General features: G+C 50.7%; 2 protein-coding genes across 3 annotated transcripts; both read right to left on the minus strand.

Annotated features, from left to right (window-relative positions):
* Positions 1-10,434: 10,434 nt before the first annotated feature.
* Positions 10,435-39,385, minus strand: THOC5 (THO complex subunit 5). Its single transcript, XM_006265826.4, has 20 exons — positions 39,292-39,385; positions 39,069-39,164; positions 37,987-38,130; positions 36,743-36,856; positions 35,826-35,923; positions 29,424-29,570; positions 25,581-25,695; positions 24,898-25,030; positions 22,642-22,719; positions 21,929-21,969; positions 20,336-20,435; positions 19,178-19,286; positions 16,093-16,194; positions 15,449-15,545; positions 14,841-14,955; positions 13,867-13,970; positions 13,656-13,743; positions 12,955-13,070; positions 11,813-12,003; positions 10,435-10,671 (listed from the first exon to the last, which is right to left on the minus strand). The coding sequence occupies exons 2-20, from the start codon at positions 39,162-39,164 to the stop codon at positions 10,608-10,610; spliced, it is 2,052 nt and encodes a 683-aa protein (XP_006265888.1). The 5' UTR covers positions 39,292-39,385; the 3' UTR covers positions 10,435-10,607.
* Positions 39,386-41,726: 2,341 nt separating this feature from the next.
* On the minus strand, positions 41,727-54,920 carry NIPSNAP1 (nipsnap homolog 1). 2 transcript variants are annotated; one of them, XM_059713588.1, is made up of 10 exons: positions 54,815-54,920; positions 51,915-52,045; positions 50,954-50,999; positions 49,897-49,991; positions 48,629-48,699; positions 48,157-48,297; positions 47,657-47,688; positions 45,838-45,932; positions 44,105-44,188; positions 41,727-43,690 (listed from the first exon to the last, which is right to left on the minus strand). In XM_059713588.1, the coding sequence occupies exons 1-10, from the start codon at positions 54,874-54,876 to the stop codon at positions 43,626-43,628; spliced, it is 822 nt and encodes a 273-aa protein (XP_059569571.1). In that variant the 5' UTR covers positions 54,877-54,920; the 3' UTR covers positions 41,727-43,625. The 2 variants fall into 2 exon arrangements, with proteins under 2 accessions (XP_059569571.1, XP_014449096.3); XM_014593610.3 differs by lacking the exon at positions 54,815-54,920 and adding an exon at positions 52,493-52,995.
* Positions 54,921-60,948: the final 6,028 nt, after the last annotated feature.

Here is a 60,948-nt window from a genome sequence, read left to right on the forward strand (position 1 = left end):
TCCTCCTTTACTCCAGAATGTGATGGGTACCACAAGGCTGTGACATTTGTTCCCTGTCAGCTCCTAGACATGGAGCCTGGCTGGACTGGAAAGTGCCAGTGCTAAGCAGGAAAACACCCCAGTAGGAAATCCCTTTGGGGCCATATGGGCTGGCCACCGAGTCACCCCAGCTGGTCACCAGGTTTCTCTCATCCCAGATTCATTGTGGGATATGCCCAATTTGGAACAAGCCTTCAGTTCCTGAGCTCAGCCACAGAACCAGTGTAGAAGAAGAGAAGGTGGACATCTTTCCTCTTGCATCTTTGCTCTGGACTCCCATAGCCAGCTGGGCATTAGGAATTAGAGGGGCGATTTGGACCCCTACTGGCTATCATGGTAGGTAAAGAGAGGGTGGTGTCCACATACAGTCAGGACATGCCATTATGCTTGTACCTCTACAGGGGGTATCTACCCAATCTCTGCCCTTCAGGGAAGTCATCAGGCTTACCAAGGGGAGCAGCTCCTCTAGTGGTAGTTCCCTCCTGTGGGGTTGCTCATTAAAGACCAAACCTGGCACTGCTGCTGCCTTGGTCCTGTGCAAGTGGATGTGGTGCTCATTTCCATGGCAAGAGACCAGGATGATTGCTTGTGCAGGGACATGGTTTTCTGAAGGGTGAGGCAGGAAAAGGGCAGAGGCCTGGGCCTTTACTTAGGAAACAATTAACCATATCATAGCAAAGGGATGTGAACAACATGCTAGCAACAAGTCCTGAGACTCACATGAGAGCACAGGTGAAGCAAGGCTCCTCAGACACCTAGTACATGTGCCAAAACCCTGGAGCAGCACACTCCACTTCCCCAGTGCCCTGGCACCCATGGAACCCAGATGCCCCCCCTCTCAGGCTGCACACCCCTCTTTCTTCATCGTCTGAGGGTCTGAGTGGAAACCCCAATTTATAAAATGTAGGTGGAAGCATGATTAGCAGAGCCAGTCTGCTTCTCAGGCTGCTGGCACTAGAGCAATGGACCCAGAGAGTGGGTGACCTGGCTAAGAAGCCAGGAGTGTAAGGGGAGGGCCTGCCAGAGTGAGACCCTGCATAGCAACCTAGGCTCAAGGCCAACACTGGAGCAGCAAAGAGGCTCAGACAAACAGAAGGAGAAGCCAAACCCTGGAAAATCTCCTGCTCTGGGGAGGGATTGACAGGATGCCCAGAGATATGGCATTTGCATCCATGCATAACCATGGCAGGGGGCAGGGCTGCCATCGAAATTGGGACATTTAACAGCAATAAGCAAGGGCTCTTTCTTATTAGTGAGAATCCCAGGGGCTTTGAGGGAGTGGTTTATTACAACAGCATCTTGCAGCCCCGCAATGCAGTGCAGAACTGGCTGCATGGCCTTCTCCCCCCAATACACTCAGAGGAGACACAGGGACTGGGAACCAGGAGGGAGATCTGAGGAAAGATCAGGAGGAGGAAGGGCTGGGAGGCTAGTTTGGAAATGGCCCTGGTGTGGAGCTGTGTGTGGGTGTGGGGGGTTCCTGTCATCTCCCTGATCCTGGCTGGCCTGCATAGGATGTGGAGCAGAGCAAAGACAAGTGGCTGCTCTCTGGAGAAGACCAGAGATCAAGGTGGTCTGGAGGCCAGGCCCCTGAGATGAGGTGAAGTGAGGGGACTCGCATCTGCAGGGACTCTGGGAACACCCACTCCACTAAGGTCACCACCAGCAAGAGGTCAGTTCTCACAAAAGGCTCAAATGGACCCTGCTTTTGGCAGGCTGCAGTCAGGGCAAATTCACCTCCTCCCCTCCAGCTGGTGGAGCACATTAGCATCATCCTGCCACTGACCTCAGAGGACTGGGAGCAAGACAGATTGGGAGTCATTAACCCCCCTTCTACTCCCTGCTGTTCACATGGACAAGCTGAGGCAAACAGCAGTGAAATGACTCGCCTAACATCATTCTGCATATCTGTGGCAGAGTCAAGAATAGAACCCAGGAGTCCTAACTCTCAGGGCTATGATCAGCAGCCCAGACCAAGATCCTTTTCTGCTTGTAGACACCTCAAAGAGAGTCCTCACCATCCTCCCCAAAGCTAAGCAATAGCCTCTCCTTTATGTCTTATTCCCAGTAAGGGGTTGCTCAGCTTTGGAGAAGAGAGTTTCTGGCATGGGCAGAGCCCACGTGCCATCTCCTAGCTGACACTGAGTCCTCAGGACAATGTGGCAGCAGCATAAGAGCTTTGCTAGGCAATGAAAAGCAAGCCGGATATAAATGAAGAGAGCACAGGGATGACAAGAAGAGATTGAACCCTGGCTTCAGGTGGCCTCCAGTCCTGCTGGGGAGTGACATTGTCCCCTCACCAACACACATACATGCACACAATGTGATTGTGTTGGCACTCTGCAGGTGCCAACACTAGACCACTGCAATTGCATGCCTACCCGATCTGCTGTCAGTGCCCAGCCTGGCACTCAAAGGCAGCATCTCAGCCAGAGCACTGGGAGCTCAGCAGGCACAAGCTTGTCTGGAAGCACCTGGCATGTTGCTCATCCCTGAAGGGTTTACATGCTTCACTGTATTATCTGTGATCCTCTTTCTTATGGTAGGGCCTGAGGGCCAGCCCAGAATGAACCTCATTGTGCTAGGAGCTGCACAAACAGAGTAGCAGAGGGTCCCTGCCCCAAAGAGTTTACAGTAGAAACAGGCAGGATAGACACAGGGTGGAGGTGGGTGGAGATGAGGTAAAGGGATGCACAAGAGAGAGAGGAAACAAGAGCTGGAGCAAGGTGCCACTCACCACAATGCAGAGAGAACCACAGTGACCCACAGACAGCAGCTGGTACTGCTGAAAGTCTCTAGTTCACTGCTGCTCCTACCAGCCTGCTTTCCTCTGCAGCTTTCCCCCCTCCATGGCCACATGGGAAATTGGGCTGGGAAGGCCCAACAACATGCATCCTACCACTCCCATCTCCTGTTTAATGGAGAACAGGGCTGTGCTGAGCCTGGGCAGCTTGTAATTTATCCAGGCCCATGATCTGGAAATCAGCCATGTTCCTAATGCCAACCCTGAGACCATCCAGGTCTGCAAGGGAGGCTGCTGTGCCCTTCCCCAGGCTGGGAGCTGTCTTTGCAAAGCAAAGCCCACCAAGCACAAGGCTGCAGTGGTGATTTCTCTACCTGAGCTCCCAGCCATGGAACAGGGGGAGGCAGCACCTGGACTCTGAGCTTCCTGGACCCACTATGGGCATGAGAGCAAAGAGGCAGCTGGATTGGTTCACTGCAGACTGCTGACAGGCATCAAGGTTGCAGAGAAAGTTTCTTCTGTCCCTTTGCCAGAGAGAGCATTTACTAATAGGTGGGAGCTTGGCAGGGTGAGCTAGGGCCACTGGGGAGATTTCTCCTGAAGTTATGAGATCATCTGCTACAGCAAGGGACAGCTTAGCTGTCCCCACCCCTGCCCAGAGGCTCCTTCTAGTCTCCCTGCACCCCCTTCCCTTCTGTGTGATCCCTATTTTCATGATCACCTATGCTCTGCTCCTGTTCCCAAGATGGGACATCCTAGATGTCCTCTTCCACTTGTGGAGGGTCTGAGAAGCAGCTGCTCTTGGTTCTGCTAGCCTGGATTGCCCCTTGCATCAAAACATCCCAGGAGAGAATCACGGAAACCAAGGCCTGAAGATGAACCTCTACAGCAATCTCTTCCAACCCTTGCACAGCCACAGGAGTTGCTGTTTCTAGCCCCATCCCAGGAAGATGGCCATCTAGCCTATTGCAGTCAGACATCTCCCTGAAGAGCCCCCATGTGCCTCCCATTGGGGGGAGAGCATATATGGGAAGATTGATGCCATCTTTGCAGGATCCATCAGGGACACAGGCCCCAAACACCATCAGCCTCGCACAGTATCAGGGTCAGGCCATCCAGGTGGAGTTTCCATGTGCTTAACATGCTGGAGGCTGCATGGGAGATGGTGGATGGGGCATCAAGAGGGCTGACTGCCCCCTGGGACCAAGAAGCAGTCTGAGCCAGGGCCTTTTCTGAGGCTCCCCAAGTGTTGCCATTTGCTCCTTTCCAGCCCTCCTTAGCCTGTTCCCTCTGGATAAGCCTTCCTAATAGCCATGGCACTTAGTTTTCTTGCTGACTCATGCCATGAGCCCGTGCCACCTTTATCCTGCAGGGAGCAGCAAGTCAAACTTGGTTTTCTGCTGCTTTGCAGTTCAGTGTTGAAAAAAGCTAGGCATTGCCATCAGGGTCTCAGCTTTTAAACCAAAAGACCAGCTTCCTTGGACAGCCCTGGTGATGGGGGAAATCAGGGACTTGCATGACCCCACCCAATAGTGACAGCTTGTCATCACCACAAAGGGCTTTTACTACCCAGGGAATGAGGCACTCCATCAGATCAGGGGGGGCAAGAAATCTTCCTGGAGGCAAATACACCCCTATCCATGAGTAGTGCTGCCTGGAGCAGTGACTTTCAACAGTTCCCTGTGCTGCTACCAGACCGTTTCAAGGGTGCCTTGAGATGAGAGGAGATAAACAGAAAAGCTAAGCAGATAAGCACAATCCTTTCTGCAAGGAGCTAAGCACTATAATATATAGGTTTTGAAATTGGGTGCCACTCAACGCACAAAAAGATGTGGAAAAACTTGAGAGGGTCCAGAGAAGAGTCACCTGTATGATCAGAGACTTGCAAGGCAAGCCATACAAGGAGAGGCTGAGGGACTTGGGCCTCTTCAGCCTACAGCAGAGAAGGCTGAGAGCGGACTTGGTATCAGCTTACCACTACATCAGGGGAATACATCAAGAGCTCGGTGAACAGCTGTTCACCAGGGCACCCTTGCGGAAGACCAGGAGCAATGGATACAAACTCCTGGAAGGCCACTTCAGGCTCAATTCTAGGAAAAGCTCCTTCGCAGTTAGTGTGTCCAGACTGTGGAATAAACTCCCCCCAGAGGCGGTGCAATCACCTGCCCTGGAAATCTTCAAGAGGAGACTGGACAGTCACCTTGCTGGGGTCACCTGACCCCAGTTGTCTTTCCTGCCAAGTGCAGGGGGCTGGACCTGGTGATCTTGCCACATCCCTTCCAACCCCTAACAATCTATGAATCTATAAAATATATGGAGGGTACCACAAGTCCAGTGAGGGGTGCCTGAAGCCCAAAAAGGTTGTGAACCACTGGCCTAGAGGGTCAGATGCTGCATCTACTCAAAATCCCTGTGAGGCCCAAAGCAGGGCCCCAACTACTTGATTGATAGCAAGGGGCCAGATTCTCAGAAAAGCAGAGCACCTGCAGCACCTAGGAGCTTTGCCTGATGTTTGGGCTACAGAGAACCTCTAAAAAAAAAAAAAAATCAACTGGAAGGACTTTTCCTCCCAGTTTGAGTCAGCATAACCAAGTATACCAAGGAGCAACACAGGCATCTGTGGGCAGAGCAGCACCAGCCTTTAGCATTAGCCCCTTCCCAAGCCCAGCTCTGGTGTCTGGCGACAGCACAGTAAATTCTCAGTTACAAATTACAGCTAGGACAGTCCAATCACTGTGGTACTGGAGCCAAGCATTACTGCACTGATCCTCACTCCCCACCCCAAGCAATATGGTGCTGTCATTATCCAACTTGTGCAGATGGTGAGTAAGTAATTTGACTGAGGACACAGAGGGAATATGTGGTGGAACTAAGGGTTGAATTCAGTGCCTCCCAAGTGGAGGCCCGGTGCTTGCTATCATAATTCATATTCCAGTAGCCCCTTGAAGTCCCAGGTGGGGGGCTATAGGCACATAAGGGGTGAGTGTCCCTCCCCTGAAGAAGTTATACTCTAAAGCAGGGATCAGCAGCCTACAGCCCATGGGCTGGATCCAGCTCTCAGAACCAGTGGGTCTGGCCTGCAGGTATAGGGTTTCAGCTGTAGACACCTGCCCTGTGCGGCAGTGAAGACAAGCAGCAGCAGCCAGGTCATTGTGCTCACCCTCCACCCACTGGGGTGGGTTATTCTGGCCCACAGGCAGAAAAGGTTACCAACTCCAATCTAAAGGGACAAATAAGCCAAGAAAAATGTTTTCTAGGCCCCTTTTCACAGCTGGGGAACAGCAGCAGTGAGAAATAAAGTGGCTTGCTCAGGGTGGCCCAGACAGTATGTGGTAAAGCTTGGAACTGAACACAGGTATCCTGTGTCATAGTCTCATGCACCACAACTCATTCTCCTCACTCTGTGAGCACCACAGCTCTTCTGTCCAAAATGACATTTCTTACTAAGGCACCTGAGAATAAAAGCAGACTCCCCATGAGGATGCAGTGCCACGCCACAGTCGCTTGGAGAATGTAGTCACTGGCTCTGCAGGCAGGTACAGTTCCTAGGGCTTTTAATTGACAGTGCCCACAGTGAGAAAGTATAGCTTGTTATCCACTGCCTCTGCCCCACTGCAGGGCTTGTGCTCCCCCACTCTAAGGAGTGCTGCGAGATCCCAGGTCCCCACAGAGGAACAAGCTTTTTCATGTTCCCAGGTCCCCAAAAAGGAACAAGCTTTTTCATGTTCATCCCCCACAACTCAATTCACTTGACTCAGTGTTGTTGGGATATGGAGAGGGTCATTCCAGAATGCCTTGATGCTTCCAGGCTGAGGTTGCATAACTAAATCACCCTCCTTGACCAGACGGGTTTGGAATTAAGGCCAGGCTCATTTTCTGGCACTGATCTGGTCTCTCACCAGGTCCTAGTGAATAATGGTATAACAAAGCAGCTTGCTTAGTCTCCACAGTGATGCAGGAAGGATTCCAGGAAGCAGAGCCCTCCCCCGCTCCCCCTTCTCTGCCTGCCTGAAAGCAGGTAAGCTGGATTCGTATTTCTTCAAAAGCTCTGGGTACTGAATTAAGCTCTAACGCATCCCAGCCATCTACAGCATGACAGCCTGTCCCACCACCGACAGAATCTGTCCCTACAGATCTCTTGCTGTCACGCTCACTTAGCTTCCAAATTTGCTTCAAAGCCATGTTGGCTGCTTTAGAACAGGGAAATGTTTCACCGCCAGAGCCCTTGTCTTGGGAATGGAGCATTCAGGGGAGAGATAAGCAGCGCAGCCAAGGGAAAGCAAATACTGCAGCTACTTGAAGATGAAGACTCAGGAGAACTTCAAGATCCATGATCACTTAAATGGTCATTGATGAGCTGGTGAATTCTCTCTGCTGCAGACAAATGAAGTTGCCTGCAGCTGAGACCTGTGGCATCCATTCAGACACAAAACAATCAGAGCAATTAAAGCAATGGACTGGGAGCCAGGAGGAGTTGGGTCAATTCCTGGTGCTGCCCCAGGCTTCCCAGGTATCTTTGGTCAAGTGACTTAATCTCTATGCCTTAGTCCCCACTTTTGTAAACTAGGGCTGATGGTTCTGTCTCGCCTATTTGTACTGCAAGTTCCTTGAGTAGGGAATGGCCCCTGTCTGCCACTGTGATCTCAGCTAATCCTCTCCAGCCATAGCCCTAACAATAAAGCCAAGATGATCCAGCAGAGCAATGAGGAAGAAGCTCCCAAGCGCTGTCCCTCAGGCTAGGAGCTCCCCTGCTGTCCCATTCTACTGCCCCCACACTCCAGTGTCCTACATGCTGGGTCATTCTAGGAGAGGCTAAGTCAGAGTAAGGCAGGTCCATAGCCCCAGAGGAACAGGTCCTTCTCACCCTCTTCCCATTGCCTGGGAGTGAGATTACATGTGGGGGTCTATTTGCAAAGTGCTCTCCAATCAGGGAAAGATGGTGGATCACTTGAACACATCATTGACTCCAGGGCATTGCAGACACTACACTCTACTGCTAGACATGACATGCAACAGTTGGTGTCTTATTTTCCAATAAAATGAAATAAAGTGAAATAAAATAAAACAATCATGTTCCAAGTCAAATCAGTCAAATCAATTCCAGATTCATGAATCATCCAAGAACCACATATGGCCATACTACTGGCAAACATCCTCTACCCCAACCTGGGGCTTCAGATGTTTCCAAATCATGAGGTGAGCATCCTACATGCAGGCCCAAACCCAGAGGCTTTGGGGTTTGGCTGCCCCCAGATTTTGCTTGCCCTTAGCCATATGGCTGCAGGAGCAAGCTAGGGAGGAGCCTCCCAGTTCCATAAAGTGGGCGTAAAGCCAAGATCTTCCCACTGGAAATAAAAGTGGGAGGGTAAGTATACATTACCTCTACCCCAGTACTAACCCATACCAGAACAGCGGTTATCTCCCATCCCTGGGAAAACCACTGTGGTGATCATGGTATTTCCCCTGCCATGTACAGTTGTCTTCCTGAAGGCACTCACATTCCTCAGAGCTGTCCATCCCTAACCTGTAGCTCCTGGAACATGTGCTTCCGAGCCCCAGGGAGAAGTGCAATGCAGTACATTAGGGGGAGCACTGTACATCCAAAGACAGATCCTATTCCACCCTGTTCAAGTGCCTGAAATCCTGTTAATGTAAAGGCAGGTAGAACCCTTTCCTTGCTTGCCTTTGTGGGTCATTCTTAAAGCCAAGACAAAAGTATGTTACGAAAGCAGGAGCATTCATGTTTTTTCAGGCATTTGGGCAGGGTGGAACATGATCACACAAGTGCCAAGTGTGCACAAAGGGGCGGAGTAGGATGCGACTAAGTGTGTGCACAGGGGGACTCAGTGCCTTGTGATTTCAGGTGTAGCTTACTGCAAGACAAGTGCAAAACTACATGCAGGCTGTGCTTTCTTTGTAGCATCCCAAAGGTTTGCAGCTACTCATCTGAAATGGCACAGAAGCAACATCCTCACTCACAGCAGAACTGACAATCTTGCCCTGAGGGACCTGCAGAACAGAGTTAAGAAAGAGACAGGAAAAAAGAAAAACCCAAGTCCCAGGAGTCAAGCGTCTCAAGAGATTTGTGCAGTTGACAGGGGAAGACTTGGACTACCCAAGTGTGTTTTGGCCCTAGGCAACAGTCTCAACACCCACACCAGAAGGGGAGATGGCTCCATGGTAAGGGTGCCAATCTAAAACCTGGGAGACCCAGATTCCATCCCATGCCAAGGCTGCCCATGTGATTCTGAGCAAGTTACTTTGCCTCCCTCTGCAGAGGCTGCGGGGGAAACATGGGCACTGTAGGCTTCTCCTGGTGGCTTGTTCTCTGCAATTCTTCCAACATCCATGTCACTTTGGCGTTAATGCAAAACAAGTGAGTCAGACACAGACTCCATCTGGAGTCCCTGGTCACCCCTGCACAAACTGCCTGATTGAAGAAGCCCATTGGCCACTGCAGGGCTGCTGACTGCAAGGTGGGGGCAGGCAAGATGGTATGGTGAGGACATGAATTCAGCCAAGGGCACAGAGACAAAGCCCTGCTGCAGCAAGCACCCACAGGACCTCCCACAGCTCTGCAGGACCTTGGGGTGAAGGCCTCACTGCAGAGCACCTCCCCCAGCTGTGCAAATGGCATGGGACTCCCTGCACTGCTTTAGAAGAGCACTGAAGCCCCTCTGCCAGGATGCAGTCCTGCTTTGCTACTGCCCAAATAGCACTGCCCTCTGGGCTGGACAGAAGCAGTGCAGCACCCCCCTTCCACCTCCCCCCACAGCCCTGAAATCCATTTCCCGGCTGCACAAAGTGCTTTTTCTGTTGAGTCAGCTGGCGCATTGCCAGCACGGGAAAGGCTGAGACTCTGGCTGCAGTGCAGATTCTATTAAAGGGCTATTTTTATCCTCTGTCTCAATCTGATTCAGCACACACAGCAGGGAGGGCAGGCAGCTGAAGGATGCAGATGAAGCCAAGAGGAGATGGGGAAAGTGTAGAGGGGAAAATCTAAAGGGTGAATGTGCTGCAGACTGGGGGGAGCCAGTGACATTTCAGGAGGGGACAAAGGCAGACCCCAATATGGGGCAGCACCCTGTGGCCTCCTGAGCCCACTGGTTATGTACCAGGCTCCTGAGCAAAGCCTGCACCCACTTTAAATCTGTCACAGGCTCTTAGCAGGGGCCCATGCAAACTCCCACAGCAGCGGGCTCACTATTCCATCACCCCAGTCCTCTCTCTCCATGGCATGGAGCTCACAGGAAGAGTGGAAGAGGCTCTTCTACGTTGGGAAGTCTCCTCAGTTTCAGCTTCTCTGAAAATATCCGCCTTCTCCAGAGACAGGTGGGACAGGCTTTTCCAGCCCTGAAACAAAGTCATCTCTCAGTCCCAGAAGGGTTTGGAGGGGGTAGGTGGAAAGGACCTGATAGGCAGAGATGAGAAGTAACAGGTGTCCAATGGTAATGAACATCCTCTTCCTCAAGGGAGCCAGGCCCCTGGAGAGCTGGCTGGGACTGCTTCAGAGAGGCTGTGAGCATCCTGCACAATACACCCATCCCCAGCCAGCAAGCCAGGCATCTCTCTCAGCAGTGGCACAGCTAATCCCTTCTCTGCAACCCCCAGGTGCCGGAACCACGCTCAGACGCAGGAAGCAGAGAGAGGGGTTCCTTTATCTAAAATTTAATACTTAAAAAAAAAACAACAAAAAACCTTCTGGAAACAAACCACTCTGGAATGAATGGATGGGAACTCTGAGCTGGGCATGAGACCAGCAGTTGGTTACAGACTAAGGGGCTGAGAAGTCCAGTGACTTGAGGCCGTGGAGCTAAGTGATGCATCAGCGATGACTGAAGAAGCCCTGAGGATGGTTAAACTTGAATGGCTTCATCCGGCTGGGCCCCCTGGAGGAGGAGACAGAAGGTTAGTGCATGGGTCAGGATGCAGTGAGTGCTGATGGCTCTATGGTGAGGGGCCTGCTTCCATCAGAGCCCAGCACAGAAACCTAGAGGGTAGCCTTGGAACCTATCCCAAACCCAGGGACCAAGGCTGATGTGGAATCACTGCAGCTGAGAGTTTTGGTTTCACTCGTGGGGCCTGTCTGCAAACACAGAACTGCCAGGACAACTGGGCTCAATATAGGCCAGGGCAGGGACAGCTGGGAGTTAGGCTGGGTTCTGGTGCAGTTGCCAGGAGGAAAGAGGGTCAGGACTGAGATAGCTGTGCTGTACAGGGGAGGCCAGTACAGTGACAGCACCAAGGCTTAGAGTGTGTGGGGGCAACTGGCCACACAGAGACTAGTGCTCAGGATCAGATGTGGGGAGATGAGTGCACACTGTCCAGACAGAACCTGCTGGGCAGAACCATAAGTGCTCAGCAGGAGCCCCCAGCAAGGGTGGACACATGAGAGGCAGTTTCTGGACCAGGACTCCTGTCTGGAGGATAAGACAAGGCACAGGGACAAACCAAGGAGGTTACTTATGATCAAATGTTGGTAGAGGCCCAGCACAGCCTCCTTGGCAAAGGAAGAGGAGCTGCCATCTATTGTATCACACAGCATAGAGCAAGGGCCAGCTACCAAACATAATAGCTTTAGCTGGCAGGTAGGGCACTGAGCGGCTCCGCCAGGGACCAGAGGTACTCGAGGTTCAGGATTCCATCCAAGACTGTGATGCAGCTCAGTCATGGGAAAAGAGACAGCGAGTGGAGACATGAGCTACAGAGATCAGAGCACAGAATATGCTCAATGGTGCTGCTGTGCTGACTCATCTCCAGGTGGGACATGAGCTCTATTTACAGCTCCTACCTTTACCCATAGAGCTCCAGCAGCAAAACTTCAAGTGTGGGTACATGTGCAGCCCCTCTTCTGTACTGGGAGCCACTCCACCTCTGCCCACCAGGGAAAGGTTCTGCTGCCAGCCAGTTACTTCCTGTTATACCCTTTTCATCCGGGGGACCCATGCCACTTGGCACATCTCAGCACTCCCCAACTCCATGGCCTACTCCTGGCAGCCAGTTGGGCCAAAGATCCTTGCAGATACTCACCTGACGAGCCGCAGGCACATCTTCTCCTGGGGGAACTCCTTGGGGCCCTCCACGCTGTTGTCATGGGACTCTGTTTCCAGGTAGACATCCAGAATGACACACAAGCGCTGCAGCTGATTGGTCAGGAGCTGGTAGCCAGGCTTTGGCCCACTCAGCTCCTTGTAGAAGACACTGACCTCACTCTCCATGGCCTGCAGGAAACAGCAGGTGAGACTACCCCTGTGAGGCCATTCTGGGGGGCTCCAGTCAGCTCTCACGCATTACTCTATCCTTCCTGCTTTAGGGCTCATCACCATCTCCACTTCCCCGCTACAGGAACCTCAAGGGTCACATACTCCCTCCCCCTCTACAGATGAAAGTTTCATTGCTTCTGAAGCACCCATTTCTGCTCCTTTCGTTGGCAGCTGGAGAGGCAACTCCACACCTTCCCTTGGCAGTTTGTTCCATTTTCTACTGTTCTCAGGGTAAAGATGTTTTCCCAGAGGTCTGATCTAAAGGTGTGTTGCTGTTGTTTAAGCACGCTGCCAGGGAGTCTCCAAGTCAAGGGAAATAACCTCTTCTCTCCTTCGCAGCAGCCTTTCAAATACTTGAAACCTACAGCTAGGTCCCCTCCCCACCAGATATTCATGTGTCCAAACTACAAATAACCAGTTCTTTCAACCGTTCTTGGTACAACTTACTTCCCAATCCTTTCCTTACAGTCACTGCTCACCTCTGGACCTTCCCCAGTTTCCCTACATACTTTTAGTCAAATGCAGGGCTCCACCTGAGTCCTAACTAGTGCCAGCTTTCCCTTTCTTGCAATGAGAGGCTGGAACTCTGCCCCTAGAAGCCCAGTTCCTTTCCATTCTTCCCCCAAGCAGGCTCATCTTCTGCTTCCCTCAATGCCACTCCTACTCATGGACTCTATCTAGGTTGCTCACAAGAGGGAAGTTCATGCTTCACTGCCCATTCTACAGGTCAAGCAGACCTGCCACCTAGGAAATGCCCTGTGATCACCTGGTTCCAACAGCCAGGGTCTGGCCACCCTATAAGTAACGTCCCAATCAGATCTGCCCCAACAAGGGAGCATGCCTCAGAGGCACACTACTTTCCAAGACCCAACCCCTCCTATGCAGCCCCTTTCCCCACCTCCTGCTTACCCGAATGTTGTCATCATTGTTGTTGGTCCGTTCCCCTTTCCAAGTCAGGCAGAGGCTAAAGACAGGCGGCATAGAGGAGTAGCCGGGGTTCAGCACAACAGCTGCCTGGAGTTTGGCTGTGGCAGGAAAGAGAAGAGAGGTTTACATGAAGCTCATGTTGTCCATGCACCACTCAAGACATTTCCCTTGGTTGGTCTTTTGGGTCACCTACGCACACATGTGGAGGTTGCTCCGATGCACTGGAATTCCAGAGCATTGGAGCACTCGATTATTTGAGTCTGCTGGAGCATGGCAATTGCCACATTCCAGCAGCCTCCTGCGCCTTGCATATTAGCACCCCTGAACCCCTGAACTTAAAAATGGTAGCGGGGCACTTGAACTAAAGCTCATTGAACAAGCTTCAGTTCAAGCACCCCCACTGCCATTTTTAAGCATGGGGACACTGATACACAAGATGCAGCAGCACTTCAATTAAAGCAGCTGTTGGAGGCACTCTAATTAGAGTGCCACCCCTCCACACTCCCAGAGCAAATGTAAAAGTGCCCTCGGTGATGGGCAGCCCCCCTCCTCAGGGGGCCTGCCATGCTGTGGAAGGATTGGTTAGAAGGAGCCGCTGTCTTGATTCTGGTTATGGCTTACGATGACACTGGGGAGGCTGAGGTGTCACTCACTGGCAATGGAGAACGCAGGCAGGCACCTACCTGTCCCCCTTTCTATCAGTGCCATGTAATAAAGGTGGGTGTCTTCAGCCAAGCCAGCCTCCACGATGTCTTTGGTGTAAGACAGCTCCTGCAAGGGGAGAAGCACCCAAGGGGCTGAGCGAAGCAGGGTGCTCAGAGCAAGGGAGCCAAGGACAGGGACAAGGTGCTGGGAATGGGGAGAGGAAGTCAGCTCCTTGCCCTCTACACCTACCAGGTAATCTTCATAGGTGATTGCCGTCCACTTCACCAGGCGTGACACAACCTTGGCAGGGAAGAGCTGCTGGCACTCGCTGGAGACTGGCACAATGCCATGTTCTGAAAGCAAGTGACAAGCCAGCAATGACCTACATGCAGGCAGGATCTAGCCCAACTAACATTCTTACCAGGGCAACAGGAACAGAATGTGGATGGCGGTGGGTTGAGCACCAGAAAAAAACTGGGTTCCATAGGCCTTTGTCTGTCAATACCTATGCTGACAGTGACTTGCCTGGGCTGAGATCACATCAGGTCTCACAAACTGGGTGGTGGTGGGTGAGGTGATGGGGAAGCCTAGCATGCTTCAGGAAGCTATTTTGAAGTGATTCCTAGCACAGTGGTAGAAGAGAGAAAATACAGACTGGGAGAGCTGGTCCAGGTATGGTGCAAGTCAGTTGGAGTACAGCTTGCCTCTTGACCCAGCAGAAAAGCACAGTAGCACTGTGGCTGCCGAGTCTTTACTACTGGCCACAGTGTTGAAGACAGTAAGATCATCTGGAGTTTCTGACGGCAGGTAAGGATTGCGGCACTGGCCAATTAAGACAAATCTGCTGCAGGTACTTGGTCTGGCTGCTGAAAGGGCAGTAAGTACAGTGCTGTTTGTATAGAGGTACAGGAAATAGCTCCCCACAAGCGCAGAAGAGAAGAGGAGACATTCACTGTCTGAGGGAAGAAGAGCAGCTGCAGGAATGCAGACCCTGACTTTCCTCCTCTAAAAGCAGGAGCTTCAGAATAAAGCATTGCATGGTGGGGGCAGGGAATGGTGGCACCATAGGAAAGAACAGACAGGGAACCCCTTAAAGGAGACACCATATTGTTGCCTCCCCAAAACCTCATCCAAACAGCTGTCCCTGTTTTCACAGGGAAAGTCCTGGGTTGGAGTGGGGGTACCAGGAGGAGGGAGATGCAGGTAGGCTGGGACATCCTCACCTAGTGAAGCAAACTGTTTGTGGAGAGCCAGCCGGGACTGCAGCCTTGTCCGGAGCAACTTCATGGTCATCTCCATGTGGCTTGCACTCAGGGAGTTATCTGCAGTCACTGTGTGCTGCAGAGGGAAGGGAACATTATATGCAGGTATTCCCTACTGCCTACCCCCCTACTCACGCAGAGAAGTCGACAGCTGTGCTTGAATCCCTTGAGCATCATACTGCACATGCCTGGCAATACCTAGCCTCCTCTGGAAGGAAGAGCTTAAAACATAGCTCCCCTTTTCTCTGGAATGACTCTGACCCCTTCAACTTAGTTTGCCTGAATTGTGCACATAGGAATCAGGCTGAGATTTAGCTCCCACCAAGCTAATGAGCCTGGGCCATGGCAGAAGCACATCATCAGTACCCCTCCCCCATTCATGTCCCCTAAAGGACAGACACGTGATCATCAGTGATGCTGCAGTAGCCAGCAAATGCCATTGCACCCTGGCTTTGGATCTTAAAAGAATGACAACCCCTGGCTCAGGCAAGAGCACTGCTGCAGGGACAGCCAAGGGAAGATAGCCTGGCAAGACTTCAGCAGCTGGAGAGCTAGAGCTTTGGACATACCTGTGGCTGGTCTTTGGGGAAATGCAAGCCTCCCAGCTTCTGCACCCAGACATAGGGATGCCCCAGCTCTGTCACATAGTCATTCAAAGTCAGGATGCTTCAGAGACAAAGTGGAAATATTACTCAAGCATGGTGAAAGAGAAGCACTACCCCACCCCCTCCAACCCCCTTGTGTGCAAGCTAGAGCTGCTGGGCCTGAAGACGTTCATCTGAACATCAGCAGCAGCCCCTTCCCTTAACGCCCCACCAGACACCGTCTAATGGTAGGATAGAGTTCCCAGTGATGCAAGGTACCCACCAATCATTGAGATGGTGCCCTCAAAGCCAGGACCAAGGTGTTTGTGCACCTTGAATCCCAAGCAATTGAGCTCATTTCCCAACTAAGAAAAGTTTATAAGATAGCCCCTATCTTGCCCAGCTGGGCTGGAGAGAAGCAACCCACAGCCTGCCACTTAGCCTAACTACTCTTTTCCACTAGGCAAGCAGGTCCTTAGAATAGACTCTGATCTGCACTCCAGATGGGCAGCACACCATAAGAAACAGCTGCCAACACACCAGAATCCTGCTCTAGGCTGCACTGTCTTGACAGGCTTCTGCTGGTGGCACTGGGTAGGACGGAAGGGACAGAGACTGGGCCAACTTACCCAACTTTGTCAAACTGGAACTGGTTGGCTGGGTTAGGAGTCTTCTTCCCATGATCCCCAGGATACAGGCAATTCAGAAGGGAATCCGGGGACAGGAGGTCTCTGCCAGAGGGCAAAGGGTAGAGTTAGCCATGCACTTTTCCAGGGCCAGAGTTCTTCAGCATTATGAACAGTTTTGTATGGCCAGGGATTATGGACACTACAAGCAGGTCCCAGGATCACTAGATTTACTTCTTGCGAAAGCTTTCACTGAACACAGATGGTGGAGGCTGCTTCTACCTCCAGCTCTTGCGGCTGTAAATAACATAACCTAATTGAAGGCTACCCAACTTCTAACCAGTTGGGGTCCACCACAAGCCATGCAGGCCGCATCAGCAAGGGCCACACCCATATGAGCCACGGGGCCCCTGGGCCACATGCCGTAAGAGTGCCCCTGCCCCCACCCTCAGTCCCCCAGCTGCAGGCTCCCCTAGCACTGCAGACTGTGCCTGAGCTGTCATGCCCCATATCTGGGGCAGAGGCAGGAAGTAGAAGCTGGTGGAGGGAGGGGGAGCCCAGGGACCCTAGCTTCTGCATCCAGAGCAAGGGGGAAGCAGCAGCAGCCTGGGGGGAGCCCAGGGGCCAGCATCTGGACAACCCTGACATAAATGTACCTGATGCATGAATTCCTGAGTTGGCAGAGACTCAGGAACAGCTGGGAGGTACGAGCCACAGCTGGGGGTGCTACCTTGAGAACCCAATACAGGCAGTCCTCGACTGTATTTACAGCATTTGAGTTATGATGAACAGCACTTAAGACATTTATAAACTGACACCCTGTTTCTACTTTCCGATGATGGTTTCGACTTTATGACGCTTAGCTGGACACGGAGCAGCAGGGGCGGGGTGATGGCCAGACAAAGAGCGGGGGGCTTGCAAGCAGAGGTGACACGGGGCGGCGGATGGCAGCGGCGGTCACACAGCTGGTCGCACGTGCAGCTCCACAGGCTGCTGACAGGCCTCGCACCCAGCCAATCACATGTCACTCGTCAGCAGCCCACAGAACTGGATGTGCAGCCAGCCGTGTGAAAGTGGTGTGCAGCAGCACGAGGTGGTGGATGACAGCAGTGGCCGCCATGAGTGATAAACAGGGTATTGGGCCTTGGTTCAGGAACCAAACCCCCATTAATAATATTGTTCTTGGGGGGGGGGGGGGGGGGGGGGGGGGGGGGGGGGGAAAATCGGTTCCAGGTTACAACATTTTGACTTAAGATATGGTTTTCAGGAACCAATTGTGTCGTAAGTCCGAGGATTGCCTACACTGCAAATCGGTGGCATTCTGAACACAGACCACAGCCATGATACAAATTAAACAGGACTTAAGAGCCCAACAAACCCAAAGCTGCCTGCATGGATCTCATTGCTCATTCTTATATCAAATTAAGTAAAACCTGTCTGTATAAAAGCTGTCTTAACTTGGCCATGACCTCCGCCAAGCATCAAGGAACCAAGGAATCTTGCTGCAAGACTGAGCAGTCAAAAAACAGTAGCTGGGGGGGAGAGGAGAAACAAAGTGCCCCATCTGGAAGAGACTGTAGTCAGACCCCCATCGACTCACTGCAACACAGGAAAGGTTTGCCTCAAAGGGGACCTGCTCAGTAGGGAGTTAGCTACTGCCAATGTCCATGGCCAAGACAAAGGTCATGGTAGCGGGTGCAAACATGCTAGCCCATCATCTGCCATCCCATCCAAGGAGCTCTCAGCACCCAGACCAAGCAGCTGGGCAGATGGAGATTTTCAGCTGAATTAACATCCAGGGCAGGCTTCTGCAACTGCAGTTCCGGCCACATTCTTTCACTAATCAAGCTGAAGTAGTCTCAGGGGAATTCCCCAGAGATAAGGCCTTATCTACAGCACTTGAGACAAGGTGACCTGCAGAGCAAGGAAGTGGAGCGGGAGCAGCAAGCACAGGCCTGGGGATGGGAAGAAAGCTATTCAGCTGCAAGATGGTATCTGCCCTCCTCCCAGTGGGAGACCTGGGCACTCTGGCAATTGCAGCAGATGCACCCCACACACCAGGCGGCCATTCAGCTCCCAACACATGCCGGCTGTTCTCTCAATCAAACCTCAGGGAATCTCTCCCTTTAACCCCAGCTCCTCTCCCTTCCTGCAGAGGATAAATCAGGGATTAAGAAAGGATTCTGCCTCTTGTCCTGAAAGCTCAAGGACCGTGGGGAGGAGTGCAGCTCAGCAAGCAGCTGCGTCACCATTGTGGCTGCCTCGCACAGGCTGGTTGGGATGGGTCCTGGTTGCTGAGGGAAAAAATTGCTGTGTGGGCAAAGGGACCAATTGCCTCCTTTGGGAAGATCTGGAAGTCTGCAGTTCCCCCTGCTGGTAAACTGGGGGAAGTAGAGCTGCTTCCTTCTCCCATCTGATCAAGGACAGGCTGAGATGGGGTATAGAGCAACCATCAGGGGCGGGCAATTACTTTGGGCAGAGGGCTGCTTACTGAGTTTTGGCAAGCCATCAAGGGCCGTATGACAGGCAGTCAAGGGCAGATAAATATTACATTTTCTAAAATTTTTAGGGGCCTGGAGGGCTGGATAGAATTGCCTGGAGGGCTGCATCTGGCCCCTTGGCCGCATTTTGCCCACCCCTGATCTACAGGCTCTTCCAAGTTCCTCTACCCAGGGCAGAAGCATTAGTTTGGTACAGAGCATCACAGAACCATAGGCTTGGAGAGAACTCAAGAGTGACCCTAAGCCATCTCAGACAGATACCTATGCAAGTAGCTAGCAACTGCTTCTCCAAGGGAGAGTCAGGGAGACAGAGGTTCCCTCTAAACACTGGAGGTGCTGCTCTGCACAGGCAGGAGGAAGGAATAACAATTCAGCTCAGCCTAGGTCCTGTGAAACATGTCCCATGAGACACATTCACACCCTTTTGCCCTGGCTCCTCCACAGCTCTGCCAGCCAGTTGCTCCAAGTGAAACACTGTAAAGCAGCAGCATTTTCCTGGCAAGAGATCAATGCCAGACAATAATTCCAGCCACAGTACAAGGGCCAAGACAGACTGGGTTCTGTGCTCTGCAGTGTTCTCAGCTTACCCAGCGCTGATGGGCGTAGTCATCTCCACAGCAGTAGTCACCTTGGTTTTCACAGTCATGACATTGAGGTTCATTAGGTAATAGAAGGTCAGGTGCAGCACACTCTCATCTGCACAGAAATAGAAGTGGTGGAATGCTGCCTTTTCTCCCTGTGCCCAGCCCCAGCTGTGTTGGGGAGAAGGAGCAGGGCAGAGGAGAAAACCCTTCAATGAAAGTGGAAGCTCCATTAGGGTTTTTGCTGGTTCACCCATGCTTTGCGATTCTCCTAATGGAGGGACTTAGGATGTGGATACAAACAATTTTATTGCTTGTGAAGAGATGGGGAGACTTGCCAACAGATGATTTGTTGCAGTCATCTGCCCCTTCTTGCAGTAAGTCAAGCAGAACTGCACTGATCCGCCTCTGAATTAAATAGGCAGCAACTTACTGGAGTTTACCATATTTTCTTGCATACAACATGACCTGGAATAGAATGCACACTTTGTTTCTGAAAGGTACAACGAAGGAAAAAAAAAGATCTTTCCTTGTACGAATGAGTAGCAGCAGCTAGGGAGCTGAGGCTGCCCACTGTTCTGATCCCTGTGAGTTGCAGCAGATTTTACTTTTGGTTTCCCCTGGTAAGCAGCAGAACCCACTCGGACTATTTTTCACATATAGCATGTACTCCAATTTCTAGCAGCTGGTTTTTGGAAAAAGGTGCATGTTGTATATGAGAAAATGCAGTGGTTTCCACTTACTGTGAAAGAGACCCAGGTGAAGCAGTTACAGCTGATTTATTAGCCCCCCCTACTTTAAAACTGCAGACTTGTCCGGTCTTAGACACTGACACTACTGGTGTGAAAACAAGGGAAGTGATAATCAAAGATGTTGGTCTGATTGTTCTCCTTCACCTATCAGGAATAGTTGGGCTCACTCTCAGCAGGGCTACCATCAAGACCACTGTTCACTCCTATACGGGACACTAATGCAGCTTGTGCAATTGGGCATACAGCAAGTCTGCATTTCCACTGGAAACATGACACCTCTATCGAGTTCTAGTCCTGGGACCAGATTCTGAATTTGCATCCGCTAACGTAAGCCTGGAGTGGCTCAGATGAGGTCAGCCAGTGGGCTTACACCTGGATCAGAACCTGACCTGGGGAACCACCATCCTTGTACCTTTGCACTTCAGGTCAACGGTGACAGACAGCGGGTGTCTCTTCAGCATTTCCTTGCGCTTGTCATCCAGCTGCACTCCCAGCGTGGGCCGGCGGCGCTTCTGCAGTAAGGGAAAGAAGAACCACAGCTTCTGAGAACATGGGTCCCTCTCACCCCCTTGCCCCACTGCAACTCTTCCAGGCAGGCTTATGGGAGAAACTTCTCAGTCTGACACGCAAAACGCTACTCACCAAATACATTGTACCCAATCCACATAACACTCCAGTGTGCTATTTAGTGCAGTGTCACTCCCCACTTTTCAGATGGGGAGACTGAGGCGTGTAAATTAAGAGACTTGCACGTGATTAAAGAAGGGACTTGTGTCAGATCTTGGAACACCTGGTGCCTGCCCCTCCTGTCAGATCACTAGCTCTTGATCTACTCCTAACCATCTGACTTCCCACATCCCACTTACATGTGCACCTAGAGGAGGGATGTTAAGCATACTGCCTGCAGAACCAATTTGTCCAGCCCGCCAGCAGTCCAATGGAATACCAGAAGTTGTGGAGTGGCCTGTCACAGAATTCAGGGTTTCTGAATCCCAATGGACATGGCCACCGGCATCAGGCCCTTGGCCCCAAGCTGGTGCTCAAACATGGCCCCACTACAGTTGCTGGTGGCCCTACAAATCCTGCCCAGGGAAAGCCCCTGCAGTCTAGATCCAACCTGGGGCCTGGGGTGAATTTGATACCACTGCTCTAAAGCTCTTGAGGACCTGAATCTCAGCAAAGTCACCTATGGATGATGCAGATCCTGTACAGCAAGTAAAAAGTTTCCAATGTTAGCCAGAGAAACAAACATGTCACAACTACTAGGCTGCATCTTTCCTTTCCTCTCTCTGGACCAGTGACTATTTTTATAAAATGGAATGGTTCCAAGAGAAGAGACTGAGACCAACACTATAGGCAGATGGCTACAGCACTCCCCTAGCCTGTAGGAAATTGAGTTGAAGTCCCTGCTAGGGCGTATTTGGGGAAAGAACTTGAAAGCAGAGTCTCCTGTCCCCCAGAAAAATAGCCTTACTCCTAGCTTATTGGCTGTTCTGCAGCAGGTCTCTCTTCTGCTCTCATTTGGCCATAAATTGTTTATAAAGGGCTTAGTTTCACCCTGCACTGGAACAAATGCAAATTTCAAATCCTGGAGATTTTCCCCATTGGGAACAGCTGCTCCCTAGCCAGCTCTGTGCACACCTGTGTCGTCCCAAAACATCCACAGAGCCACTCACACAAGACCTTCATATTTCCAAGGCACTAATGGCAATTCAGTGCGAAGTTCTCATTGCAATTGAAAACAGGCCCCTTAAAGGACTCTGCAAGCACTGATCCTCCTTCAGTCCCCTTTAGGAGGCATTACTGAATGCTGCAGAGGTAGACATTCAAGCACAAAGAGGTGACTCTGCCAAGGCCCCCACAGCAGATTGGTGGCAGTGTCAGAAACAGCCAGCGCCAGCTCAGACCCACTCACTCTGGGCATTGGTGGAAACAGCACTTGGTTCAGTCCCATGAAGCAATATTTAGTGTACAACCCAGAGTATCAGAGTTGAAACTGCCTTACCGTGGTCTGCTCCTCCTCGGCGTCAGAGTCACTTTCATCATCTGCAAGTTCAAACACAGGGATAAGCAAGGGTCACAACAAGACACCTTGCTGGGGTCATTTGACCCCAGTGCTCTTTCCTGCCATAGCAGGGGGTCGGACTTGATGATCTGTCAAGGTCCCTTCTGACCCTACGAACTATGAAATTATGAAGATACTCTCCAAGTAGCGCAGCTCAGTGCATTTCCAACAGAGATACCAAGGTATGGAGTGCATCAGGGCCACTGCCAGTGCCCACCAACCCCTGCACTACAGTGTTAAGTCCTCGAGGCATCAGCACCATCCACTGAGAGAATGTTGGTCCTTCACAGGGGTACTCAGGCAAGAGACTCCCAGAGGGTCTTAGTAGGCTGTCAGCCCCTTTAAAGCCATTTGAAAATCTCTTTGTTCTCAAGTACTCCCCCACAAACCACTAGGATGGAGAGGCCTGTGTTAACAGCCCCCAAGCTGAATGCCATGCTGCTTACTGAGCTGTCAGTCTCTCTTCTAGAGAATGACTCTAGCATAATGAAGGTGCCCAAGTGTCAAGACTGCCTAGGCAGCCAGCATGCAAAGAGAGATTATCAGCCCCTCCCAAGGAACCCTCCCTGTCCCCCTGCCCCTCCCACTTTTATCAGTTGACTGCCTGCCAGACAAAGCAAGGCAAGGCAAGGCAGAACTGACTTGTGATGTACCTTGGGAATCCTCTGGAGGTTTGTAGAGGGCTTTGGCTTCTTCCACACTCCCTTCAATTGCTACAGACAGCTTCTTATCTGATGAGGGAAGATTGTCATTAACCCTGCCCCAAGGTGGGAAAGCCAGCTAGCCAGCCAATGTGAGCACTGACACTGCAGGCTGTCATGGCCCAGATAAGTATTGAGGTTGGAAAGGGGGAGGTAGACAGGGTGCTAAGAGGTTATCAGTGTATTACCGTGGCCCCCTCGTCACTTCATGGCTGGTAGATTCAATGCCTTAGGGACAAATAACCTTAACCTTCAGGGTCACTTGTAAAGTTATGCTACTGAGATGCGACTCCTACACTGGCTAGCAGGCTGCAGGACTACAGCAAGAGCACACCCTTGGCCCAATATTTCATGCTCTTCTCCATAGTAATGATGACACTGGCCACCATGCAAAACAATGGTGGTTTCAGACCCAGGGCAGGGGAGTAATTCTTCAACCATATTGGTTCACATGGTTAAAGCCCTCATCTAAACTGCACAGACTAAAAGTAGGCATGTACTTCACCAAGGGGTAAAATGCTAGGTGGGTTGTGGTACCATCTTAAAGGATTTTGTGCAACACAGCACCTTATCTAGGTGTTTCTGCCAGGCTCCCCCTATAATAGTAAGCAAGTGCATTGGGCTAAGGAATCTGAAATGAGTAGGTCAAGAAAAGAAAAAGTGGAGAACAGAGCTGGTCCCAACAGGATTGAGCATGTTCATCTCCCTGCATTCCGCACTCAGAACAAGGGAGGGAAATTTGGAAGGCTGGACTGGTTTGGGACCGTGCCAGTGAAATGCTCTCTCACAGGTAGTAGTTAGACTGCCAGACTTGCTGTCCACGGATGCTGCTGAGGCCCAGAATTTAATGACGGTCAGAAAGGGACAAGAATATAGGTAACAGAACCAGCCAGAGTTGGAGAATAAAGTAGCAGCAGTTTTGGAAGGGAGATAGAGCCCAGTGCTCTTGGGCTCAGGCCAATCCCCAGCTGTTAGGGATCAGGATGAGACCCAAATGGTGGGAGGGGGAAGGGGCTGGCTGGGCTCTTGCAGCTCTCCTGGGACATCTGAAACTGGCCAGTGGCAGAGACAGGAGACTGGGCTACACAGACACCAGCTCTGATGCATTTTGATAAGGTCTTGGGAGTCTCAGCACCTCAGAGACTCTACCATAGGGTCCCTCAGGGCACTCATTGCTATGATAACCAAGCACTGCAGAGAAGACTCAAGGGAATTCCATGAAGGGGCCTCTCTGGGCTCCTAAATACTCTGCCAGGGAATGGGAGAAGAGTTTTTTATTTTAATATAAGCCATTTGGGTCTAATGGAGCAGCCCCATCCCCACCAGGCTCCTGCAGGGCTTAGACACAAGAAATGAAAGGTACTCACCCTGCCTAAGGGGCTGGGAGGAGGATTTCATGTGAGCTAAGGGGACAGGCCGGAAAAAGGGACGGAAAGGAGGGAGGGAGAAAAGGAAGAAGAGAAGGGACAAAAGGGAGAAAGACAGAACAAGAGAGGCAGTAACACACTGCTGTGTATTGAGAGGCAAACAGCGGTTAGACAGGCTAATTTTGCCAAGTAAGGGGTGGGGGTTATCCTGGGCTGCCACTGCAGGAGCTTGGACTAAGGCCCAAAGAGAATGGGGTCTTGCCTTCTTGCTGCATAGGTGCAACAAAAAGGATGAAATCCATAGCACCCCCTGGCTCCATCTTAGGCCACCGCTGCACCTAGCAGTTGTTTTTGACTTTGCTTTACGTTGGGAACCATGAAGAGTTAACACCTCTCCCCTCCCCCAATGTGGGCCCAAGATTAATAGTCCTCAACATTCCTGCCAAAGGGCAGAAGATCCCAGTGCTAATCCCCCCAGGGCAGGGAAGACTGCCAGCTATTTAAAATGGAATGGCATTCTGTAACTGGGATGTTTGCCCTCACTGCTGTAACAACCACATCCTCATGCAAGCTTGAGGGGGGACACCAGCAAATGGAGTGGCAGATCTGGAATTAACTCTCATGGCAATTCCTTCAAGTCAGGCACTGGAGGGACTCTCTTGAACAGCCAAACCAACAAAACTTCAGAAACACAGTACTTTCTGCAGACATCAGGGAAACGACAGGGGGGGGGGGGTGCACTCTGCCCACCCCCTTAGACTGCTGGCTTTCAACAACTTATACGAAGGTTGCTTCAGACCTCCCAGCATGCTCCCCCCAAGAATCTAATGTCAGTACTCACCACAGGCCTGGCCATAGGCATTGGCTTGGACAAAGAGAACATACAGAGGTGGTGGCAAATGTCTAGCTGTCTCGTACTGCTTGTGTGCCTGGTCAAATGGCATGAAGAGGTACTCCTGGACAGGGAGGGAGGCCTGGTGGGACACAAGGCAAACACATGGCATTGGTACTAAAGTAGTGTGCACATTGGCCACTCACCCAGAACTTCCTGTCTGTGGAATAGGACCCGCAGAACAGACATTGTGCCACTCAGCAGCAGCAAATGAGCAGTGCTGACAGCCTAAGGGAAACTTGGGACAAGCCTCCTTCACTAGATAACTGGCTTCAAAGAAAAAAGATACCCAGCTCCTTCTCTTGCTCCCCCCAAACAAGTCAAGGCAATGTTCTTACACACTGCTCTCCAGAAAAGGGCCCATTTAATGAACCCATTGCAAACGCTGCTGACACAAGGGAGACTCAAAGAAAAGTCCTCACCTAGAAGGACAGGCAACATAGCCAAGAGCAGACATGACTCTTCTCAGCAGCCTCAATTCACCTTTCAGGTTTTCTTCTAAGTGAGCTACCTCCATTAATTGTGTGTTTTGGAACAGGACAGCACAATGTGCTCCGACCCACCCAAGATTCTCTGCAAGTGGCCCAAGCCTCACAGACAAAGCAGAGGGTGAAATTTGGCTTAGGGAGTACCTGCATGATGCTGTTCAGCCGAGGTTGGAGGCTACTCAGATATTCCTTCTTCACCTCAATCTCCTTCAGGATTTTCTCCTTGCTGGTTAGACATTCCTTATACTTTTCTGCCAGCCTGCAAGGGGGGGAAGTTCAGTTTAGTGACATACTGCATTCACGATGAGAACAGATGTTAGCTGAGAATGTTTGCTCCTTATCAGTGCATTACTAAACTTTGACATCTCGTCTGATTCCACTGCCACTGGTTCCTGGATTGTGATAGCTCAATCTGTACTCTGAAATTAGCTTTAGATCCTGCTTCAATCATTACCTGACCTCAACTGTCACATCTAAAGTGACAAAATAAAGAAAAAGGTCTATTTATTTTTTTAAGTCAGGGGTAAAAGGAAAGGCAGGAAAAACCTGAGTACATCAGGAAAATAAAACTGAAGAAAAATTGCCTCACATCTAAGGAGCATAGAATGTCATTTAACAAACACTGCAATACAGTCCAAGTGCGGGTCTACTCTGAGAAGTATCTTATAATTGGCCCTCCTTATTTGCCAAGCTTGCTCCAATACCAGCGTCACATCTGTTGACTTCATTGACAAAAATCCCTACTGTCTTATAGCTTCTGCTAGTCCTAATGAGCCAAAACAATTCCTCAAGACACTTTTCCATCTTGTGCCCCTGTTATTTTAAATTAAGCACAGATTAGTGATCCATTTGCGAACCAACAGAAGACAGTGAGGTTTTACAGATCACTGAGAACCTTGTCTGGCCCATGGAACCGTTCATGTGGACTATGACAAGTAAGATGGAGAGAGACCTGCTCCAGACTTAGAGTCCAGGACTCATAGCCTTTAAGCAAAATATTAATGGTCATCTGAAGCGTGGGAGACCTGAACACTGGAATATGTTGATGTAGTGTCACTGTGGTCCTGGGTGGGACAACTTCAGCTTAGATGCTTCATCCTCCTTGGTTGGAGACTCTGCCTTCCACGATGTACTCAACTCCCCTGGAGTGAAGGAGGGCCTGAATCACAGCAGTCCCATGGATACAGCAACTAGTGGATCCCATGGATGGAATAATGGTCTCACATTGCAGCAAGGGAAATTTAGGTTAGATATGAAAATTCTCTTGTGAGGAGGGCAGTAAAGCCCTGGAACAGACTACCCAGAGAGGATGTGGAATCTCCATCCTTGGAGATTTTTAAGACCCAGCTAGACAAAGCCTTGGTTGGGATGATATAGTTGGCAATGGTCCTGCTTTGACCAGGGGGTTGGACAAGATGACTTCTCAAGGTCCCTTCCAATTATAATTTTCTATGGTTTTACTATTCTAATTCAGAATCAAAGTATTTTGATATTTAAGCAGTTTTGAACCCTCCCACCCCTACCCCTTCAAATGCCTGTGGAAAGCAGGAACTTTTCAGGAGAAAAAAAATATAATTGGGTAAAAACCCAACTTTCCATTAAAAACAGCTTCAACTGAAAACCCTCAACCCTGTCTAATGAGGCTGTTTGAAATGGAACCAGTGAGACAAAGGCAGATGCTCATAATGTTGTGTTTATGGAGGTACCTTTCAGAGAAGAGTCTGGCTTGTAAAGGCAGTGTTATAAATCTGCTGTAGTCAGAAATACCATGCAGGATGCCAGGGGTAGGTGCAATTGCTCAGCTGGACTTAGGAACAGAACCACTATGAAGCTGCCTTTGTGAAGGGTTATGGAGTAAAGAGCCACTACTAAGCTGGTTCAAGAGCCACCATCCCATGTCACTAGATCTGTCAAGTTAGGGGAAAGACACCACAAACACTATAGGCACAAGAGCTGGGATTCTCCACACTAATCAGTGATTCTGTTAGTCTGCCATTCATTTCTATGGGAAAATCTCAAGCCAGCTATTCTTTAAAAACAGCTTTTAACGTGCAGAAATGTTTAAGACAAACTAAAGCGATTCTTGAGCAGGATGCAGTTGATTTAGACTTGGTAATGGCTGTGGACACGATGACATTCACAATGACCTTTGCTCCTGCAAAGTGCTGAGCATTCTGAAGGCACCTGGAAAGGGTTTGCAGTGAGCATAGATACAAAGTCATGAGCTTGCCTGCAGTTCTTTGCCAGGCAAAGAAAGCCTCACATGCCTGATCTTTCCATCAAGATTCACTAAGAAAGGCATCAGAAAAATTACAGGAATGAGCCCAGATAGAAGGGTGTCATGCAGTTGCTACATCAACAACTTCTGGGATATGGATAGGGGTGCAGCGATAGAAATTTTGGTGGCCGATACCAATAGCCAATATTTAAGGAGGGATATCGGCCGATACCGATCTGATTCCCAATACAGCTGCGTGCAGCTGGTAAGTCTGTTGTGGGAAAAGGAGAGGGGGAGGAAAAGGGCGTGGGGAGCAGATAAACGGCCCTCGCAGTGAGGGAGGGAGTGGGGCTGGGGCAGGCACTGCCCAGCTGTGGTGGGGCGGGTGCAGGACGGAGCCATGGCTCAGCCAGAGGGCAAAGGGAGGGGGCAGCAGCTCCCACTGCTGCACACCGCTGGTCCAGGAGTGGCTCATCCAGGAGGGCATCCGGGGGGGGGGGGCAGGGGGGGCGGGGCGGCATATGCCCCCAGATCTACGTGGGGCGGGCTAGGAAGGCTGCAGCTGCGGGCTGGGGTCGTGCTCCCAGTGCAGTGCAGTGTGGCCCCCAGCCTCAGCTGCAGCCCACCTGGCCTGCCCCACCCTGTGCAGATCTGAGGGCACCCCCCCTACCATTCTCCTGGGCTCTCTAGGCTGAGTAATGGGAGCAGCAGTATGAGCTGCTGGATGAGCCACTCCCAGACCAGTGGCACGCAGCAGCAGGAGCTGCTGACCCCCTCCCCACATTCCCTGGACAAGCCGCGGCTCTGTCCAGCACCCGCCCCGCAGTGCCTACCCCACTCTCCCATCACTTTGAGGGTGTTGATCTGCCCGCCCACCTCCTTTCCCTCCCCCCTCTCCTTTCACCACACCAGACTTACCAGCTGCACGCAGCTCTCCAACCTGCTGGGCTCTGCTCCTCACTGCCTACATGGCTCGCACACACGCACAGGCATTTATCAGCCAAATTATCGGACACATCAGGCTGATTTCCGATACATTCAATTTTTTTTATATCGGTGCCAATCCGATATTGGACTGATGTATACCTCTAGATATGAGCATAGAAGCTGAGGCACACATAACAGAGTACACTTCAATACTGACTCACTGCTACATTCCTTACTGCAAAGAATATCTCCAGGGGCACAAGACTTGAGCACCCCAGTTAGAATGCGGACTCACATATGGAAATGACAAAAATCAAGCTAATGGAATAACAGAATAGAAGGTTTTATTCTGGAATGGGACAGCTGCTAACTACATAAGTCTCTCTTGCATTTTCCAAGTAGTTCTTACGTTTCCAAAATATTACATTACTATGGGACGCTTCACTGTCTACCCAGTAAAACAATGAGCTGGGTATAATATGGTTCAATTCCTCTCAAAAAGAGCAAAGGACAGGACTTGGAATACTTCTGGCTCCCTTTCACCAGAAATATAAAAGAAAATTCCATGATCTGAGAAACAGGACCAAGACAGCTCTAAGAATAAACCAGAAACTACATTACATAGTAAAAGAGAATTTAAGTGAAAAAACTTGGTCTGCATGTACTACAAAAATGAACAAAGGAAAAATATTCACCAAGTCTGAATGTGATGCTCATTTCAATTAGTAATTGACAATTTATTTTACAAGAGGATGCCTGTGGGATGTAACATATGCCAAATGCTTGGTGCCAAATATACAAAGGGCCAATTCAATTGCTGGCCATGTGGTATAAGAGCTCACCTTTTGCGCTGTTCTAATTCCCAGTCAAGGCGGGCAAGGGTCTGGTGGTGGGGATCACTGAGGGTGATATCAGGTTTGCTTATTTCCGGGGGAGCCTCTTTGTAAAACTCCTCCACGCTCACCAGCTCAATTTCTTCATGTTTTGATCTGGAGAAATGGAAGAGATGTCAGTCTCACAAGAAACTTGTTTTCCAACTTTCAGACCCAATTTAAAACCTTAACAATTACAATTCCAGCTTGCAAAATGCAACACATCCTATTTCATGCACGCAGTGTGTCTGCATGGCCAATTGTTCCGTGATTTCCTGAAGTCAGTCTGGAAAGAGTCACAGGTAACTCAGAGCTACTTAAGGAATGTGCATGAGCAGAAGGCTCAGCTTCTGGAAGAACACTGCAGAAGCAATTCAGTTATTCATTTAAGAACAGTCCCATGTGAACTCCCTTACATCTGCATGGTTCCTATAAAAAGCCCCATTTACAAATTAAATCCAACTCTCCACTATGAACCAAAGTGTCCTTCCCACCCCCCAGCCCCACTCCCACTCCAGAGAACCAATGCAAAAACCTCCAGAATGCCCACGTCATAGCCAGATTCTAGTCCCCCACTACGGAGGCTGTAACAGGGTGATATGGCAACCCTGTTACTAAAAATACCCGGGAGTAACCCTGCTGTCCCTAAATGACTGGGAGTAACCTGGCAGGGTCAGAAACAGGGCAAGCATGGTGAATATACCGGTGCAGCTGGAGAGAAAGCATACGCTGGTAACTAATTACTTTGATTTTTGCAGGCAACCACCAAACTTTCATGGGCAAACCCGCAGAAGGAGGGATAAAAGGCAGCCACTCTGAACAAGCGACTACCCCCAGGGGCACTATGAGGACTAGAAACCCAACGCAACAGGTGGATCGTAAATCTCCAAACGGATCCCAGCCAGGTGAGCGGACTACAGCCAGGTCCCATCTTCAAGGTGAGATTCATTACTTACCGCGACTGGATAGCCCCCAGGACACCGCCAAGGGAATGAGAGCCCAAAACCCTGAAGACGGGGGGGGTTCAAGAGTAGGCTCCCGGACTCAGGAAAGATGTCAGGAAAGCGGTGGGACACCGCTTAAAGAGACAGACACTTATTTCTTTTGTTAAGGAGAAGGAATTGTTTAATAAAAGAATTCATGGTGACCAGCTCAGATCTGTTGGCATCTATCGTATATTTTGCGGAGGGAGGGTATTAACTCTTCTTTTCTCCCATCATGAAGTCATGGCAGGTGAATCCCTTCCCCAGAGACAAAACTGAGGGCTTGACACCACCGACCCTCCTACAACTGGTGCATTGGCTGGGAATGCATGGAGTGAGAAACGACCCACGGATAAAATGGATTCCATGGAGATGCAAACCCGGACAGATTGGCAGCAGGCCCACATCACGAAGCTGTGCATACTTCAGGGGCAACAAGCCCAGCTAGAAGAAATGGTGAGACTACAAAGCCCAGGAGGCAGAGACTCGAATCCACCTCTTCAACTGGCAGCAAGACCCGAGTGAAAAGATCAAGGCCAGTAGGTAATGTTCCGGGAGGGGGATGTGGAAAGGTTCCCTGAGATAAGCCCACAGGATGACCCCCAAGGCATTCTTGGAAGCCTTCGAATGCATGACTGTGGCTCTGAAGTAGGGCCCAGCTAGCTGGGCAGTTAGGATCAGGCCCCTACTGGTCGGACCGGCCCAAGCCACCTACAGGGCTCTAACCAGAGCAGAGGCTTGGGACTATGGGAAAGTGAAAGCTGTGATACTATACCGGCTGGAGATTTCCCCTGAGACCTATCACCAAAAATTCAGGGCCAAGAAAAAAGTAGAACTCAGACCCCGCCTACTGGCCCAAAGTCTGAGAGACCTGGTAGAGTGCTGTCTCCATCCTGAGGAACGGACAATGGTGGAAATAACTGATCTTATTGTGTTAGAGCAATTCCTGGTGGATCTAGGGGACCGGATCCAGAGATGGGTCAGGAGACGCTGACTAAAGAATATGGAGGAGACACTCTGACTGGCCAAAGACTATGTGGTGGCCAAAGCCAAAGGAGATAATGTGAGGACAGAGAGAGGAACCAGGACATCCCAAGCCCTGAGACCCAAAGGAAGTCAGAGGGTAAGGAAGGAGGAAACACCCTGGAACCCTACGCATAAGGGAAGAAACTGGGATAACAAAGAACTCATTTGCTACCAGTATAGGGAGAAAGGCCATATAGCCAGGGCCTGTCCTCAAAAGGCGCTACAGGAGACACCTTCCGATTACCCCCATGAAGAACAGATGGATTGTAGCTTTGGAAGACACAAAGGCCCCTGGAGAAACAAGCCGGTGACAGAAGTCAAGATAGGGGGTACCATAATCCTCGCCATAGTAGATACAGGTTGCTTTCAGACCATGGTCTAAGCGGATTTAATACCGCCCCAAGTGGGGAGCCCTGAAACTGCCGTAAGCATATGTATACGTGGATCTTCCTATATGTCTAAAAGACAGTGGATGAAACTCACAGTGATGGCAGTGGATGAAACTCACCGCTGAGTTAGCAGTAGGCCTAGCTGAGACCCTGCCATGTCCCATGCTGTTAGGGGTAGACTGACCTTGTCTCAGGGAGGTGCTGGATTGGGCCATGCAGGGGCCATCAGGGGAAGACCATATCTACGAGAACCCCACTCTGCATGCTACAGAGACCCTGATGACCCTGAGGCGGGAGAGCTTGACCTAGACCAGCTCATAAATGGAGACCAATTCCAAGAAAAGCAGAAAAGAGAGCCCTTGTTTAGAAACATCCCGAGGGACCAGTTGGCCAAATAAGGAGAGGTGCTAGATCCTAAGCAAGCAAGGCATACCCCCCATTTTGAGGTAAGAGATAACATCCTATACCAGATGGAGACTGGGAGAGAAGGGACAGAACAGAGTCAGATACTCATTCCTAGAAGGTACTGGAGAGACTTGTTGAGAGTGGCTCACACTCTCCCTATGAGGGGACATCTAGGCAGAGACAAGACCGAGGCCTGATTAAAATAATGGGTTTTCTGGCTGGAGCTCTACAAGATGGTAGAAAAATACTGCCAGGAATGCCCGGCTTGCCAAAAGACCAGGGAAGCATGAGTCCCCAAGGTGCCAAGGATTCCTTTACTTCTGGCAGAGAGACCTTTCAATCACATCGCATTGGACATAGCAGGCCCTTTCCCATGTAGCTGGGCAGGGTATCAATTTGTATTAATAATAATTGATTATGCCACCCAGTTCCCTGAAGCAGTGTCCCTATGAACAGTGACTGTCCCAAAGATTGCCAAGGCCTTGATGAAATGGGTGGCCTGGGTAGGGCTACTTCAAGAGATACTAACTGACCAGGGAAAGAACTTTATGTCTAGTGTCCTGAAGGGCATATGCAAGATGCTGTGGATCAAGCAGCTGCAGACTTCAATCTACCACCCCCAAACCCATCGGTGAAACTATTCAACAGGACCTTAAATGGTATGATCCGGGTGTGTATACAAGAGGACCCCAGTAAGTGGGATGGAATGCTATCAGAGAAGCCCTGCAAAAAACACTACTGGGTATTCACCCTTCGAACTGGTATACAGGCATCAACCATGGGGGATCTTAGATTTAATTTGCGAGAACTGGACAGAGCCAGAGCTGGGGAGGCTAAGATGGCCCCAAGCAGTGACCGACTTCCAGGAAAGGCTAGAAAAAGTGCGAGACATAGCCCAAGGTAACTTGGAGTGAAGCCAGGCTCAACGAAAGAGGAACTATGATGTTCATACAAAAGAGTGGGAGCTTAGGTAAGGGGATTGGTCTCTGGTATTACTACCAGACAGCACTCACAAGCTGTTGGCCCGGTGGCAAGGTCCTTTTCAAGTCTTGTGGAAGATCAGACCTGTCAACTATGAGGTATTGAGAACACACCCAGTTAGAAGGAAACAAATATATCAAATTAATCTATTGAGAAAATGGAACCAGCAAGAGGGGTGGTGAATGCAGAAGAATAGGAGCACCGAGGATTTTGAGGAAAGGGAGTATCATGGGAACAACAGGGCCCATCTGGGGAACTGGGGATAGGCGAAGATCTAGGCCCAGATCAAAGAGAGGCAATAGGGAAGATAATTAGGGAATTCTGGGATGTCTTTAATGAATGCCCAGGGGAAGCCAAAGGTATAGAACACCGGATAAAGACACCTGCGGGTGTAGTGGTACGGAATCACTGGCGAAGACTGCCACGTCACCTGTGGCTGGTAGTTAAGGAAGAAATTGATAAGATGTGATGCCTAGGAATCACAGAAGAATCCCATAGCACCTGGCGGAGCCCAAAGGTGATCGTCCCCAAACCAGACGGGTCCATATGCCTCTGCATAGACTACCGAAAGGTAAATGAAGTCTCAGACTTTGATGCTTTCCCTATGCCCCAAACAGACGACATGTTGGAAAAGGTAGGCCAGGCCCAGTATATTTGCACGCTAGATCTCACAAAGGGCTACTGAAAAATTCTGATTCCACTGGCAGACCGGGACAGCATTTGGGACCCCATGGGGGTTGTGGCAATTCAAGCAGATGCCTTTCAGCCTCCACAGGTGGCAGCCTCCTTTCAGAGGCTTATGGACAAATTGCTGACTGCCCACCAGGACTAAGCAGCGGCCTACATAGACAGTATCATAATATTCTCAGAAACCTGGAGTGAACATTGCCAACACCTTCGAGCGATATTGAAGGAACTCCAACAAGCCAGGTTGACAATCCCCGCAAGTGTGTACCAGGGAAGAAAGAAACCCAATATTTAGGGTTCATAGTGGGGCAAGGGAGAATCCAACCAGTGGCAGATATAGTGGCCACCATACACCAATATAAACTGCCTAGAACCCTGAAGCAACTAAGATTCTTCTTAGGATTCGCTAATTATTACCACTGTTTTATTCCTGAGTTCTCTAGGACTGCAGTCCCTATAACTGAATGAACGAAGGGCAGACAGAACCCGGTGTGGACTCCCGAGGCTACCTGAACTTTTGAACAGGTGAAGCAGGTATTGTGTGAGGACTCCATAGTGTACACACCGATTTCCAAAACACTTTCTTTTTACAGACAAATGCATCTAAAACCACCCTGGAAGCCATTCTATTCCAAAAGGAAGGCCCTGACAAAAGGCCCATCGCTTATGCTAGTAGGAAACTGATTGTTGCAGAGGTCTGATACTCCACTATAGAAAGAGAATGCTTGGTAATCCAAGTGGGGGAGGGAGGTAGCTGTTCTGCTATTATTTAATGGGCAGAAAATGTATTTTGACTACAGACCACGCTCCGTTGCGTTGGCTACGGACCACGAAAACAGACAATACAAGATTAACTAGGTGCTTCCTTGCTTTGCAACCTTTTATTTTTCAGTAGAACACCGGTCAGGGAAAAGGAACAGGAACGTGGACTTCCTCTCCCGCCCTGAGGAATGACACACTGGGGACCTGAGACCCCACAACGGGACAGAGCACTATCTGGACACTCCAAGTTTTTTTCTCTTTTTCCTTCTGCTTTCCTTTTTCCGTGTGCTCCTGCTCCCTCCTTAGTGATGCCAAAAACTGAGTAGGTAGGTATGTAACAGGGTGACACAACACTGTTACTAAAAACGTACGGGTATAACCCTGCTGTGCCTAAATGCCCGGGAGTAACCTAATGGGGTCAGGAACAGGGCAAGCACAGCGAATATACTAGTGCGGCCAGAGAGTAGGCTGACACTGGCAACAAATTACTTCGATTTTCGTGGGCAAATCTGCAGAAGGAAGAATAAAAGGCAGCCACTCAGAACAAGTGATTGCCCCCAGGGACACTACAAAGACTAGAGAGACCCAATGTGACAGGCGGATCGTGAGTCTCCAAATGGATCCCAGCCAGGTAAGCAGACCACAGCCAGTTCCCATCTTCAAGGAGGTGAGAAAAGATTCATTACTTACCACGACTGGATAGCCCCAGGACACCGCTGGGAAACCAGGGCCTGAAACCCTGAACACAGGGAAAAGGGTTCAAGAGCAGGCTCCGGGACTCAGGAGAGACGCCGGAAAAGCGGTGGGACGCCACTTAAACAGACAGACGCTTATTTATTTTGTTAAAGGGGAAGGAATTGTTTAATAAAAGAATTCAGGGTGACCAGCTCAGATCTGTTGGCATCTATCGTATATTTTGTCGAGGGAGGGTATTAACTCTTCTTTTCTCCCGTCATAAAGTCGTGGCAGACGAGTCCCTCCCCCACAGATGAAACTGAAGGCTTGACACCACCGACCCTCCTACAGAGGCAATTTATGATCTTTAGAGGCAATGAAGCTCAGCTCTGCTTTTAACCCAAGACTCCACCACTCTGCTAACACGTGTCCCAAATTACTCCTTGCTCCCAAACTTTACTTACTTAAACTCCAAGCATTTGGTGATCTCCTTTTGCAAGTGCATGACTTCGTACAACAGGTTCTGGAGCTGTAGGTGATAGGCATCTACCTTCTGCTTTGCCTGAAATAAGAATACGATCAACTGAATGTAAAAAATAAATAAGTCAAAGTTAATAGAGGAATCAATAGCAAGAGACAGAGGCTGTCATATTGGGGGGGGCGGGGGTAGATTTAGGCAAGGTACCGATGACCATGGTGATATCGAGCCCATCATTAGTAGAAAGACCAATGCATGGGAGGCAGGAAGTGTTTAAAAAATGGGAGCTGCCAGATCAGAATAAAACTAAGCTTTCAAACCCTAAGAGCATGCTGCAAAGGACTCCAAGCAAGGGATTGTGGTCCTATGGATGTTCCTCACTGCAAGGTCTTGTAGAACTGCAATTCAATGCCCAGCTCTGCCAATGACCTGCTGGGCTACTTGGGCTGAGTCACTTAACCTCCCCATGCCTTGGCTTCCTACTCTATCCCCAATGGAGATAAATACTGTTCACCTCTTTATAAAGATCTTTGGGATCTGCAAATGAAAAGCCCTGTAAGAGCCAGGTTTTACTATTTTCTCAGAACTATTGTACATCAGGCTGTCAAGATAGCAGCCTCTTGACTTTAATTGCATTCAGGATATGAAGAAGGTGCGGTTTCTCTGCAATTCACTGTAGTTATGAGAGCACCCGATTCACTGAAATGGAATTCCCTTGTATGCCTAACTCAAGGACCACTAAATCTAGTCCAGCTTTTGGCAAGATACTGGGCAATGATGACCACCATCACCCACTCATCCACCCACACACACAATCCCTGAGAGGCAGGGATTACCCATATTCCTTGAGCATTTCACCATCCACTTCTGCATTTCTTTCACAGCCTGTGGCCTTCAGCATACCTCATGGGTTTGATCTCTCCCCTTCTTCAGCCGGATGTGAGCCAAACGGTTGAGTTTCTTCAGAGTCATGAAATGCACACAGCTCTGGATCCGCCGCTCCTCAATCTCAGCAGCCTGAAGGGCAAGAGCGGGGAGTCTGATGTGGACAAAGTTCCTTGCTAGCAGCTCTTGTAAGTAACTAGCCACTGCAGAGCTAGTTGGTTATTGTGCTAGTTAGAAGAACCTAAAGCAAGCAGGGAGCTACAGAGATGAATCTTACAGGAAAAACACTGGTAACAATCCCCTGAGCTTCTGCCAGGCCCCCTCTCCTTCCCAGTCTCAATGTTCAAGTGTTAGAAATAAATAGAGGTCCTCCTCATTGTGTCCATTCCTTAGTCCACAATTCTCCATGCATGTAAGACAGAACTCAGTCCCACTAGAGGGCCCTGGGTGCTGCTTTAATGAGAGCTTTCAGTAATTGAATCCCTAATTCAGAGACAGTTTTACACTCTAGTTCAATAAAACAGGTTGGTCTAAGATTCCCTGAAGGCCAGATGTAGACACACAACCTTACACCATCGTAAGTCACACTACTGTGTGGAAAAGTTATTCCTCACTTTCCAAGGGGTAACTGATGCAAGTTACAAGAGCTGTGTGTGTCTGTAGGAAACTACACACACTTCTCCAGTTCTCAATTTCATTGCAAGGTAGCATTTGCTCTAATTTGACCTGAGCCACTTAGTGACTGACAGCGTAATCATACCTACTAACCTGGGAGACCTGGTCATGTGTCCACTACTTAATAAGGTATAAATATCCTATGGAATAAAATCTGGGACAAGTGACTCCATTGCAACTGCCTACAATCACAGATATCACTCAGTGACTTTTGCACCTCCTTTCTGTTGTCAGGTTAACAGCTGTTGCTATATTTAGGACAAGAATCAGAACAGGCACAACATGGGTAGTTACCACATGAGGGGAGCACAAGGGGCCTGCAGCCTTCATACCGCCTTCCTAGCCGCATTGCCACAAACAGAAGCAGTCAGCCACCTGGGATATTCCCTGTCTAGGAGGAACCAGAGCAAAATGCACCTATTTGTTTTACACAGGAATTCAAAGCATCAGAGAGCAGTAAACAGTGCTGGATTCATATGGTTAAAACTTTCTGTCCTAACTACAATGAATTATTCAATCTTTCCATTTTAGTGTTTTGTTGTGAGCAAGCATTTCACCAGCACAGTACTCCAGAGGTCTCTCCTTACACTGTCTTTGCTGCCTTTACTCTTCAGATCCTGGATTTCTGCCATGAGCCTCTGAAGCTCCTCGCAAGTTTGCTTGTAGAGTTCATAGTCTTTGCCAGGGTCTCTTAGATCCACCTCTGTCTCTTCACTATAGTACTTAACATCCTGTAAAACAGCAAGAAAATAGGTTTCAACTGGATTCCCTTCCCTTCTCAGAAAGAGTCCTGCAGAAATCACATTGTGGGCCTTATGTTTAGCCTCACTCCATCCACTCCAGAATCCAAATGCTTTATGCACCAGTGACCCAACCGCTAGTGCTGCAAACTCCACGGGAGATCCAAGCCTGGCAAATCCATGCCTCACCCATAATCCCATTAAAATTAGCATCTGATCTGCACAGGTCCTAGTTAGGCAATCAAACAACTAAGGAAGAGGGGAGGGAAGGGAAGAGAAGAGCAACAAATAAAACATTTGTAAAAGGTTCAGAGATGCTTGCCAGAGAGATATGAAAGCAACAAACAGAGTCAAACAACTGTGAGAAGACTGCTGAGGACTGAACTGCCTGGACATAGATTCACAGAAGTTTAGGGCTGGAAGGGACCTCGTGAGATCATCGGGTCCCGCTCTGGGCAGGAAAGACTGCTGGGCTCAAACCACCCCAGCAAGGAGTGTGTCCAGTCTCCTTTGGCAGGTAAAAGGCACAGTCTGCCCAGCACAAAACAAAGGCTTTGGAGGGGAAGGGCTGACAAGCTGAAGATGGCAAGTGCATCAGGAAGACCCAGCACCGCATCCAGGAGGGTTTGATACGAACTGAACTCTGTACGTGGTGCAAGCGGCAGTCACTCCAGAGCAGGGCCCCGCCACGTCCAGCAAGCTGGTGCCCCGCTCCGCGCAACCCCACTGCTTTTCAAAACCGACAGATGCCTGCTACTGCCCCGCCAAGGCCGCTCCCAGCACCAGCTGCAGTGCGGCAGCCCCTGCCCCGCGGCAAAGGGCCGGTCACCCCGCACCCAAGCAAGCTCAGGCTGCTCGTCCCGGCGCAGGGGCCGCAGGCTGGCCCGGATCCGACGTGCTGGGGGCGGAGAGGCCCCGCCCCGCAGTACCTGCTCGGCGTCCGCCTTGCTGCGCTTGCCGTCGGGCGCGGCGCCGTCCGTGCGGATCACCTTGGGCTTCCGCTTCTTACTCGAGTCCGACGACATCTGCGGGCGGGAGGAAGCGTCAGCGGCCGCCGCTCACCGAGCCCCGCCCCCACGCACCGGGCCCCGGCGGAGTGCGGCTCCACGGCCGGCGGGGAAGGGGGGAGGGGCGGCGCCGCAGCGCGCTCACCTGCGTCCCGGCCACCGCTCCAACCGGAAGTGGCTGTGCAGGAGCAGACGAGGCACACGCTAGAGCGGCCGCCCGGGCAGCCGGCAGTTGAAGGAGGGAGCGCCCCCTACTACCCTGCGCCGACGCGGTCTCCCCTGGGGAGCGTCACCGCCCGCGCCGCGATCGCCCGCGTCTGGGCCAGGCCCCTTCAGCGCGGGGTCCTAGCGCCGGGCACGGGCACACGGCCGCGAGCTCCCGCAGCCCCGCGCAGCGCTGGGGGAGGCCCGGTGAGCTGCCTCCCGTCACCCCCGTGCCCCCCAAAGGGTGTGGGGCTGCTGGGTTCGCCCTGGCTTCGCCTCCGCCCCCAGGGCCTCAGCTTGCCTGTCTGTGAAATGGGCCTAATGCCTCCGTCCACTGCAACTATGAGGCTTTGCTCCCCTCAGCACGTCCGGGAGTGAAGGAAGGGGCAGGACGCGGGCCCTTCCCACTCTCAACCTGGCAGATGACCCTACTGGGCAAGGCCTCCTCCCCCCACCTTGCCAACTGCTGGCATCTTTGCTCAGAAGTCGGATTGAGGCATCTGGGGCAACACTGCTGCCAGCTGGGCCACCATCTTCTCATGCTTGACACTGCTGGCCTGTGCCTGGCGGGGTATGGAGAAGGGCAACACCAGCAGCCATTCCCCAGGGCTGCCCATTGCCCTGCCCCTCTTGCAACAAGTCTTATCCTTTGAAATTCCTGCTGCCCAGCTCGGTCTCCCTGGGCCTTACCTCTTCCTGTCCCTAAGCAATCACGCCTCCTCCAGTAATGGCCCGTCACTAAAAGCTAGTGTTGTCTCATGAGCACACAGCACTGCTCCATGTACTGGGTGTTGAGCACACCTGGTCTCATGCCTGTCCAGCGTTGGCTCTGGGGGAGCTGGTACCTGGACTGGGGCCTTCACCTGAAGCCCACACAGGTAGTAGGGTCTGGTTGCCAGTTTTCAGGGGCTTAGGCCAAGCTGCAGAACTGGGGCTAAGCAGAAGTCCCCAAACCCTGTTTTCTGTGGGACTAACGTAAACCTTTTCAGCTATGACAACTAGCTTGGTCAGCAAAGTAAAAGGAAACCATCAACATCAATGAAACAAAGCACGAGGCCTGAAAAGAGAGGTTATAAGGGAAGACCATGAATTAAATAATCCACATATAGTATCATAGCTTTATCTTAAAATAGTAGTAGTAGTGATTGATGTAACCAAATGTATTAGATGCTATTTTGCTATAATAGATATATTTTTGTTAAGGTGCTTAGATAATTTGTAAAAACAAAACAGCATTGTCAGAGGAGACTATAAGCTGAAGTAAAAACGGAATAGTGTTGAACACCATTCCATAATGGGGAAGGAAAGAGGTAAGAAACCCCATCTTTTACTTTCCCAAGGATATGAATCCCAGTTGGCACTTCCAAGTCCACAAGAGATCTGGTTCAGTTCAGTTCCAAAGTTTCAGTAAAACAGATTTAAAACCAAATCAAAGGTCATTTTTTGCAATATTAGATCCAGCCATCTACACACACACACACACTTTTTTTTTTAAAGGAAAATTATTCGTGTCTGAGGTCAAATTAGCCAGATCACGTTCAATCCTTTTGAATCATCCAGAAACTGTATGTGGCCCTGCTACTGGCAAATATCCTCCACTCCAGCCTGGGGCTTCAGAAACTTCCAAATCCTTTGGTAGGCGTCCTACATGCAGGCCCAAGCCCGGACTTGGGGTTCGGATGCCCCCAAGTTTAGTTTGCCCTCAGCCATATGGCTGTAGGAGCAAGCTAGGGTGGAGTTTCCCATTTCCATAAAGTTGTCGTGTAGCCGAGATCCTCCCACTGGAAGCTGGCCAGTGGGAAGCTAACTATGAGGCTCTCGTAGGGAGTCCCATCTGCAAGCAGACAAGGGTTCACCCTCCACTACACAAAGCCATTTCTAAGGCAGCTGCTTGGTCAGGGTACTGTCCCCTGCCACCTTAGTGCTCATGGTATTTCCCCTGCCAGGTAAGTAAATATGGGGGTCTAGGCTGGAGGGAAATATAGAGAACTCAGCACATTCAAGACCTGCTGCCAATCTGTGTGCTGCCCTCCCACCTCTAGAGTCACAGGTGACCAAATAGACTTTGGGTTAAATGTTTGTTTTTGTATTTTGAAGTAAAAGCAAATAAAAGGTCAGCTGTAGACCTGTTTCTGTCTCTTATATCAGTAACCAGCCTGCAAGGTTACCTGTAACGTGTAACACACTCTTGTAGAGACGGCAGTCATGCTGGGGGCCTAAGAAGTTGTTTGAGCTGATCTTGTTACTTCTTGGTAATAAAGACAAGCCAAGTCTGGATTCTACCAGCTGCCATAACTGAACCTGTAGAGCAAACTGATAAAGGCCTGAAAGGCCCCACCCAACAGAGGTACATGAGACTCCTTCCAAATGCAAGACTGATGTTAGCATATTAAATATTTAATTACATTTGCAATTAGACTTGTACAAGTTCCTTCCAGGAAAATGCTTGACACAAAATAAATGCCCGTAACTTGCCCATTAGTTGCAATTACCATAAACGTGCTAGAGGAACTGACATCTGTCTGATAGGCGCCTCTTGAATGACAGCTGCCTCTCCATGTGTTCCAACTCCCCTTGCTCACTCACATAGACATATAAATGCCCAGGGAGCAAGGGCATTTGCTCCCAGTACCAGTGATTGCACTGAGATACAGACCCTCAAATTCACCTCCACTGCAGTCCAGTGGAAGATGCAGCACTGGCAGGCAGGCATTCAGGGGCTTTCATTTCCAATGCAAATGAATTTTTTACTGCTTTGTGGTTGAATACCATTAGTCCAAGTTACACAATTATTGTTACTACTGGCTATCAACACCACATGTTCCTTTCAGGTTCGTGCTTTGTCTTTTCCAGCCAGAGTCAGTTCTGCTGACACAGCCCAGCTTGTATCTTTCATTTCTACTGAGCTTATGCAGTTCTGGGAGGCAGGTGCTAATGTTAGCTAATCTCTGATCAGCTGCATGGATGATATGAGGGGAAGAGGAACTCTGCTTCATTTTAATTCCTGAATTAAAGGCTTGATTCTGGTGGGTGTCTAGCACTCCCAGCTCCCCTTGAGCTCATAAAAAGGTGTGTTCAGCACCTTAGGAAGGCAGAAGGGGGAAAATTAAGTATTCCAGCACCCCCTCCCTTCTTAGTTAGAATCAGGCTGAGGCTGAGTAGCAGGATAGAAATATATGTACTGTTAAGGTCCGTCTATTAAGTCTAGGAGCCACTGAGAATTAGGGTTGGATGTAGAATACAGCATCATTTCCAGAGAATCTTTTCAACCTACACCTGCTCTGCAGATGAAGGAGATAGCTCAAGGGGACGGATGGCCTCATCATTAGACAGGAGAGATTCCTTCTCCCCATACAAGCTTGCCCATGCTTCCACCAGAGCAGAATGCCAGGGTATCTTGCTCGGGGGCAGGCTTCTTGCCTGCAGCAGGCTAGCCAAGGGTGGAAAGTCATGGTGGCAGACACAAAGAGGAAGCATGATAGAGGATCACTCCCAGAGGCAAGGAAGAGATTATTCCCTCTCTGTGGTGGAAGGGGGTGGGGTGGAATGACTTGCTGGAGGGTTGGGCAGAAGGACTGAACCCAGTCTCTTCACCCAGAGAGCAGCTGGGTATCCATATCATGCCTTCTGCAGGTGGCATAGATCAGCTATGCTCATTTCTATCTGCAAAAGGGGAATTTGGGCTCCAGAACATTCATTTGTTCACAGCTGGGGACCCAGAGCTGGGGAGCAACGTGCAGCCATGTGCTAGCATGACCCACAGCTCCCAGCAGACAGAAGCAGCCCAAGGCCTGGACTACATTGCAGCTCTCCTGGAAGAGCCATGAGTGCATCCACACTCCTAGCTCTCCTGTGATGGCAGGAGTCATTAGCTCTGCAACCAAAGGCAAGCAACTGCTACCACAGGAAAGTTGTCAGGAAGTGGGTGTAGAGTTGTCTGCACTTTGTCATCTGCTGCAGCCCTGTTAACAACTGATCCTGCCCAGGGTACTCTGGGTGTCCTGCTGGCACAGCTGCTGCCATGGAGCTATATGTAGTCACATGAAGCTGCATGGGTGAGAACATGCTCTGGTGGCTGCTATCTACCAGCAGAGTTTGTAATGCAACCAAGCCCCAAGACCAGGCAGGTGTATGGACTAAGGGGATAGGTAGTGCCAAGAGGAAGAGAGAAGCCTGCTCCTTTAGGAGAAGTGCAGAGAGATCCCAACAGGCCATGTGCTCTTGTCCATTTGAATCCAGTGCTGGAGGGAGAACACGCAGGGGCAGGGTGGAGGGTCACTGGAGGGGAGAGATCTTCAGGGGAATCATGATTCGAGACTCCATGTTCCGAACAAGGGGCACTGAAAAAAAAAATCACAAAAAGCAACTATCAATGTACATGACAGCCCTGGGCACAGGGCATTTTCTACCAACTACCCACAAGTAACTAGTGAGCTCAGAGCTATTCCAGTCTGTCCCACTAGCAGGCACTGAAAAATCATTTATATGCGACACATTCACTCTGGTCCCAGTCTCTGCCAGGAGATGAAGAACAGTGCTGATTACAGAGGTGGTAGTGGCTGTCACATCAACTGAGTACCCGATCTCTGGCAAAGAGCAGTTAATGCTTAACACTTCATAGGAAGGTATAAATTCTGAACCACAGAATTGCTTTCTGATCCTAGCTGGAAACTGGCTTTGGCCCAGGGATGTGGGAGTTAAAACTTGTGGCTACTTGGCGCCCACCACCAGCTACGCAAAAGAACAAGGCCCACCTGTGTAATACACATTCTCATCCCAGCCCCGTTTCCTCCAAGCTGCGTTCCTCGTCTCCTCCCGAGACTGCAGGTCCCTGTAGGCTGGAAAGAAAAAAATGGAAAAAGAAAACTAGAGAAAGAGCTTTTTTCTATGGAACTGCCCCAGAGCAAGTTCTCCCAAGAGCTGGACAGAGAGCAGCAATTCTGTTTTGAAGAATTTCAAATCCTTTTCAAAGCGGAATTCCTCACCTGTACCCAGCTCTATTTACTATGCACAACTCTCGGGATACATGGCAGCACCCTGCCTCCAGAGTCACTTGTGGGTGACAAACCTATTTCAGATACACTCAGTACTATAAGCATTAGCCTCTAATCCAATGGGAGACTGGCCTTTTTGGCAGGCATACTACAAATTAACTCCACACCCTCCTCAAATATCACTCTGATCTTTTTCCTGCACTCTGATCTGCTGCTTTGATTTCTATTCCCTGGCCTATCTGCAGCTCTGCTGCCTGCTTCCTCCCTAATCTATCATCTAGCACACACAGAGGCTGCCTGTGCCACTGGTTGGCCACCCATGTTCTAACACAATGGGGTGAAGGGTAAAAAACCAGAATGGGGTGGAGATGGAGATAAAAGGAAAACAGTAAGTGAGAGACAAGACAGGAGATTTAAGGTTAGAAACCAACCTCAGGCTCCCCTTTAAAATGAGCAGGGTCCTCAGATTATTACATGCGGAGCTCAACCAAGGCCAGGGGTGTGCAAAATACGGCCTGCGGGCTGGATCTGGCCCACCAGGCCATTCTATCCAGCCCATGGGACCCCTAAAAAATTTAGAAAGTATTATCTGCTCATGGCCGCTTGTCAAAGATGACAGGAGACAGGGGCAGTAGGACCCAGGGGGAGATGGCAGCAGGAGACCAGCCCTGCCCCACCCCCTGCTCCAGCACCATGTGGCTCCTGGCTGCATTGTGGGACTGGGGCCTGGGGGGGCGGGGGGGAGTGTTCATATGGCAAGTCTTGCATGCACACTTCACCATACACATACACCCACAACCCCCCCTTCCACTGCCATACACACAGATTCCCACACCCCCTCACGCACCCCAGCCACCCTCCTGCCCAGTCTCCCACAAACCCCATACCCACCCACACTCCACATATCCACACCCACATGCTCCCTCACTCCACACCCCACCTATCCATCCCCCAAAGACACACCCACACCCTTCCCCACACACCCACAGCCCCCCACAAAATACAAGAGTAAGACTTCATTTTAAGCTATTATATACAATCACCTCTATGTACACGATAGAAACACATATAAACCAGGACAAAAATATTTTTTGAAATCAAATTAATCAATGTTTTAGATGTTCACTTTTTAGGATATAATTTGGTATTTTTCTGGTTCCAAGATGGCAAAACCCCTTGCTGAAAGGAGTACTTCTGGAGGCAAGGGGAGGGACTTCTGGTGGCAAAGGTCGGGGGCGGGACTTCCAGCCCCAAGACAGTGACTAGGGGATGGGGCACCTGTGAAGAGACGGAGCTACCCATGTGGCCCTTGACAGCTTGCCAAAACTTGGTAAGCGGCCCTCCACCTGAAATAATTGCCCACCCCTGACCAAGGCACTTTCATGCCCTGGGATGCACCTACCACAGCAGAGGTGGGGCACTGCTGCAGAGGGGGCTCACCATGAAGCTCTCATTAACACACAAAGGAAGAGGTCAGTGCAAGGGCTGCCTACCCCAGAGATGGTGCACCACGTAGAGCTCTCCGATTTGGGAGAAGAACCCACCCACAGCTTCCTGGTTCTCTTGACGGTACTTAATAGCTCGAGCCCTAGGAGAAACATAGGAGAAGAGCAGTCAGTCAGTGCAGCCTGGAGACACAGCTAATAGTGCCAGAGGTTTGTCAGAGCTCCAGCAGAACCCCACCTACCCAGCCTCCTGATGCACCAGCTGCCTTTTTCAGTGACTATGGACTGTCCATTAACTGGATATACCTGACTGCATCCACAGGAAACAAGCCTGCACATGGGCACGGTCATCAGGAGAAACTGAACCCGTGAGCTCAGCATGACATAGGCCTTTCCCATCAGCTAATGGATGCAGGCAAGGCACTTAAGATACTGTAGTGATGAGAGCCAAAGAAGCATCTAGCAAGCCAGCATAACTAATACAGTTGCAGCTTCCACTCCAGGTGGTGATTAAGCAGAAGGGCACTTGTATCCAAAAGATGATACATGGAACTGAACTGGGGACAATGTAGGCATGAGGAGCTCACCAGTCCTTTGCAGAACAGAGTCCTGGGCCATTCACTGGCTATCCCTGTACTGTGAGGGCTCACCTCTCGACTATTCCCAAAGCCTTCCCTCAGGGTCAATAAGCAGAACATGACTGCCTGGCATTTACAGGAGCTTCCTCAGTGCAGGGTCAGTGTGGTTTGTAAATGCCCCTAAAAGCAGCATTCTATGAAACCCCAGCTGCCACCCAGACCAGCAATGTGCCAGGCTCTTGAACTCCGACAACTCCTGACCCAAGGATGACCTTCCCCCTCACCATACCTCACCCCCTCTCCCTGTGACAGCTCTATCATTATCTCTGCCTCAGACATGGAAAAATGCAAGCCAAGACCAGATTAACCGACTTGGCCAAGGTCGTGTGGGTGGCCTATGCCAGACCCAGTGACTGCAGTTCTCCCAAGTTACTGGGGCATCTAAAAGTTCCCTAGCATTGGCCTTTAAATTGCCACTGATCTTCAGTGCCACTCTGATCCCAGCTTGCTGCAACCCACAGAAGCTGGGAGCATGTTAGCACTGAGACATAACTGGCCAAACTTCACCTGGAACAGCACTCAAATAAAAATGGAATATCCACTAAGGGGACAATTGCCAAGAATGAAGCTTGGTGCCAAGGAGATGACAACAGTCCTTTGCCTTCCAAGAGCTTACAGCCGCACTTCTTTGCTCCTTCCTGTCTATCAGGCCAGAAACTGAGCACAGCAAGATGCTATGACCTGTCCAGCCTCACTGAGGGAATATGCCTTCAGCCAGCAGACTTACTCACTCATCTCAGGAGTACTGGGTTTCTACATACTAAAGGTGTTTTTTTGTGCCTCTCAGGTTTTCAAATCTTCCTGTATTTTGGAGCATGGTCCCTAGCCCTGCTGGGAAGAGGAACATGCCTAACATATGAACTAGGGCAAGTCTTGTCACTAAGCTAGGGACCAGCTTTCTTTCTCCTTCAGTGCCCTGGGACTATGTGCTGGGCTGAAAACTCTGAGACAGGATGCCTTACTACAAGCATGCAAATTGTGTAACACAGTGGAATCCTGATCTGTTTACAACACTCAGGCACAACCACAATACAAATCATCAGCAACGAAGGCTCTGCCAGGACTGGGACTCTGGTCTCCTGACCTTAAGCTCGCTGCTGTAACCACTTGGGCAACATAACCCCAGCCATGGTCTGCATTCTTAACCCCAGCTTTGAACTTGATTTCCTAGATGGTGTGGGATCTTTTCTATGCCCCCCTGGATGCAAAGAGTCTGCTCTGCTACTTACCAGTTATTTCCCCACTCAATCATGGTCCCTGGCTGGAAACAAACAGAAGACATGAAAACCCAGGTCACAATTGCCTTCATTGCCAAGTCACAGCTCAAGGTCTCCCACATGTTCCTTGTTGCCCTCTGAGATCAGAAAGGAACTGGCCTCACTGGGCACCAGGGCACAAGTGACTCACTGTACTGCCAGGGTCACTCATTCCCTTGAAATCACCAGGAACTGTTGCTAGAGGAGCCGGGAGACCTGACCTAGCAGAACCCACCCTTGCTTCTCAGCCTCCCCCTTAATTAGAACTTCCTATGCGAATTCAGGGGCTGAAGGTCTGGTACCAAAGCTTCTCTGGTTCTCCCCAAGAACAAATCCCACATCCTCCAGAGGATGGTCAGGCCTGGTCTGTGCAAGGCAGAGACTTTAAGCAGAAGGGCCAAGATTTTGGGAAGATGGAGTAAAACACCAATCTTTGTCCAGCTAGAGGGGAAGCAGAAAAGGGAGTGGTTCACCTTTAGCTTGTAGGTTCTCAGCTCATAGATGTTGGGCCCTGCCCGTGGCAGAGGCTCATTCCAGAAGCTGAATTCCAGGAGGAGCTGATTCCGTCGGGACAACAACATTTTACTCCTCTCCTTCCGGAACTCCAGGTATTCCTGCAAAGAGTAGCAGCTGATGGAGTCATGCTGGTAACTTCTGGCAATACAAGTCCCACCCACAGCCACCACAGACACCCTCAGTGGCTGTGTGCCCTCCCTTGTGTGCCACTGGGGGCAGGTGAGATGTTGAGCACCTGCAGGGGCAGAGGGTCAGTCAGCCAAATAGAGTCAATGACAGGCTACTCCAAGGTAGGAAGATTAGGGTTGCTAACTAGGGAGTCAGAACATGTGTGTGTAGCCACCGGGATGGGAAAGACAGGGCAAAACTGCAGCCAGTTTGCTTCAGTAGAGTTCCAGCTCAGAGGAGCAGCGTGGACATGCGCACTACCTTGTTCTGCTTCAGCTTATTCATGCAGTCCGAGAGGGCCGGGTACCCACCAGAGAAACGCCACAGGTGCACTGCAACGAGACAGCGAGGCCTGGATGGGGAGGGGCTTGTGGCTTTTTTCCCCAATCACACTCCCAACAGTCCATGTGACATCCGATTTCTACCACATCCCCCATGTGGCCTGACCAGCAACGTCAAGGGAATTCAGTGCAGACAGACAGAGCAGCCCATTCAGGAGACCTCCAAACCCAAGCTTCTTTTCCTGAACTAGTCCAGAGAGTCATTGCAGCCCTGAGCATTGCTACAAGTCACTCAGCCAATTTCACTGTCCTTGGGACTTTCCCAGCCCTCCAAGCCATTGCTGACCCACTGAGCCAAGCTGGCCAACAAGAACTTTCTGCATGACTTTGCTTTATCCCCTCCAATTCCCCCTGTGCAACTAACACTACCCCAAAGAGGGGCTGGTTGTGCCCAGGAGAGAGGTGTGCTAAACTGGTACCATCCCCTTTCCTGCAGGATCTGCTTTCAAGTCCCAGGTGATGAGCCAGTTGGGCTGACACCACAGGTTTTTTTTCCACATGATAAGACCTACACAACTGTCAATATCTGCTCAAGATACAGCCTGGAATAAAACAGCAGGGGTCTGGGATCAAGGCTGGAGGACATCACTGGGCCTTCAGGAGCCAAGAGTGATACAGGAAAGTTCAACTTAGGGTTGAGATGCAGTAGAAGAGCTGCATATGAACAGCCTTGTTGGCTAGAATGAAAAGGCCTCCTCAGGCAAAGTTGCTATAGTGGACATGACTCTAGCCAGCAGACTTACCCATCTCAGGAGTATCAGGTTTCTACATATTAAAGGGAAGGGGTTTTTTTTGTGCCTCTCAGATTTTCAATCTTCCTGTATTTTGGAACGTGGTCCTTAGCCCTTTTTTTATTTTTATTTTTTACATCTCGATTCCGACCTCCTGCGTTTCAAACTATTGTCACCAGAGGGCAGAAGATCCCAACAGCAGGACACTGCACCAGCATTACTGATTCTGCAGCACCTTGGACACCCGGGACCAGCCACAGGCAAGGAATATTGGTCTCCATCTTTCACCCAAGCTCTCATGAATCCCCAACCCTTCCTCCCCCTCACCCTGCTGGGAAGAGGAATGTGCCCCTCTCCCTACTTTCTGTAGGTCTCCATTTCCAGGCTGTGCAATGGGATTGTGCTCGGGCCTAGGGCAAGCCAAGCCATAAGCTCCTACCAGGCCATTGCCCCTTACCTGCCTGGTCCTGCTCTCCATACCATGTGTTCCAGTTCCCAACCAGGTCACAAGGATAGTCAGTGTCCGAGTGCAGCTTGGGCAGCACCTCCTCCCTGCAAAGGATAAACCGGGGTTAGTGGCCAGTGCTTGTTGGTTGCTGAACCCAGGGAATCATAGGGCCAATACTAGAGAGCTGCATTTGATGACCATCCTTGGGCTTCTCAGGACAAAGGGCAGGATGGAGGTGGAAGCAACAGGACAGGGCTCAAGAATGCTAATTAAAGGGGTTGTATCATTCCTTAGTGCCCCCTCCCACCCTGCCAGGTAGGGAGCTCCCTACATAGAAAGTGGCTGCAACTGCAAGGCAGACATGGAGGGTCTGTGTGTGGGGGTGAGGGGGGTGTTTAAGAGAACAGTTAGACTCCAAGGTGACCCCGTACAAGGGAACAAGGACCAGTAAGTGCCACCACCTTTAAGGAGTGACAGGCTAGTCCCCAGCCATACCCTAGCTGTGCGCCAGCTCAATCCAGAAGGAAACATCCAGACCATGGAGAGCTCCATCTGGGCAGGACCACACATATCATGGGAAGTCAAGGTCAGGCTGAGAGGCACTTGTGCTTCCCTGGGCAGTGCTGGGAGCCACCGACTTGAAGCTGACCCACTGAATTTGGGGTTGAGGGTGGGGTGGAAAAGGGACTGTGGAGCCAAGAGGAAGCTCTCGTGTTGAGCTCCAGCCAACTGAGGATCTTTAAGTGTTTTAAACAAGCAAGAGGGAGTTTGTCTGTCTTTGCTTTGAGCAAGTCAGAGTCACAACATTTTTTGTGTATGTGCACAAAAGAGAGGGAGGAATGAGACAGAAGCAGAATAGGGAATAGAAACTAGGAGCCCTGACTTCTGGCTCTGTCTATCCAGGGGCTCTTCCCTACCCCCACCCTGGGACTGGCTCCACAGAAGCCTGCCTAGAAGACACTCGATCAGTCAGGGCCTGACACTCTCTGCTCAATCAGTCAGAGCCTGTCACACCACTGCCAGCCAGGCTCCCAGCACCACAGATGCGAAGGGTGAGGGGACTCACGTCAGGCTGTTGTAAGCATCCAGGCATTCGGGCTTCACATTATGAACTGCAGAAAAAAAACAATAAAGAAAGTCACATTCTCATAGCAGCATTTGGGCCCAGGTTAAAGAGGACAGAACTGAGAGCAGGTCTTCAGGGCTGGGCAAAACTGTGAGCTCACAGCTGTATCAGGTTAAGCCCTTAGCCAAAAAGAACTGGCTAAGCACTCTCTAGGCAGGAGAGCTGCTGGGACCTCCTGCTTCCCCTGATCTATGTGAGGCCACATTCACACACTCTTCATGAGCTTAGTGGCAGTCTAATCCAGTCCTGTTTGAACATTTATGCCTATTAGGGATCACCCCTCTCATTTAAGATGACTGAGGATCCCAGCTTCAAGGAGCACCAGAGAGCAGGAGTGATCTGAGGAAGATATGGCAGTAAGCGGGGGCCAGGACAGGCAGAGCAGTCAGCACTGCAGCTCAGCAATTAGGTGCAGCAACCGTGGGAGCCCTGTAGGCACACAGCTGCTGCTCCTCCATGGTTTGTCTGTTAACCCTGCCTGGCACAGGCATTCACAGTGACCCATCCAGTTGGCCAGGGAGGATTTGCCAGTCAGATTCCTCTCCCTGATGCCCTCCAGCTTGCAGGGAACACAAGCTTACCCCAGCCAGACTGCTTACACCTACACTGTTCAGAAGTGGCTCCAAGGAAAGCCACTTGCTACCTGGGGCCCTGCAACCCACTGACCATCTCTTGTACTGTGGGGGGAGGTAGGAATCAGAGTGCTCTCTTCCAGCAGGATTTGGAAGTGGAATTGGGCTCAAGACCTTTGCACTTCCAGAGGTCAAGAGCACCACAAATAAGGCTGCCTCTGAACACAGCCCACCCCTGCTCATTCTCTTTAGAAACGGGGAGATTCCAGCAACACCCCATGGAAAGGAATGTGCCAGGCAAGGGAGGGCCAGGAAGAGGGGCAGCTCACACTGGATCTTGTACAGGTTGCTGGTCTCTTTCTTCGACAGGAGGTTTGAATGAGCATCCTTCCGGGGATCCACTTTGTGGACAAAAAGTGAGCGGAACCAGCTGCTCTCATTGTCTTTGCTGGCATAGCCCCTAGAAGGAGGCACAATGGTCAGCAGTGGCAAACAGATGGTTACAACAGCAGTGGTGGGCAGGGAGCTTGATAAGCAAAGGGTGGGAACTAGACCTTCACCCAGCTATGGGAGGCATTTGCCTTGCAGAACTGTAGCCCTTTGTGGATATGGCCTGCCATGTAGGAATCACCAAACGCTAACCTAAGCAGTGAAAGCAGCATAAATGCAATCACCAGAAGTAGGGCCTTGTAGAAAAAAGTCACTACACAAATGAAGTAGTGACATCACCAATCTACTAAGAATATCTACAACAGCAGGACACCGGCATGCAAGGCATCTGCAGCAAGCAACACGTGAACCCCTTCTCCTATCCTACCAGCTACCCATCCATGAATTCAGACAGGCCCCCTGCCATGAGATCAGAAGGGGAGCAAGCTGGCTGGCACCACGTTGGAGTTTAACTGACCTACAGGGCAAGTTGCAGCAGCTATTTGTTGACACATGCTTTTTTCCTGAAGAGCCCAAGGGTTCAAGGTTCTTTTCAAGTGGAGATTGCAAACTCTTCTGCCTGACTTTGACACTATTTGCTGCATTAATCTGTGCATTTCTAATTGGGTCCATGAGCTTGGAGACCAGGACGGGCACGTTTCATCAACCAAAAATAGATAGACAACAGTGACTGCCAAAGGTTCAAATAAAGGCCAAATATTAAAGCACAAAGCAACATTTGTAAAAGGAAAATTTTAGTTGAGATCAGGGCTCTAGTATCTGAGCTTAAAGTTACACACACAAAAACCCAGGGTTCAAACATACACTTAACAGTGAAAGAAGGACACTTCTCTTTGTGAATGAAGGAAGGAAAAAATGTTACTGACTTCCATTTAAACAGGGACTACCAGGCAGAGGCAGGAAGGTAAACTCACAGTGGAGACTGAATGTGAACCACTGCAGTGCTGCTGTTCACAGCTTTACAGAGCCCTCAAAGAGCTCTTCACAGTACATCTCAAAACGTTTCCTGAAGAACAGCACTATCCTCACCTCCATTTTACATATGGACAAACTGAGACAGAGAAGGAGAGCATCTTTCCCAAGTCTACCCTGCAGGCTTCCAGCACAGCTTGGAACTGAGTTGAGGCTTTAAGGCTCAGTTCAGTGCCCTACCCATTAGAGAATGCTGCTTATTAGGCTGCCACACAGCTAGAAGGATCCAAGTATAGTCAGTCTTGTCTGCCCTCCCCCACTCCCATCCTGAACCCTGGGAAAGACAGGAGAACTGATGGGATTACCTCTGTTTCGCCTGTTGATTAAGACATCTCTGACCCCTAGAAAGGAAGGATGGAAGGGGTAGGGCAGAGCAGGCCCAACAACATCCTCACTCCTTCATGGGAGGCAGAGAGCTGAAGAAGGAGCAGAGCGTGTAGCCTTCTCCCACATCAGTTAGTGAAACAGAAAAAGTGCCTTCTCACATCCAGTGGCCGTGATGCAGCAAAGGGGCTTGCATAGGCAAGATGGAACCACCCAGCAGGTTGGAGGCAGCCACCCAGGGAAGGAAGCAGGGGTGGGAATGCATTACTCGTACAATAACAGCTACCCTCACACCATGCTTCATATATTGGCTCTAGCTACTAGGTTTAGCCCCCTTGTTACTTGTACTTTTGTCAGTCACTGCTACAACCAAGTCTGCAGCCCACCCATGGAGAAGGGCACTAATGCATGTGGATTCTTATCACAGCAGCTGTCCATGTTCTTGACCCCCACAGCCACCACTTATGTTAGAGGCCCTGCAGATTGGATTTGCATGTCTGCCTAACCTATGGATCTTGTGGAAAAGCAACCACCTCTTCCTGTGGTTGTTATACACTCTCAGAAGAGTGAAACCTGCCAGACAATCCCCTTTCCAGGGACTTATCAGGTAAGCTCCTTTTCGGCCCAAAGCACCTTTACAGCCGTGCACTTCCAACACCTCTTCTATGAGGAAACCGATTGGTGACCTCTTGTAGCCCTTTACAAGCAAGTACAAGTTACAAGGCAGTCTGCAGGGGTGATGCCTCGAGGAGGCACAGAGCACCTGCATGGGAGCTATAGGGTCTTGTCTCAGATCCACCCATAATCCCAGCATAGCTGGGCCTCCATCCTTGAAAAAAAAAAAACAAATCAGCAGCAATGCAGCCTCCACAGGCTTCTGAGTCAACATCCCACCGAAACCAAGAGAGCGGTTTCCACCTCTCCCTATTGTCTGAGGCCACCTGTAGACTCGGGAAGACCACGCTGCATCAGTTGCGGAAGGCGACTCTCCTACCACGGCCAGGGGCAGGCTGCCAGGGGACCGACAGCACCGCGCCCCACGGGAGGGAGGGCTCCCGGAGCTGCAAAACACAGCTTGTGCCAGGCCAGACCTTTGCCCTGGGGCTCATGCTCTAGTCAAGCATTATAGTAAAGCATTAACAAAGATAAACGGCCTGGTCCCTGCGCTGCACACACGCCGGTCAGACGCGGCTTGGGAGTCCCACCTGCCCCTCGTCCCCCTGCAGGGGCTCTGTACCCACGGAGACCTCCGCCCTCCCGCGGCCCTGCCCCCTTCAGTGAGAGGCGGCGGCGGCCAGGCGGAGCAGCCCCGCGGCAGCGCTCCTACCCCCCGGGATGGAGGCCCCGCCGCCCCCGCCCAGCGCCGGGGTCCGGCGCCGGCAGCAGAGACGCGGCTCCGCCCCGCCCCGCTCCGCTCCTGCAGCTCCTTCCCCGCCCCCGCAGGCGGGCCGGGGCCGGGGCCGGGGCCGGGGCCGGGGCTCACCGGGCTCCGCGCAGGGCCCGCAGCAGCCGCAGCGCCGGGCTCCCCCACGCGCGCGTCGCCATCTTCGTGCTGGGCCGGGCTGCGGGGGCCGGCGCTGCCCGAGCCGCTCCCCGGGGCGGGGCCCGCGCCTGCCCGCCGCGCAGATCCCCGCTCGCGGCGCGGTCCCGGGGCTCACGTGCGGGGCTGGGCCGGGCTCCCCACGCGGGGCCGCCGCCAAGCTCGCGGGGCGCCCCTCGTGACCGGGCGCAGCAGCCTGGGCCGGGCTGTGGCTCACGCGGAGCGGATCCTGCTTTGGCTGCAGCCGGGCTGATACCCCCGCCTCTCCCGGGCCGCCTGTGCTGTAATTTTTATAACCGCCGAGGCCCTGGCAAAGCTGTAGGCAGCGCCGGTGCCTTCAGTTCGCACCCGCCCCGGCTTCCCTGTTGGCGTCTGGCCGGGCTGGAGGGGCGCGAGGTGTCATCAGCGTTCCCGAAACGCTTGGACGCGAGGCGGAGACACCAGCAGGGCTTAGATGAGCCGTCCCCAAATCCCTGCTCTGCTGCACCAGGGCTTTGCTTGAGCTAGCCGCCACCTCGCCTCTGTTTCATGCCTACTTTTCTAGCTCCTCTTCATTGCTGTGTTGTGATGTCCATGAAAAGTGCCTGTATTAAGGCAATCGGGACTCATAGCAGAGATGATCTCTTTTTATTAGACCAACAAGATTTTTGCCAAAAAAAAATTATATATATATTTAATTGCAAGCTTTCAGGCACAAACACCCTTCATCGGGCATTGGAGAAAAGATTGTAAAAGTTCTTTTGGGTAAAAATGAAAGTTCATAGTTCATAGGATTTCACAGAGGAGTCAATAGATGGAAAACTCCTTTGGGCAGTCAGTTCGTAGCTGGTGTGGAGCCTCTCCCCTTCTGTGAGGATCTGTGATGATGCAAATTACCTTGAAACAAAGGCAGGAGCAGGATCCCAGTTTTCAGGTGGTCACAATTGCTTCCTGCTTGGGAAAATATGTATGAAGATATATTCTTCATTCATAGAATTGTCCAGTGCAAGCCCAGCACAGACACAGGATCTGATGTTCCTAAAACAGCCATAGAAGCCAGGCAGCCCTGCATCCCATAGTGTATGGGGCTGCAGTAGAGGTGCTCCCAGCTGAGGGACAGGTTTACCACATCCTGGCTGCATCAGCCCTATAGTACGGGCTCCCCAGGGTCTACCCCTGTAATGCAGGGGAAGGGGGCAGTCAGATCAACCCTTCCCCCAATACATACATGGGACAAAGGGCTCCCTGGTTTCTAAGACTCCTTGGGAGCCAGGGACATTCTGATGCCCCCTGCTGAGCCTGCTCCTCAGCTCCAGCAATGTGAGCACCTGCTACCACAGTCACAGGAGCTGCCAACAGAGTGCAGAGAGAGATGGGGAAGGTAAGTCTCTTTGCTCCCCCCCAGTGGTTGGCACTCTGCCCAGAGTGCTGCAGGAGCTTGCAATGCTTCTGATCCCAGGAAGGTCCCTTGGCCACTGCATCTCAATCTCAGTTTCCACATCTGTAAAATAAGGATAGTAGTTCTGCCCTACTCTTGAGCACTACTCTGCCCCACTCCACCCTACTCCTGAGCACTGCATTAGGGACATCATGGTTCTCTTGAAAAAGAAAAGAGGCGCACGCACAGTGGAAGCTAGGGACAGTCCTCAAGAAGGACTATATAACAGTGATCCGCACTTGTAGGGAAATGATTAGGAAAGCTAAGGTGATGACTAAGTTTAAATTAGCCAAGGGAGTCAAGGACAATTTAGGTATGTAGGGAGCAGAAGGAAAACAAATGGAAGTGTGGGGCCAGCGTGGGGCCATTGCTTAACACTTTGGGACAGCTGGTAACAGCCACTCAGGAAAAAACTGAACTCCTGAATGCCCACTTTGCTTTGGTATTTCACCTGCAGAACCCCTGGCAAAACTCTTTCAAAAATCATGGCACACAGGGGAGATCCCTGAGGATTAGAAGAGGGCCAACATTGTGCCCATCTTCAACAAGGGGAAGACCCAGAAAACTATAGGCCAATCAGTCTAACCTCCATCCCAGGGAAAATCCTGGAAAAATTCATTAAAGAATCTATGTGCAATACACTCATTGAGGGTAAGGTTCTGAACGACAGCCAGCATGGCTTTGTCGCAGGTAGATCTTGTCTTACCAATCTCATCTCCTTCTATGAACAGGTCTCTCAGCACCTGGACATGGGAGAGAAGGTTGACATTGTATACCTAGACTTCCAAAAGGCTTTTGATCTAGCATCCCATGAAAGCCTTGTGAAAAAATTGGAAGATTGTGGGCTTAACTGCTCAACAATTCAGTGGGTGAAAAACTGGCTGCATGGTAGGACCCAGAGAGTTCTCACGAACAGATCTGTCTTTCTGGCGAGAAGTGGCCAGTGGTGTCCCTCAGGGGCCCGTGCTTGGACTGGGGCTTTTCAACATCTTTATCAATGATTTGGATGTGGGGGTGAAAAGCTAGCTCATCAAGTTTGTGGACGACACCAAGTTATGGGGGAGCATGGTCATGCCAGAAGATAGGTTGCAGATACAGGCGGAGCTGGACAGGCTGGAGAGTTGGGAGGACTAGAACCAGATGAAGTTCAACACTCAGAAGCGTAAGGTGCTCCATCTGGGGGTAAACAGTTTGCAACATACCTACAGGCTCGGTGGCAACAATATGACTTGCACCACAGCCGAAAGGGACCTCGGGGTAGTGATAGACCATCGCATGAACATGAGCCGGCAGTGTGATGCGGTGGCCAGAGGACAAACAACACGCTGGCATGCATTAACTGTTGCATCCCATGCAAAACTAAGTAAGTGATACTTCCACTGTACTCCGCACTGGTGAGACCACAGCTGGAGTACTGCATCCAGTTCTGGACATTGCACTTCAACAAGGACATGGAAAAACTTGAAAGGGTCCAGAGAAGAGCCACCTGTATGATCAGGGACTTCCAAGACAAGCCATATGAGGAGAGGCTGAGGGACTTGGGCCTCTTCAGCCTACAGAAGAGAAGGCTGAGAGTGGACTTGGTAGTGGCTTACCACTACATCAGGGGAGTACGTCAAGAACTTGGTGAACAGCTGTTCACCAGGGCTCCCCTGGGGAAGACCAGGAGCAATGGATATAAAATCCTGGAAGGCCGTTTCAGGCTCAATTCCAGGAAAAACTCCTTCACAGTCAGGGTGTCCAGCCTGTGGAATAAACTCCCTCCAGTGGTGGTGCAGTCACTGTGAGAGCCCGGAGGGCACTCACTGGGGGCGTATCCCTGGCCAGAAACATGAACCACCACACATGGCAACATCTATTCTACAGCAATAACTCCCAATCTGCACCGGCTCAGCTTTGCCTCCGCGTCAGGTGAGGCGAATTGGGGCCAATCCTCAGTGCGGGCTATATCCGGAGGCCGGGGGCAGACCCAAGGGAGGGTCAAAGGAGCCAGGGGTGAGTAGCCGAGGAAACAGAAGCGTGGGTAAGCCGCTGGGCTGAGGCTGAAGAGGCGGTGGCACCCTCACCGCAGGAGCGAAGTGGAGGGTGGAAGAGGTCAGGCACAGGAGGGTAATCTGGGGAACCCAGGCGGGGGAACCACCTGAACTGCCCGCTGCAGCATTTTGTTTTCCTCTTTTTCTTTTCTTTTTGCCTCCCATGGATGTCCCCTGGCCAGTCAGAGAGTCCAGACTGAGGACAGGCACCTGCCTAAGAGAAAAGGGGAGCTGCCCCCCCCCCCGAGAAGCCTTCATAGCTGAGGCAGGCCAGGCAAGATCCTGAGCCGCGAAGACTGTGTCTGCCCCAGCTGATTATGTCTGAGAGAATCCCCTGCTGCTCAAGTGGCACTTGCCAGTAATCGGGACCCCTGCAGCATGATTTGAATGTCCTGGGAAAGCGACCCAGGCAGGGAAAGTAGATCGTGGAAGTGTCTGGGGTAGTGGCCCTAGGCAAGAAAGCACCAGACCTTGAAGACCCCTGAGGAAGAGTAGGCTAAAGGTCAAGGACTCTTAAAAAAAAAAAAAAAAAAAATATAAGGAGAAGAGGGAATTAGAAAGTTGGCTCTGAGCTGGTCCTTCCTTCACTCTCAGATTTGGGCCCTGGGGTGCGGGGCAGCCCCTTGTGATTGAGCTGGGCAGGAGACAGGCAGTTACCACCTCCCTTTTATAGATCTCTTATATCATCAAAGTCGTGGCAGGAGGGAAAAGAAGTGTCATCTGATCTCATCCAGCTCAGCCATAGGAGCACAGCCACCCTGAGGGGCCAGTGAATGTCAGCGGGATGTTGGGGCGTATGCCCTTACACGATGACTGCCCAACAGTCACCTGCCCTGGAAATCTTCAAAAGGAGACTGGACAGTCACCTTGCTGGGGTCACTTGACCCTAGCTGTCTTTTCTTGCTTAGTGTGGGGGAACTGGACCTGATAATTTATAAGGTCCCTTCCTGCCCCTAGCAATCTATTAGTCTATTAGGATAAATGTGTTAAGGATTATGAAGTGCTTTTATATTATAGTAATGGAGGCCAGGTCAATGCCTAAATTAGATAGACATGCTATTCACATGGGTGAAGTTCCACAGTAGCTTAAATGTTTGTAGGATTGGGTGCTTGAGGGGGCCAGAATATTGCATGTCTTTATCCAGGTGAACAGTCCTCCTGAAGTTAACAGGACTATGCATGTGCTTCCAGTTAAGCATGTTCCCAAGTGTTTGCACTTTGATCATACCTCTTAGGGCCCTTTGATTGTAAATTCTCTGGAGCAGGGTCAGCGGGTGACATCCTGGTTGCAAAGCTCTCATCTGTTTTAATGGTGCCAGGATTCCACCCTAGACTTCTATTTATGGCACAGTGTTGAGCAGACGATCCCTGCTTGACAGTTAACCAGCTAATAAGAATTATATCCAGAAAGTGAATGTGACTGGCTTATTTAATCATCCAAGTTGAAAGAAGCATGCAAAATTGAAAGCATAAATTAACCTAAAAAACCCCTCCCAATTGAATAATCTAAGGTCTGTTTGTAAAATCAAGGCTCTTTTTGGTGGTGAGTGGCTAGGGAAAGGGGAGGCTTTCATATTAACAGTACTCTTTCAGTAAAAACTCACCTTTTCCATTATTTCTTTCCTAATATCACTCACTCACTGGAGAATTAGAAAGGCTTCTTGTAAAGCCCTTTGAAAATAGAATCACATATACTCTCTGTTGGGTGACCTGGTATTCTTGTGATCGCTGCTATTGGTTTTCTTTAGTGCCCCCATCCTACAAAGGAGAGCTGTGTATGTGAACCCCTATGACTGCGGCAATCCCCATCATTATTGCCGGTGGTCTGTACTGGAGCTGGGCCTCCTTGGATAGTTTTCTTGGTGGAATAAGGCCTTAAGAGTGTAAGGGCACATTTTAAAAGTATTTAGGTGGTTAATTTCCATGATTTCAATAGGAGTTGGGGCCTAAATACCTTTTAAGAAGCTGTTCTTAAGGACTGTGGTAGAGGGAGGGTCATTTACTAGGAGTCTGTACAATGCCTAGCATGCAGGAGGTCAGATTTGCTTGGGTTCTTTAGCTGCTACCACAACATAAATACAAAACATTAAAATCTTGCTAGCAATAAATGAATGACCTTCCAAAATGGCTAGTACCTCTTTAGTTGTTTTTCTTTTTGATGAACAAAGAAAGCCAGAAAAATATTTTCTATTTATTTTTTAGAGAGCTAAAGGACAATTTTGCTCTTCTGCTGGTTTTTACTTTATAAATTCAGATCCTTTCTAGCCTTTACTTTCCCTAGAGCAGGGCTGTCCAAATGGCATCCTGCAGACCACATCCAGCCCAAAAAGGGTTACTCAGTGGCCCTTGCGTTTCCACCTATCTGCTACTGCTTCCATTACTCTGGCTGCGGTGGTTGTGGCTGGGGGGTTTCTGGAGCAGGGCAGCATGAAGGGAGACACAGTCTATTCAGTTTGCTGCCTGTGCAACAGCATCAGAAGTTGGGGCTTGGGCAGGGGGGGCATGGCAGGGGTATCACCAGTGCAGTGGTGGCTGTGGCAGTGGGAAGCCCTTGGTACTTATGTGGCCATGGGGTTACATGCGGTGGGGGTCCCAGAGAGCCCATGCAGCCTGGGGCCCATGACCTG

The sequence above is a fragment of the Alligator mississippiensis genome, chromosome 10 (genome assembly GCF_030867095.1).
Source record: "Alligator mississippiensis isolate rAllMis1 chromosome 10, rAllMis1, whole genome shotgun sequence".
NCBI lineage: Eukaryota > Metazoa > Chordata > Crocodylia > Alligatoridae > Alligator > Alligator mississippiensis.

Excerpts from the sequence above, each read along its gene's own strand:
- THOC5 (XM_006265826.4), bottom strand. The coding sequence starts at position 39,164 with ATGTCGTCGGACTCGAGTAAGAAGCGGAAGCCCAAGGTGATCCGCACG. Across the intron at positions 38,131-39,068 it reads GCAAGGCGGACGCCGAGCAG|GATGTTAAGTACTATAGTGA; the intron begins GTACTGCGGGGC and ends GCTGTTTTACAG. Across the intron at positions 15,546-16,092 it reads TTCCAGTTTGACAAAGTTGG|CATCCTGACTTTGAATGACT; the intron begins GTAAGTTGGCCC and ends TTGTCTCTGAAG.
- NIPSNAP1 (XM_014593610.3), bottom strand. The coding sequence starts at position 52,647 with ATGGACCCAATTAGAAATGCACAGATTAATGCAGCAAATAGTGTCAAA. Across the intron at positions 52,046-52,492 it reads TGCTGCAACTTGCCCTGTAG|GGGCTATGCCAGCAAAGACA; the intron begins GTCAGTTAAACT and ends GCCTCCTTCTAG. Across the intron at positions 49,992-50,953 it reads GATGCTTACAACAGCCTGAC|GGAGGAGGTGCTGCCCAAGC; the intron begins GTGAGTCCCCTC and ends TATCCTTTGCAG.